The sequence below is a fragment of the Podarcis erhardii genome, assembly GCF_964252035.2.
Source record: "Podarcis erhardii genome assembly, chromosome: 2".
NCBI classification, from domain to species: Eukaryota; Metazoa; Chordata; class Lepidosauria; order Squamata; family Lacertidae; genus Podarcis; species Podarcis erhardii.
Window position 1 is genome coordinate 93622567 of NC_138498.1, and position 72089 is coordinate 93694655.

The 72089-nt window shown below is 41.6% G+C and overlaps 1 protein-coding gene across 1 annotated transcript; it reads right to left on the minus strand.

Moving 5' to 3' along the window:
* Positions 1-10692: 10692 nt before the first annotated feature.
* On the minus strand, positions 10693-42808 carry LRRN1 (leucine rich repeat neuronal 1). The gene is made up of 2 exons (XM_081852708.1): positions 42343-42808; positions 10693-13977 (listed from the first exon to the last, which is right to left on the minus strand). Exon 2 carries the CDS (start codon positions 13788-13790, stop codon positions 11640-11642), a length of 2151 nt encoding a protein of 716 aa, XP_081708834.1. The 5' UTR covers positions 13791-13977; positions 42343-42808; the 3' UTR covers positions 10693-11639.
* Between the last annotated feature and the right edge of the window lie 29281 nt (positions 42809-72089).

The window sequence follows — 72089 nt, forward strand, 5'->3', positions numbered from 1 at the left end:
GACTACGGGCCTGATATTAGTAGATAGCCACTACTGGAGACCTTGTTCAAGGACAAGACCTATCCGCGGCTGCTTGCAACTCAATTTTTGCCTCCTGCTCGAAAGCAGAACTTTAGTTGGGTTACACTGAGGTGAATATGATACCCAAACATGGTCTAATGCAGAATGGTCTTCCTCATTTTTGGAATGTGAAATGGTCTTCCTCATTTTTGGTGATTGTAGCACAGTTCCTTTTGGTTGTTAGTAGCTCCCAGAGAGGGTTGAAAAGATTTTGGAGAAGACTGTGAAAGAAATCTGAGGAGCTCTGAGGAGAGTCGCTTGTGCATTGCCAAAATATAGGGCACTCATCCACTCAGAAGAGGGCAGATATATGCATAGTTTTTGCATATGCAAATGTAGAAATAAGAACTATGATAGAAATTCAGTGCATCTCACCATAGTGGAGATGGCAATGACAAAGTCATCTGTGTGCTGACTCACTCCTCTGTCCAGCTGTTAACTATTGAGAGGCAACTAGTGGTGGGTGTACTTAGTGGGGGTAGTCATTAAACATGTTAATTAGTCACATAGGCATGTAGGTGCTGGAAGTAATGAGGTAGAATGGGTTTGGTGAGCACTCTTAGGAACCTTTAAAGTTGAAGGTTGTGATTCTGAGATCAGGACGGTGGGGCCCACTTCCATGGTCAGGAAGCACCTTTGGGGTCAACCTTTGGGGTCAACTTGTAAAAGCACCCTGGACCTGTGGGGTCCAGAAAGGGGTGCAGCAGGAAGGTCTCCCTATTCATTTGAAAGGGTGAGGACTCTGAATTACCCTGTGTAGTTGCAATGTGTATCCAGCAGCAGGTCCAAAGCAAGAGCATGATAGAGACTGAGCCCAGGACTATGTATAATGAGAGTCAGTTCTGAGAGATACCAATCACCCAACTGTGGATAGCTAAATTATTGCACTCCATCCGTCTTCCCTTTCCTTTCTTTTCCTTTCTTTTTTGTAGATTAAAGGCATACCTTATCTGGCAGATTCATCTGAGTTGCTCCTCTTATACTTCATCCTTTCTTCTCCTCTTGTCAAATAAATTGTTGTTGTAGTCCATTTGGTTCAGTTGCTCAGTGGTTTTTCTTTACAACCTCCATAGACTAGGAGCACCAAACACTATTTGGGGGCACTGGAATTCACCCTCCTACATCTCTCCACAGCTTGAATACTGGTCCCATAGTTCCCCATACCAGGGTAGCTTAATGTAGGAATTGGGGTTACAGTTCTATTCAATTGGTCTATCTCCCTCTCTTAAAATTGTATTTTGAGAAAACTACATAGATGACAGGCAATTCAACAGATTTCATCAGTTATAGCAGAATGGCATTTTTCTTCCTTTGAATGTCTGACAGACTTGGAAAAGGGATTTCCAAGATTTATCTTCTGAGTTAATTGTTAACGGCTTATTCAGTCTCGAACTTCTGGCAATTATTACTTTTTCTCACAGAAGGGAAGTTATGAACAATTGGAAAGGTGGCCCAAAATATTTGGAAAAAAGAGATTATGATTAATGATTTCTTTTGATCTATTTTCTTCTCGCTAGGATATTAAAGGAAAAAGGAAATGAGGAAAATCATTTCTTGTGAAGTGATGACTTAGAAATCTTGCCTTTTGTTCTTTGAAAAACTATTTCTTGCAGGGCTTCGAGCCTTGAGCATATTTGCACCTCCAAAACAAAAGTAGGCAATGGTTTTAAGTGGTTCAGTTTGAGAGAAAAATCCCACCTATGCACCTCTGGGGCCATGGACAATTAAGCTTGAGGGAGAAAGAAGATATCGTCAGATTTAAAATGTGATCTGGAATTTAGCAAATAATTTTCAGACTTCCCATTCAAGATGAGGATAATTGGGGGAAATGATGGTATGAGCCAGTGCGAAGCTTGCTGGTATGGTGGTCTGAGTTCAGTTGTGAAGGAAGGTTTGCAGAATGGCTGAAGAATGCAGTAGCTATTAGACCTTTACATTACAGTGGTACCTCAGGTTAAGTACTTAATTCGTTCCAGAGGTCCGTTCTTAACCTGAAACTATTCTTAACCTGAAGCACCACTTTAGCTAATGGGGCCTCCTGCTGCTGCTGCGCTGCCGGAACACGATTTCTGTTCTCATCCTGAAGCAAAGTTCTTAACCCGAGGAACTACTTCCAGGTTAGCGGAGTCTGTAACCTGAAGCGTATGTAACCTGAGGTACCACTGTACATTTGTTTTCACCCTATAGAGAACCCTTCCAGCCTCTTTTTCCAGCCCTCAGACTCTCCTCTGGTCACATTTCTCCCTAGCCTACTGGCCCTGCTTCACATGCTCTTCAGAGGCTTTGGCCTGGCTGGAATGTGTCCTTGAACTGGGATGAATGCCTCCAGCTTGCCCAGATAGAGGGGTGTCCATAAAAAGGCCTCATCCTTAGAATAGGTATGGGGAACCTGTGGCCCTTCAGATGTTGCCGGACTGCAACTCCCATCATCCATGGTGGCCATGCTGGCTGGGACAGATGGGAGTTGAAGTCTTGCAACATATGGAGGGTAAGTTTCCCATGCCTGTTCTAAGGATATGGTCTGTCCATGGTAAAACAATCAATTTTTGGTTTGTTTTTTTGGGGGGGAGTTGAGGATGTTTTTAAAAACAAAATATCAATGCATCCACAGCTGGATACTGTGGATTTCAGCCTGTTCCTTCAGTTAGATCCACTCAGAGATTAAGCATGCAGGGTTTGTTCAGTAAATGGTTTGGGCCATTTTATCAACACATCCTGCGTCAGAAGCCAGGCCAGGCCAGGCCATTTCAGGGCAAAAGGCTGCAACATATGACTCAGCAGGCCCAGCAAAATGTGCTAGTTGGGACACAGATTAAAGCAATTATCGATGTAAGAATTGGGGTTTCTAAAAACACACTCAATGCCTCTATTGTTATCTGTGAAATGATGGAGGATACGGATCTGGTGCTGATAAAATTTACATTTCTGACAGCAAATTTAATTCTCTTTTGTTTCTATATCGTATTTCTGTTTTCCATACACATTGGCCATTCTCTAGGCATATGGTACACGAACCTGTGTTGGTAATATCTGTTATCTCCATTCCGACAATGTATAGCTGAGGGCAGTACTGACCGAAGTCTGCTTTATCTTCCCTGAGTTGTTAGCGGAAATTAAACGTTGCTTTCCAATAAAGTTATGGCTTCCCTTGAGGAGTGCCTCAGATTGCATCGGAAGCTATTGAAAATATGGCCAGTGCTGCGCTGCGGAGTAAACTGCAGCTCGGGGTGTAAAATGAAGGGCTATCGAAGTGCAGACTTTTAATGCTCTTAAGTTATAGGCTGGAGCATTAGGCTATAAAGACGGGAAGGCATTTGAGCTCCTGAGAAATAGTCATTTAAATGGGGGAAGTTGGTCGGCAACCCGAACACAAGTAAAGAATGCTAGTTTTCAATTTTTTAACACTCACATTATTACCACTGGTATTGGCAGTATTATTTATTGAGCAGAATTAGCATTATTCACCGTGCTCTAATTTTATTAACAGCTGCCTGGAGCGCCCTTTAGGTTCCATCTCCCTCATCTCTCAAAATCAACATCAGCTCTTTGGGCAGCTCAATAGTGGTTAAATGATATATTCTTTATAGGCGGATTAATCTAAGTACTGTTGTCGATACTGACTGCACGGTACACAAGAAACTTGGTAGACGGAACGGCACCATTTCAAGTTAAAATTGATAGGAAAAGCAAGAAAGAGGAAAGATTTGTCTATAAATATATGTACCCTTGGATCAGGGCCAGGTCTCGTGATCAGATGTGTAGCCAGATGCTTCCCATTCTCTTTAGTTGCCCAGATTGCACACTTATAATGCATCATGGGAATAATTGGCAAGGAGTGCAAATCAGTTTGTCATGTCATCACTCGTTTGGAATGATGGGCTGCAAAATTGAAAAATAATAATACACTCATGACAGAATAGGCAATCCACATGCCAGAGGAGCTGAGCAGCATGATGGACGGTTAAAGCACGCAAGCTATGCGCAAAATTAGTTATGTGAACTGTCCTGTTAGGAAAAGAAAAATAAAGTTAGGCAGACAATAGTGTTGCAAAGCCATTATGGAAAGAAAAATTTGGAGTAGTTAACAATGGAGGGCTGAGGAGGGACATATAGGAACATTGTGTATAATATGGGCTCTTTCTGTGACTACTACTAGATATCCACATTATTGTTTTTACCAAGAATCTAACTTAGTGCAGGAAGCTGCCACAAATCAACTGGATTCTAGGACGGGACAGCTAAACTTGTAGGAAACATCAACTTCAAATGGAGTTAGATGATGGACCACGTTACACCACCACATGTAGAAGTCAGCTTTTTCTTGCTCTGTGTGGAAGCTGTCATCAAATGGCAAACTGTTCACACACTGTGGGTTAAAAGGCACCTAATTACGTGGATGTTGCTGAACTACAACTCTCACCAACCCCAGCAAGTATGGCCAATGGTGAACTATAGTTCAGAAACATCTGGTGAGCCAAAGGTTCTGCACACCTGCCTTACCCCGCACTCCTCAGTGGCTCTGCTCCACACTGTCCCCGACTGCTTTTGCCTGGTCGGAATGCATCCCTGAACTGTGAAAATGCTTCTTGTTTGCCTGGATGGAGATCTGATGTTTGCACAGCTGGAATGTAGCTTGCGGTACAAAGGTAACATTGCTCCACTTTCGCCACTTGCCTACCCACCAGATAACGTGGTCCTCTGCCTGAAAACATCTTCCCATCTCTGCTCTAGCCCTTTCATATAGATGAAGGGCTGAATCAGGCTTGTGCCCATGTATATGTTCAGAGGAAAGTGTAGCCTACAGGGATACAAGCTCTGTTAGTTTTCTCAGCACAGACTACAGTACTGCAAAAGGCCAGACATTACTGTCACTCTGTGTAGACTGAACACATGGTCAGTTAGCACAGTCCTGTTCTCTCCTCAGCTGATCAGCAATGAGACTAGGTAATGTGAAAATGATTTTGACTGCACATCAGATGAGCATGAAAGGCCTCACAAACATACAATTAATGCTATTTTTTGCATTGAGACTATAGCTTTGCTTATTGGGTAGTGAACGAGAAGGTGGAAGATTTAGGCAGTAACAGAAAGTGGTTTATTGCATTATCTCTTGCACACCCACAGTTGCACCCCCCTCCATATGGTGGCTGTTCTATATGAAGCAGCCTCAATCTTCAAAAGTTACTTCTACAGCTGCTTTTCTGCTCAGCATTCAACCGCCAGTTTCAATAGCCATGTGTTGAAGTTCATTACTTTTACAGATGGGAAGGAAAGCCAGGCTTTTAATTGGGCATCACAATAAATGAACAAAATTGCATTGGGCCTCATCTTCTTCAGTGCGTCAAATTACATTGCACAGGAAAAACTAGAGTGGCATTAAGGGATATAGCTTTCATTTACTCATGGCAAAAAAAGAAGTCAGCAAGATAGATTATAGTAAAGGTTGAAATTAAAATTCCACTTGCTGAGTTGCTTGTGCTTGATCTGAATCATACTGACATAATCATCAGTGGCCCTGGTCTCCAAGGGAGAGCTCTTGCAAAAAGAGGAAGGAAGTTGTTGAAGGATTAGAAGGGAAACAATCCAAAACAAAATATAAATAAGTCATTAACAAGAATCTTTGTGTGCCTTGTGCTGTCCTGCTGAGCTGCCAAACTAGGAGTTTCAGAGCTGTGCTTGGGGTTTTTTTTTGGGGGGGGGGTATCAAAGCCTTTAGAAGCAAGGCAGGTTATTCTACATGTGCTTAAAGTAGGGTTGCCATATTTCACAAAGTAAAAACCAGGACATCCCCAAAGTTGAGCCAAAAAACCGCCCCAAAATGCAATTTTTCAGTTTACTTGCCTAAAAGCACCACCTTCGTTACTGGTGGACGCAGAGAAAGCCTTCGACAGTGTGGCCTGGAACTTTCTGGTTCACACTGTGGAAAGTCTGAAACTTGGGAACAAAATTTTGAATGGTATTAAAGCGATTTATGAAAACCAGAAAGCTAAGTTAATAATTAACAATGAAATAACTGAAGAATTCCAAATTGAAAGAGGCACCAGACAAGGATGTCCTGTATCCCCACTTTTGTTCATTGTGACACTGGAAACACTCCTAATAGCAATAAGAAAGGACCCAAAAATTGAGGGGATTAGTCTAGGTAATAAACAATATAAAGTTAAAGCATTTGCGGACAATGTAATTATTACTACAGAAAATCCAGAAGAAAGTATACAAGAAGCCTTAAAGAAATTGACTGAGTATGGAGGAGTATCAAGCTTCAAGTTAAATAAAGAAAAATCTAAATTATTAATGAAAATATGGGGGTAAAGGAACAGGAAGAATTGGAAAGGGTAACAGGCCTTAAAATCACCACAAAAGCTAAGTATTTGGGGATCTGGATTACAAATAAAAATACCAATTTGTACAAGGATAATTATGTAAAGAAGTGGAAGGAAATAAAAGGATATTTAAATAAATGGAATAAATTGAACTTGTCTTTATGGGGTAGGATATCCTTGATTAAAATGTCAATTCTCCCCAAAAATGCTCTTTCTTTTCCAGACGATCCCAATAATTATTGGGACAAAATGTTTTAAAGGCTGGCAAAAGGATCTTTCTAATTTTATTTGGCAGGGTAAGAAGCCAAGAGTAAGGTTCAAAGTACTGATGGAGCCCAGAGAAAGGGACATGTTCATGGTCCCAGACCTCAAGCTGTATTTTGAGGCGCCATGCATGATGCAACTGAAAGATTGGATGTTACTGACAGATATGGAAATCCTAGACCTGGAGGACTGGGACAAAGTTTTCGGGTGGCATGGCTACCTGGGTCATGATAAAATAAAACACATAGAGGCTTTACTAATCATTTGGTGAGAAAGGCCATATTCAAAGTTTGGGAAAGAAATAAAACAGTAGTAACAGCCAAAACTCCCTGGTGGCTATCACCTATAGAGTCATCAGCCATGCATAGAAATAATATGAAAGACAGTTGGCTAACATATAGGGAACTCGTAGAAGAGATAAAGGATTGCCCGATAGTGAAGAAGTTTGAAGAATTAAAAGAGAGGGGGGTGAATTGGTTAGAATATTTCCAATTAAAAACAATATTTGAGAAGGATAATAAACTTAAGGGGTTTGATAAAAAAATCTTGGTATGGGAAAAGGAAATCAAATACAACAACCAACAGACTCTCTCAAAAATATATATTGTTACAAAATGGGAAAAGGATGAAAAAAGTGACACTATTAAAAAATGGGAACAAGATCTGGGCCACTCAATTGAATATAATGAATGGGAAAGACTGTGGACAAAAAATATAAATTTCATAGTGTGTTACCTAATAAGAGAGAACTATATGAAAATGCATCATAGGTGGTACCTGGCGCCAGAAAGGCTGGCAAAAATGAATAAAACATATACTAATAAGTGCTGGAGATATAAGAAACAAAAAGGAACCTTCTACCATATGTGGTGGACATGCCCCGAAACTGGGAAATTTTGGAGCATGATTCACAAAGAAATAAAGAAAATACTAAGAATATCATATAGTAAAAGGCCAGAAGCATTCCTTTTAGGAATTTTAAACGATATTCCAAAAGACAAAACTAAATTTTTCTTATACGTTACATCTGCAGCAAGAATCCTGGTGACTAAGTATTGGAAAGGGAATCAGTTACCCACTAGGGGTGAATGGTTATGTAAGCTTTCAGAATATTTAGAATCAGCCAAACTGAGATATAAGAGGACAAAAACCAAAAAGTGAAGTGAAAAAGGAATGGGAGTGCCTAAACGAATGGAATAACCTTGTGAAGTGAAAGGATAAGAAAGAGGGATTTATATCTAGATGCTAGGATAGAGATGATAAGGAAAACAGGAAGATACAGTGAGAGGTAAATGAGGTGCTGTGGGGTTGGTGGAAGTCAATGTTTGTTTTCCTTTTTAGTGTTGATATTATTAATTTGTAAGATTTGGATTTGTTTTTCATATGCTTGTTTTTGTGTTTTGTGTTTTATTTTTGTAGTTGTGTGGAAAATACTAATAAAATTTACTAATAATAATAAAAAAGCACCGCCTTTCGGATATTCCCCCCTGGACGTCAATTCCACCTTTGAAATCCTGGTAATGTCTGTAAAAATCCAAAACAAAAAAATTCCTTCCAGTAGCACCTTAAAGACCAACTAAGTCAGTTCTTGGTATGAGCTTTCGTGTGCATGCACACTTCTTCAGATACACTGAAACAGAAGTTTCCAGACCTTTCTATATAGTGAGAAGGTCTGGAAACTTATATATATATAATATATTATATTATATATTATATTATATATATTTCTATATAGTGAGAAGGTCTGGAAACTTATATATAGAAAGGTCTGGAAACTTATATATAGAAAGGTCTGGAAACTTCTGTTTCAGTGTATCTGAAGAAGTGTGCATGCACACGAAAGCTCATACCAAGAACTGACTTAGTTGGTCTTTAAGGTGCTACTGGAAGGAATTTTTTTGTTTTGACTATGGCAGACCAACACGGCTACCTATCTGTAACTGTAAAAATCCAGACGTATGGCAGCCCTAGCTTAAAGGCACTCTCTTGTAATTATTAATCCACATGGTTGAGACATGAGAACATAAGAGCCAACTTGCACAAGCCAATGGCCCATCTAATTCAGCATGATATTCTCACGGTAGCCACTCAGATGCCTATGGGAAGCCCCAAAGCAACAGCACTATCCCACTCCTGCAGTTTCCAGCCATTGGTATTCAGGAGCACACTCCCTCCAACAGTGAAGGTAGAACATAATCAGCAGGGTTGGTAGCCACCTGGATTTATCTAATCCTCTTCTAAAGCCATCCAAGTAGATCACCACCACTACTGCATGTTAGAGTGGATTTCATAGTTCAACTATGTGAAGAAGTACTTTCTTTTGTCTGCCTCAAATCTTCCATCATTGAGTTTCATTGAATGGCCACACAGTTTAGTATTGTTATGAATTTGTGGTGTTAAAACTGGGACCAGATCCGTGTGTTTTAAGACACTTCTAAATCCCTGGAAATATTAAGTGTTAGAATTCAAGGCTTCCAATTCTGGGAAATGGCCAGACCACTATAATCTCTGGATCCAGCAAAGTGTTAGAATCCAATCAAGCCTTGGGCTGTTAAATAGAGTGACAGACTACTTTAATCCCTCAATTCAGCAAGTGTTAACAGCTAATTAAACCAAGCTAGCCTCCTGGTTGATGAGCCATTAAAAAGACAAAGCATCAAAGAGCTCATGAGAGATGGCAAATGGGTGGATAAAGCCAGAGTTTAGAGTAGAGAGTCAGAAGCAATCCGAGTTGGAATCTTAGGTTAGGAAGGAGTTATGTGACTGGGAAATGAAAAGCAGTAGGCAGAGCATGATGTTTCATGTCTGTTTGGATCCAAGGCTACACCCATGGCTGAAGCAAGACTTTCTTGGAGTGTTAATGCCATGAACCCCTCCATTGTAGGCTCAGGTTGTACAGGGTTAGTCCTTTAAAAGAGGCCCCGTGGATACAGAGTACACATGTTCCACAGTGTCTCTTTTAAAAGACTTACCCTGTATATATGGGTGAATAGATTCAGGTAGGTAGCCATGTTCGTCTGATGCAGTTGACATATATATAAAAATTGTCCGGTAGCACCTTAGAGACCAACGAAGTTTGTTCTTGGTATAAGCTTTCGTGTATCTGAAGAAGTGTGCATGCAACACCAAAGCTTATACCAGGAACAAATTTAGTTGGTCTCTAAGGTGCTACTGGACATTTTTTTTATATTTTTAAAATATATTTCATACGTGTAAATAGTTAGACCTTAAGAGGGGTATGAGGGTATGGCAGCGGTGGTCTTGCACAGAAGTTTTATGCATAGTACTGACAACAGTACGAGGTGGGTAGGCAAGAATTAAGAGCTTTTGGTGTTTAAAATCACACCTACTGTTTCACTCTCAATATATGAAAGCACACTATCTCTGTCTATTGAACTGATTTCCTTTTGTTGTAAAGGCAGCTGCACCTGCACTCTTAATCTCTCTCTTTGACAAGCTGCCTAAAATGTTCAAAGCCCTAATTCTTTGGGATTTTGTGCCTTCAAATCATGTTTTCATGTAACTGGAATAGGAGAGACAGAAAAAGGGGGAAAGCTTTCAGCAGCATCTGATGAATATCCTGATATATCACATCAATGTTGCACATAACCTCTGGTTTCTCGCTCACATCAGAAATAACTCTTTATGTAAGAGCAAAATACAAGCTTCTAACTAAAGATTCCCTTTAGCGCAGAGTTATTGGCATATCAACATTTTAGGAGAAGAATAACTTGTGTTACCGCAGGAGAGCAATGGAGGAAAATTTGGATCACATCTAAATGTATACATGTTGTATTGTCCTACAGAGCAATCCTAAGCCCATTTACTCTGTCCCATTGAGCTTCATGGGCATTAAGCAACCCACGATAGCTTGACTTCCTTCTCTTAATGAAAGATACCATTTGTTCCAGTTGGAATGTAGTTCATACACTACAGAAAGAAAAACACTACACATGCTTTTGATGTGACAGTAACATAACAAGTTGTGCATTCAGCATACAAAGTTTTTTTCTTCCAATGAAATACCCATCCATAGATTGTTGGTTTGGTTGTTTTTTGTTTGTTTAATATATAAACCAACTGTGCCTAAAACTCACATTTGATAAAATAGATTTTTTAGGAAAAGAAATCTAATTTGACCCAGAGACCCACAATTTTATATAAGATTGGATATATTTTATGTCAAAACATAATCACCCATTAAAGCTGGTGATGCAACTAAAAAGATACATTATTGCAATTGTTCTAAAAAAAATAAACAGAACAAAAACTATAATTTATTATACTTCTGTCTTCATTCTATGCCAGGTGTTGGTGGATTACACAGAAAAAAATTAAGTTTTCTTTAAAAGTTTCTACTAAATATAATAAAAGAGCAATTAACATTTAGTTTGTTACATTGAAAAAGTGTACACACTTAATTGCTTTGTTAGCTTTACCTAAGTCTCTTCAGCTATAAAAAAGAAAAAAAACCTGTTGTTCATAGTCAAAAAACATTCAAATCAGTTGATACAACATTACAGTACAGCCAACTAACATTGTTCAAAATCTTGTCATTTTATCTCAAGTAAAAGAGTCCTTAGACCAGATTATGACAAAGCTGGTTTAATGTATTTTCAAGTTGGTCGAGTTAAGATTTTGCAGGACACTGTACTTTCTGTTGATGGCTTCAGAAGAAAGGGGTCATGCGACTTGTAAATCAAAGGGCAATCCCAGCCTTCCATTCCCCACCCCGCAATCGTTAGAACAGCATTGTTAAATTAAGCAGAACTAAAAAAAATTGGAAGCTAAGTGAAGCTGCCATTTGTGTGTGTCAAAACAATTGCGATACGCTATACTAAAAACATTTTGAAATATCCACCTGTCCTCACCACTCTGCCACAAAACCAGCAAAGTCAAAAAAATACAAAAGTCTTCAAACTTGTCACTTTTGCAGAATAAAGCAAAAAAGTCTTTGTGCTCCTTACTACCAGAAGCAAAATACCATCTGAGTTACCACATATAATAGCTTCTGGACGTGTCCACTTGAGTTGGCTTGGTTTCTGCAGTGCCCTCCTTGTCTTTTTCACTGTCACCTTCCCAGAGGTTAATAAGTGGAGGGTAGAGTTCATTCAGAGGGATGGAGGAGGTCTTTTGCATATACTTTTTCAGTGAATGGTGGTAGTTTTTCCTCTTAAACCTCTTAGCAACATAGACAGAAACAGAAGCAAGACTAATAACAGCAAACATGGATCCCATGACTGCAGCCAGAGCTGTGCTTGTTTCTTGGTCAGTAATCTCAAGGGAAAATGCTGCATTTTTTGTTGTAACGTTAACACAGGACTTTTGAGTTTGCTGATGGATGTTAGATACAGTGAGGCAGACTTCATAATCTGTGGAAGGTTGCAAGTGTGTGAGGTTGTATTCATGCACATCCACCGGGACCCTAGCAGTATAGGTAATGTGAGGATTATCAATCTTCATTGTAGCAGATGACCATTTCAAGTTGGATGTCATTACATTAGAGTTAACCTTCCAAGACACCAAGATTGAGTGAGATTCTGCTTGTTTGACATATATTTTCAGAACTTGAGTACCGTCCAGCAGTGTTCCATTCACTCTAATTGTAGCTACTCTTGTATCTGCTCCTTCTATGTTTTGAGCCACACATGTGTACCTCCCTGAATCCTCGGTCTGAATATTTGATATTTCCAGAGTCCCTTCACTGCTAAGTTTGTATTTGTCCGAAAGGGTTTCAGCAGTTATTTTATTCCCAAGTGGAGTTACCCAATAAATTTCAGGTTCTGGCTCTGCCATAGCCCGACAATCCAAGAAGACAGTCATGCCAATGTCCAAATTCAAATGATTTGGAAATGTGTCATGAGAAATCATTGGAAGACATTGCTCACTGGAATCCTGTATTAACACCTCCTTGACTTGCTGCCCTCTGTATTCTGGTGGCATAGCACAGAACATTGATAAGGGCTCCATGAAACGGATATTAGTCTTGTTTGAGTTTATCCAGTGGATGACACAGTCACACCTGAGGGGATTACTGTGAATGCTGATCTCACGCAAGTTTGGCAGGGATTCCACTGTTTTTTGGTAGACTGCATTCAAGGCATTATTGTTAAGCATCAGGCTTTCCAGAGCAGGAACATCCCGAAATGCTAAACGATGTATATAGGATAACTTTGGGTTGTTCGTTGCTTCAAGCTTAGTAAGTTCAGGAAGATTGTCTAGTGCATACCTGTCAACAGAGACCAGCTCTCCCATATTGTTGATTCCAAGTTCTTTCAACCGAAGCATGTTTTTGAAGTCTCCTTCTTGGATTTTGTGGATTGGGTTTTTGTTAAGATCCAAAAATTTTAAATTTGGAACTTTCTCAAGTGCAAGCTGAGGAACTTTAACTAATCGGTTGTCATAAAAGGAGAGACTTTCAAGACTATCCAAGCCTACTAGAGCATTTCCAGGGATGTCAGTCAGGTACATACCAGCCAGAACCAGACTTCTTAAATTTGAGAGTGGCTTGAAATTCATATCCAATATCCCAATGACAGGATTTTCCCCAATCATCAGAATTTCCAAGTTGGGTGTAGAATCAAACCAGCGACTGTCAATAACTTTTAATTTATTGGAATTAAGATGAAGTCTTAAAAGGTTCTTCAAGCCTGAGAATGCATTTGCAGAAATGGTACTGATTTGGTTATGGTTTATATAAAGTTCCTGAAGATTGCACAGATCCTGTAAGCAGTAATCTGTCATCTCCGTGATCTGATTCTCCTCCAGATGTAAAGTAGTGAGCTGAGTAAGATTTGACAGCCCCACATCTTTTATACTAGTAAAATTATTCTGTGAAAAATCCAATTCTGTTAAATTGAAAAGCTGTTGGAGCTCATCAGTGGTCTTGGCAATATTGTTGCTTTGCAAGAGAAGAACTTGAGTATCACTGGAAAGATTACTGGGGATTTTTGTTAAACGAAGATCGTTGCAGTCAACTGTTGTAGCTTCTCTATAGGTCGACTGGGGTGTAAACCACGGCCTTATCTCACAGACGCACAATTGTGGACATTCATTATTCAGTATGGAAGATGCACTAAATTGATTTACGAGTAATCCCAGAACCAAATGGCAAACCCTTAATGTAAAATTAATCCCAGCCATAGCGGTTTCCTAGTAGGTTCTTCTGGTTTACTACTTGCAAGTACTAGTAGATCAAATGCTTAGGCATTCAAAAGATGGAAGATGGTCTTGTTATTTTCTTGTGAACAGTTAGCGATGGGATGTCTCTTCACCAAGCCTCGTTCTTTCACTCTACGGAAGCTATGTTCCTTGATATATTGGGATACATCTGAAAAGAAACAAACAGATATGAAATGCATGCCATGTATTTCCTAAATTAAAGCCTTCTGTCTTCTGGAGACTTTATTTTCAGTACACTATCATTAGAGCTTTTCTATATGCAGCCAATATTGATTTAATGAACTTCTAAAAATGCCTGACTATTACAAATGTTCAAAATTGCCATTCAAATATTCAGTGGTTTTCTCTTAATCATAAACAGAACAGACAACATTTGGATTGGAGTTCAATGTTGTAAAATATTTCCCCAACAATGGTATTTCACTGGTGTCTCTCCCCACACCGATTATGGTCCCTCTTGACTTTGTTTACTCATGTAAACTGAACTGCTTCTAACTGCATAGGATGACAATTTTGAGTAGTCTCCAGTGACATGATTAGGGAAAGGGGTTGTAATTCAGTAACAACAGAGCATCTGCCTTGCATGCGAAAGTTCCCAGGTTCAACTCCCAGCATCTCCAGGTAGGGCTGGGAGACACTCCTGCCTGAAACCCTGAAGGGCCACTGCCAGTCAGTGCAGACAGTGCTGAACTATATGGACCAATGGTCTGACTTACTAGGAGCAGCTTCCTGTGCTAATGTTGTGCTTGCTTGAGCGGCCAAATGTTAACTTATGGAGATGCATCAGATATATAACAACATGGAAGTTTCTATGGAGCTACTGGACCATGAATAAAGGAACCTCTGGTCCTCTAGCTGTTGCGGGACTTTAACTCTTCACCATCCCAGCCAGCAGTCAGGGGTGATGCGAGTTGCAGTCTGACAATATCTGGAGGGCCGGAGTTTGCCCATCCCTCTACTAGTCCATAGTTATATATTTCCAATCCACGAACACACACACAGTTAATAAATACTGTACAAATGAGGGATGCCCACTGACAAGATTTCCTCCCAACCCAATTCAGAGCATTAGAAAACAGTCTGCCTTGGTCCTAGCGCTTCATAGGTTGCCCAATTCAGCTTAGGGTCTATATCTCCATTTCCCTGCCTATTCATTCCGGGAAATCAAAAGACGGCAATAACTTTGTCAGGAGTGGATAACATTTACAGGAGTATTATTCCTCCACAGTGGATAAAGCCAGCCCAATTACAGGCAAATAGGTCCAGGACCCTGTTTATGCCAAGGACCCTTAAATGTTAATGATATTATCTATAACTTCTTTATTTTTAGGTAGAAATGGATAGATTTTGCAGCCACTCACATCTTCAGAGGGAATGAATCCCGCAAAATTTCAGCTGGAGTGGTTCTCTCATTGCAGTTTTGTGTTGGTTAAAAAAAAAGGAATCACTTGACCTCCCCATACATTTTGTGGGCAATTGGTCTGAAAACTTCAGACATGAGAGATGTGCCCCCTGGGTAAGGAACCTACCAAACTGCAGGCAAATAAGCCTAGTAGGGTTTGTGCTAGGCACCTTCAAAGTTGATTTTGGGGAGGATTCATTTTCTGGGTGAAATCATTTGCTCTGAATACAGGCCTGACCTGTCAATCACATCTGATTCTCCCTCTGCTTTCTCCCCAACTTTGCCGCTTGCTGTGACTTCCCAACATCATCCCATGTGGGTGTGATTCTCTGTACAGTAAACTGCAAGAAATTACTATTGCTTTGAGCAAACAACTGTCTGCAGCATTTTGATGTCTGGATCATCAAACTTGTGTAACTTTTTACAGATCCCTCTTCATTTCTAGCAAGACCAAAGTCCCTCCAAGGCACTGTCTCAGGATTCAATATTTGTCCAGATGTGATGCACACTCTATGCACGTTGCATGTACACAATATTTGTGGTAGACTTAAACTGGCTATTTTGTTTCCACCCAAAAAGGAAATCAGCATCATTTTGTGAATTCAGTGCACTCTCTCTCTCTTCTCTCATCATCTAAGCCAATTCTCAAGGGTTCCATATTCAGCCACTCCCCACTGTACATGCAGAGAAATTCATCTCATAAATATGAATGGGAAGCTTCTATAGATGTTGGGCGCTAGATGACTCCTAATAACTCTGTTAATCCACAAAGTATTTTTCTCCCTTTCAAATATCATTCATTAGTTTACAGTAATTGATTCCATGAATATAACTTCTATTCAGCAAGGAGAATGATTGTTCTCAATTATGTGCTTAAAACTGCTCTGGCTATATCTGTTTATGGAGACTTATCTTATACAAAGCCTATAGTAAAACATATAAAACACAGCAAGGTTCAGGATAAGCTGCAAATTCAAACCGATTCTGGTGTTAATATTTATATCCTATCAACTGCATATCACATATTGTGCAGCTGTACATTTCTGGCTTCAGCAAACAGAATAGCAATTATTAAGCATTTCATTATTTTTATGTCAATAATCTGAATACCACTTAATCACAGTCTTCTCTAAGCAGGGAGACCCAAATGAGTTAAAACTAAGCCTGCTGGAATAAAAAAAAAAGTATTCAGTAAGTACCGGAAGTTCAGCAGGGAGGGAGCCTATCTGTCCTGAACCGAAAGGGAGTTCCACAAAAATGGGCCCACTCTGAATGCGTGGCTCCTTTTGTTTCTTAAAATAAGTGATCTCTTACAGAGGGAAAATGTAATTTTCTTTTAACTGGGAAAATGTTCTTTATGAATAATGTGCATACTAGTTTTTTCTCTCTCTAAACAATGGCTAGAAGTGATTGATTGTACATATCTATTAATGAAAGTCTGTTTCAGTTTTAACACAGTAAATTGCAATTGCTTTCACATGCCGTGCTCCATTTTAATTTTTGCACTCAGGTGAACTGCAGTTCAGACTGGAGTGCAAAAGCAGTTTAGAAGGAGGAGAGTAATTCAGAAATCGTGAGAGAGAGGAAAAGAAAGAAAAAAGAACTGAACTCTACACTGGACTTTTGAGTACTTTTATAAGTGCACTTTTGGCCTTTTAATGTATTAAGTCTCTGGTCTGTAGTCTGAAATAAAAATCTAGATGCCAGTTTACCTAGCCAACTTTCATTTAGCAATGAGTCTATAGGAAGGAGGCCAGGTTTCACAAATACACTGCACTACAGATATGGCACCAATGGAAAACTTCTGGATGATACTGATCTGTGGCAGACTGCATTATGTTGTTTTTGTTATTTGTATACCACCCTTCATTTGAAGATCACAGGGTGGTTCATAACGTAAAAACATAGACATAGAATGTTTAATCAGCTAAAGGCCTGAAACGTTCTTGTCTATCGCCTAAAGATATGTAATGAAGGCACCAGGCGAGCCTCTCTGGGGAGAGCATTCCACAAACAGGGATCCAATGCAGAAAAGGCCTGTTCTTGTGTTGCCACCCTCCAGGCCTCTTATGCAAGGGGGACACAAAGAAGGGCCTCAGATGATGATTGCAGGATACAAATCAGTTCATATGGGTAAAGGCAGACCTTGAAATAAGGATTTTGAAGGCAAGTGCATGCCTATAATGGTAGGTTCAAAGTGGATTAAAACACTGCTTTGTTGCAGAGTTGTTGCAAAAATCAAATGGGAAAAGTGATGCTGTTCGCTACTGTCCAAAAAGTGGCATCGTATTACTAGGAATCTCATGGTATAAATAATAATTACAACTCTGGCTCAATGCGAGTAGTGATCTTCATAATGTAAATCTCACATGACAGGAGGACAGGAGGGAGGAATACTTGGCCCCAACACTCATTGCTGACTTCATGAAAAAAAAAAAAGATTGATAAAGTCTGGAATGTGATCAACCAGATGCCACAAACAAGACACAAGTGCAACAGCATTCTTGTCACTTGTGATTCCTGGCAACTGGTATAAGAGGCATGCTGCCTCTCAGTCATCTTAGCAAGTAGCCACAGATATCCTTATCTGCCATGAGATTATCTAATCATCTTTTAAAGCTATCGCATCTTGTTTGAGCAAATTCCAGTGCACTGTTGTGAAGAAGTACTTCCTTTCGTCTGTCCTGAAGACCATTGAATGGTCCAGGGTTCTAGTATTATGAGAGAGAAAGACACTCCCCACCCACCTTCTCTACCCCATAATTTTACACACCCAAATCATGTCTCCTCTTGCTCACATTTCTCTAAACTAAAAATACCCAAGCGCTGCAGCCTAAGAGAACTACTCTTAAGAGAATTGCTCCAGCCCCTTCATCATTTTCATTTCCCTTTTCTGAAGCCTTTCCAAGTTTAAAATATCTTTTTGGAGGAGAGACAACTGGAACCGTGGCCACACATGTACAACGGCACTGGCAGTTTTATTTGTAACCTTTTCCCTAATGATCCTGAACATGAAATTCATCTTTTTCACACAGCTGTTGACATCTTCACTGTGTTATCTAGGAAGACCCCAACATTTCATTCCTTGTCAGCCACCACTTCAACCACAAGCATATGTATGAAATTTCAATGTTTTTGCTCCAATGTGCATCTTTTTACCCTTGCTTACAGTGAATTCTGCTTGCCATTTTACTGCTCATTTACCCAGTTCTTTAAATATTTTCAGGTGGGTGCCATCCAGACCCAGTGATCTACCAATTTTTAATTTGTCAATGAGACCTAGAACTTGGTCTTTTGTCACTTCTATTTATTTTTGTTCCTAAGGCTCTACTCTTGCAGAAGTTAGCTCAGGTAGATCTGCCCTACGTCCTTTGCTGTGAAGACAGATGCAAAAGATTTCATTCAGCTCCTCCAAAATCTCCTTTAGCACACCTTTGACTGCCCTGTCATCCAAAAGTCCATCTGCCTCTTCCTATCCAGCTTCCTGCCTCTAATGTACTTTTTTTAATGGCTGGTCATTCATATGTTCTTAACAGTGTGCTCTTTGAATTCTTTTTAAAGTATCCCTTATTGCTTATTGAAAAGTCTTTTCCAATGTCTATGTTCTTTAATTACAGCAGGAACTGGTTTCTAACTGAACAAATACAAAGTTGAAGACTTCTCTGCTACTAAAACTTTGTGGTCACGATCAGTGAGCTGGCAAGGAATAATAATAATAATAATAATAATAATAATAATAATAATAATTTATACCCCACCCATCCGGCTGGGTTTCCCCAGCCACTCTGGGTGGCTCCCAACCAAATATTAAAAACACAATACAGCATTAAACATAAAAACTTCCCTACATCTATACATTTCCCCCCATATAGACACTAAATGATAATATTAATGAATAGTATATGGCAAGTTTCAAACAACTGAAGTGGGCCATCATACAGTTAGATTTTGGCTACAAAATTATTTCCAAAGCAATTGTTTTGCCAGTTACCCATCTTTGGGAGAAATTTAAAGAAACAAGATAATCAACTGCTAATAACCTCTCTCTCTCTTTTCCCCTGTACACACCACCAACCCCTAACCTTAATTAGAGCTTTGTAATTTAATCATAATAAAGTCATAACAAAGAGTCAAAATAATAAAAACCATCCATAAACCATCCATACAATACATTATCAGCCAAAATAATAAAAACCATCCATAAACCATCCATACAATACATTATCAGTCAAAACCATCCATACAATACATTATCAGCACAAAAGTCCTGAGGGTTGCTGAGATTCTCAGTACAAGTACATGCACAGGACCTGCCTGTGAATGGCAAGAAAGAAATAGGTCATTTCAAAGCAGAAGAAACAACATAATCACAACTCCATGCAACATTCTACACAAATCCAGTCACTGAAACCACTCTTTGATTGCCACTTGCTCACACTTTTATTACACTAAATTAAAATACAAATATCAAAAAAGGGAAATATGCAGCTTCAAAAATTATGTTAAGATATTGAAAATCTATCTATAACTGTCTGGTTAGAGCCCAGGACGAGGAAGTCTATATTTTCAAATATTATTGCACATTGTTTTATAACACATAATATTCATTAAGGGCTAGGGAGAAAACAATTACACAAAAAAGGAACATAGTTTGCATTGGCTGCATTTGAAATCCGGTCTCGGTTTGCAAAGGCTAATGGAGTTTTCTTCAGGGGGATCATCTGTGAAATTATTAGACAATTTATTTGAATAATGGTGTATTATGCTAAAGAGCGGGAGTTCTGATGTTTGAACACTCTGGCCAACATGATTGTTAATGTAATTATTTGTACTGTTGTTGATGCTATTGAAATGGCCTCTGGCTAAAGCAATTAAAGAAACTGTATAATTTCACATGGCAGTTGTTTGTATCAAGTTGGTTTATGCAAGCCGATTCAGAGAAGCAATTACTCACAAAACAATGTATGGAACTGCTTTAACAGATTTCAGGAAATAAATAAGAGAAAACTCTTTTGTCTAAAAGGCTCTGAAAAGATGGATTTAGACCAAACACCACAAAATTGATCCCTGGGAAATGAAATAGGGAACTGCCTTTGCTTATCTACCTTCCTCTTCATCCTTGTTTTCGAGGAAAGAAAGGAACAGATCCAATAATGAACTCAAAATAAACTGGACATTAGTATTTCCCCATTTATCCAAGAGAAAATTGAAGGGTAGAATTGAAAACCATTACAAAACTGTATTTCTCTTTCTCTGTAATATCTGAATCAGGAGCCGCTGAGCAAGCCCTGGGCTGGTGTCCAGATACAGTGATGGGTTGGATGGGAGCTAATAAACTGAGTTTGAATCCAGACATGTCAGAGGCTCTGTGGATGAGTGGTTTTTGGGTCCAGGAAACTAGTATGTTGCCTGCTCTGGATGGGGCACACTTTCACTGGAAGAACAGGTCCATAATCTGGGGGTGCTCTTAGATCCAGCTCTGCTGCTGGAGGCACAGGATTCTCCAGTGTCTGGAAGAACCTTCTGCCCATTTTGGCTGGTAAAACAGGCATGGTTGTTTCTGGATTAGGACGGCATGACCACTAATCATCCATACATTGATCATCTCAAGGTTGGATTACTGCAATGTGCTCTATGTGGGGCTACCATTGAGGGTGGTCCAGAGGCTGCAGATAGTGCAGAACTCAGCAGCTAGAGTGCTTGTGGGGGGCAAACTACCATTGACATATAACAGCTTCCCCCGCCCCTTTTTTTGCAAGATTTGCATGGGCTGCTTATCTGCTACTGGACCAAGTTCAATATAAGGCTTTATAAGGACCTATAAAGCTCAGGATCAGGTTACTTGGAATACCACCTTATCCCTTATATACCCAGTACATCCTTGTATTCTGTAAGAAAGCTTTCTCCTTGGAAGTCCCAAATCAGAGGATTTTAGTGACCACTGTGAGAGAGCAGATGCTAGACAAGATTAATCTTTGGTCTGATCGCCAGGGCTCCTCTTATGTTAAAGCCTCTGTGTTATTACTTTTATTGGACCATGTAAGATTAATGTATTGTCAGCACAGCAACTTTTGTGTTTCTTTCTCTGCGGCAAGTTCTTATAACTGGAAGTCTTAAAATGCAGCTACTGCATACTGGTATTCTGCAAAAGTCAACCAGGGAATTGCAACATTGCCGCTTTCTGTCATTCTCTAGCTATGTATATGTCATTAGCAAAGCATTACCAAATCATATTAGAAACTTAAAAAATAATAAGTGCTTGCAAATAATGGGCTGTCAAACTATCTACTATACCAGATTGCTTTTTGGTTTTGCTTTCAGTGGAAATAAAATATGCCCTTGTTTAAAGACTACGGGGTAAAATGACAAGACAAATGTAATTGTGTAATTGTTGACTTTACAATGAAGAACCACCTTCAACTATTGTGCTCTCTCTGTGCAGTTACGTTATGGGCTTTCAAAACAGCATCTAAACAGGCCAAGAATTTCATAAGATATTCTATGCAGCAGTGAGCAGAAGCCAGTTGATTAGGTGATAAATGCTGCTACAGGCTTCTTGAATTCTTCCACACCTGCTCCCAACTCAAAATAGGACGTGGACTGCCATGCACTAAGAACCATCTTGAGAGAGGTACACAAAATGAAGCCTCAGCTACCCCTTCAGCTGGTACCCATTAAAAAGGAAACATATCCTAATTATAAAAGTTGTACCAAAACTTGAATGACAGGAAGATGGGTGCTGTGCTAGCTTCATGTTACTTATATTGCTAGGTTCCAAGGGGTAGCACAGCTCACAATTTTAGCTATCAGATGCAATCAGGAACTCGTTCTTTCCTATTGCACACAACCAAGAAAGTGCTCACTTTTGTGCCTTACTCTTTCCCACTTTAACTAACCAACATGATTCAAAGCGCAGCCAGTAGATGATCATACAGAACGTCTGTCCACTCAAAAGCAAGGAGACTCTGAAATATATGCGTTGTATTTACATGAAATACTGTAGTTTAAGTTGTGTAATGACCGGCTTGGATCTTAAATTGCTTCTCTGTTCACGTAAGGGACATGATTACCGTATTTTTCTCCCCATAGGGCGCACCGGCCCATAGGACACACCTAGTTTTTTTTGGTGGGGGAATAAAGGGGGAAAAATTCCTCCCCCAGGCGCGGGGCTGGGGCGGGGGATGCCCGAGCTTCCCCCGACCACAGCCCCCAGAAAGGGAAAGTCAGGAAAGCTTCATTGCATGGGTGTGTCCTCTGCACCACTCAGGAACAAAAGTATGAATCAAAGCCATTATGAAAAGGCAGATCCAATGTTTTCTGTCCTGTGACTCCCGTTGCAGTCACAGAAATGCCTTTTGTCCAATGTGTAAAAACTCCAGGCTGGGTGTTGTTTTCAAATTCTTAGGGTATAAGAGATTTTTTCTAAATGGATATTTGGAACCCCACAGACAATGCCATCTCCCTGATCTCAGAATCTGTTGCAGGATGCCTGATGCTTACATGCTACTATTCTGTTTGTAGTGACTTTCATTCTTCACTGCACTCTCTCTCCAGGGGCTTCCCCAGTGTCTAGGAAACCCTTTGCTAGGATGCTGGACTGTAAAATCAAATTTAACAACAGTTTCTAAGTGTGCATTTATTAAATTAACATATTAATGACAAAGGCTATCGGAAAAACATAAAGCTTGTGATAAATACACGTATAAACAGTTCATCCATTTTTATAGCCTTGACTCTTCAACAATACGATAGCAAAAATGAAAGCGCACAAGGATTTATATTGGTGGGGGACCTAAGTGTTTTCCCCAATATAAAGCCATGTGCCCTTTCATTTTTTGCAGAACAGCTGAAAATGAGGGAGGGAGGACCTAAATGGCTCTTCCTCTTATTTACAGCTCTTCTGCAATAAATTGTTCAGTATTGCAATTAAACATAAAATAAAATGGCAAATCGCAATTGCCAGAATTTGCTATAAACTCGTGCAGTCATCAGGAGAGGAACTTCCTGTTGTGCCCCATAACACTGGGCTCTGCTCCATGATGACACAGAGCAGGGCAATAGTGTAGTGTTCTGGAAATTCCTTCTGGTGCATATTAGATAGGTGCCAACCATTTGGGCACCTGTTGAATATCTTTTTATTACATCAGGCCTTCCCAGAAGGCTAATCTGGGCCTGGATGCTTTATTGTTTATATACTGTTAATTTTGAAACAGTATCATGCTATTTCAATAGGCTTTCATGCAGTTCTTAATCTACTGTATTGATCTGGTTCCTGTTTGGTATATTTGCCTTGAGGTTCTTTTGAATAGATACAGATTTTTAAAATTAGTTAATAAATAAAGATCCCTTGATTTGCTATAACTACATCATTATGGAAATTGTTATTATTATTATTAGAGGACTTGACTTCTAGAATTCAAGGTTATTTTGCTGGTTATTAAAAATCAGGTGAGTCAAAGGTGATGCCTACACATTTTCCCATTATCCATTACTGAAAATAGTGGCAAGACCCTGATGTTGGGAAAGATGGAGGGCACAAGGAGAAGGGGACGACAGAGGACAAGATGGTTGGATAGTGTTCTTGAAGCTATCAGCATGAGTTTGAACAAACTGCGGGAGGCAGTGGAAGACAGGAGTGCCTGGCGTGCTCTGGTCCATGGGGTCACGAAGAGTCGGACATGACTAAACGACTAAACAACAACAAAAGCCTGCACCTTATCCCATAAGTCGATGTGCAGTGTCATGACTGCCACACTTCCACAGCTTCCTTACAGTTTATATCTTTTTTAAAAAACATGAATTCAGCTTCCCACAATCTACATGCTTTTGTCTGGAAAAGACCTGAGCTACCCATCATCTATTGTATAGCTCTGTCTTTTTAAATTAATTTCTGATTGCTTGACTGATTGCTTGATTTTGGGGGGATAATTTGTATATAACCACCAATTAACCCCGTCCATCAACAAAGCTACACCCGTTCTTCATAGACTTCACCTGCACATTGTCCACCCACTCACCAAAGACTAATTTCTTTCTGGTGAGGAATACATGGTTGTTTCTGACTATGCACATCCTCTGCTACTTTACAAAAGCATGGAAATCTCCTGAGGTTCTCTCTCTCCCCCCCTTTCCTGCTCATCTCTTGGATTAAGATAAAATGTGCACAGGTGAAACTATACATATTTAGCATACTTTGTGAAACAGGAGGCATTCATCACAGTCTTCCATGGAGGAAACAGGCACATGGTGATAAAGGTTTTAAGATTTAATACCAACCCAGATTAAGGGATAAACTGAAAAATAAATACATTACAAAGCACTGGTAGATACATATCCTCTGGGCACACTTAACTCTATGGCCATGCCCAATGAAAGTAGCACAAGCCCATTGATTTCAACAGGTGTACTCAGAGTGTGATTTCAATAGTGATTTAGTTCACTATTGTCCAAAGGTACGGTAAACATCAGCCAGGCATCCTGAGTATAATTAGGAAGTGTTACCAGCACAACTGAAACCACATTTGTTTTGCAGAACACCTGCATAGGTGTAAGTAGCACCTGTGTGCACCTGTCTGCTTCACTCATCAACCCCACCTTGCTTAAGATACTTACCTCCCTCTCTTCACACCTCACCAAACCTCCGAAGCTCACCTGGGCCTCCTGCCTGCCCGCTCTGCCTTCTGTGTCAGAACTTTGTAACTTTGCCTCCAAATTTTGTCTGAGCAAAGCAGGCATCTTGAACAGAAATTGGTATAAATGCTACAACCGAGGGGAAATGTCATGCCTGCTGTACATAATCAACACAGGCCAAATAATGCTATGGCTTAAACTGACGTCCTGGAGGAAGTTATTTGAAGAGGCCTTCTACCAGTGTGAAAATATTTACTGCTGCATTTTGCCACTTGCCAACATGGACATACACATCATTTGTAGGTTTGAAACAGTGATAAAAAGGGTATTCTGTGAAGGTAACAAACTTCTGTGCATTCATTTGGGAACAGCACATACAACTGACAGTACTCAAGTTTAGTGTATTTTTCTTGTTTGCTTGGCTTTAAATCACTGCAATCTCCATATATTCTAGAAATACCCGATATAGTGGCTTACAAGCCAGCTTAGCTTCATTAAGGTTTAAAGGATCCGGTCTGAACCTAGATGGGAGACCAGGTGGGAATTCCTGTTTGTCACCACCTTGAGTTTCCCAATGGAAGCAAAGGCAGCCAGGATATAAGTGTACTACAATAAAATAAAGTAAATAGACCTACTTTTAAAAGAGGCTATTTTCTGCAGAAGAGATCTATCATTAATCTTTTATACCAAGAAAACAGCACTTGCCCTGGGAGCTCAAGAGTAAAGGGGTGTATGGGGAGGACTGCCATGGCTATCCTTGTGCAACTTGTCTGTTTCACTCTACGTAATAGGGGTTTCAGCTCTGCATAACAACCCTGGGAACTGAACTGGAGATCTAAAAAAAACACACCACAAAAATACATTAAGCATTTTACCCTATGGCAGCCTTCCTCAACAGTGCCTCCAGGTGTTTTGGACTAGAGTTCCCAACATCCCTAAACATTAGCTATGTTGGTTGGGGCTGATTGGAGTTGTAGTCCAAAATATCTTGAAGGTACTAATTTGGGGGAGGCTGCTCTTTAACATGACTTGATTGTTTGCTGATGCTTAACACCTGATGCAACAGTGCAAACCTATTTGTTGGAGGACAGAGTTTTGTGTACCACATATCCTGGCCTGCACTCTGTAAGGTAGCCTGCTGTCCTCAAGTGTGGTGGATTACACTGTCCTGTCACCACAGGGAAGGTTCAACTGCCTGTCCAGTCATTCTCTATATGTGAAATGGGGGGTGAAGATGCCATCCTGTCCTTTGCTTTAGACAATTTGTGTGTGTGTGTGTGTGTGTGTGTGTGTGTGTGTGTGTGTAATGGTTCATTGTCATTCTGGGGGGAAAGTGATACGTGGGGTGCCACAGGGTTCTGTCCTGGGCCCCCTTGTTGTTCAACATCTTTATAAATGACTTGGATGAAGGAACTGAAGGGATGCTCATCAAATTTGAGGAGGACACCAAGCTAGGAGAGGTAGCTAATGTCACTGACGACAGAATCAAGATTCAATATGACTTTAACAGATTGGAGACCTGGGCCAAAACTAACCAAATGAATTTCAATAGGGACAAATGTCAGGTTCTGCACTTAGGCAGGAATAACCAGCTGCACAAATATAAGATGGGGGACACCTGGCTTGCCAGTAGTACGTGTGAAAAGGGTCTAGGGGACTTAGTGGCCCACATGCTTAACATGAGTCAACAGTGTGATGCAGCAGCCAAAAAGCAAGAAAACAAACAGAAACCAATGCTATTCTAGGTTGCATCAACAGTAGTGTAGTGTCTAGGTCAGGGGAAGTTATAGCACCACTCTATTCTGCCTTGGTCAGACCCAACCTGGAGTACTGTGCCCAGTTCTGGGCACCACAATTTAAGGAGGATATTAATAAGCTGGAATGTGTGCAGAGGAGGGTGACAAAGATGATCAAGGGTCTAAAAACCAAGCCATTGAGGGAACTGGGTATATTTAGCCTGAATAAGAGGACACTGAAAGGAGATACAATAGTCATCTTCAAATATATAAAGGGCTGTCACATGGAAGATGGCACAAGCTGGTTTTCTCCTGCTCTGGAGGATAGAACCTGAACCAATGACTTCAAGTTACAGGAAAGGAGATTCCAACTCTGTCAATAGAGGTTTTAAAGCAGAGGGTGGATGGCCATCTGTCATGGCTGCTTTAGTTAAGAATCCTGCATTGCACAGGGTTGGATTAGATGGCCCTTGAGATCCCTTCCAACTCTACAATTCTATGATTCTATGCTACTTGCGTAGCCAGAGTCCTGATTTGACAATGCATGGCAGCACCTTACTCAATGCATGTCTACTTAAGGCCTGTCCCTGGTTTTGCTGTTCTATCATTTCTCAGTAGTTGAGAAGCACTCCAGTGGATTCACAGTGAGGTGCCTTCACTTACAAAATTGGTAGCTTTTCATGAACCTTCTGTTTAAACGTGACAGTTACCTACAGCTGTCTACTTATGAAAGCATGTCATTACAGTTTCCTAACTTTCAAAACTCTTTTGGAAGTTATTTGGAGACCAGAAATAGTTTTATTTTCACCATGACGTAGAACTGTTTAGCTGTACACCCTCAAGAAGGGACAATGTGCAACGGTGTTGCCATGAAGTCCTGTTGGTTAGCAGATTAGCAAAGGTGTGCAATCAAAGACTACACCAAAGTTTGCACAAAAGACTGGATCCCTAGGAGCACCTGCACCACTTCTCCTGATCTCTGAAGTACTCTAATCCAAGCAAAGTTCTGCAAGTGCTGTTGACAAATGTTTGGTGTATAGTGCAATGCCACTTAAGGTGAAAAATGAAGGGCATTAATGACAAAACTGCCATTGATTTCATCCTTTTCAGTATTTCATTTCTTATACCCTTTAAAGGATCTCTCTCGCGAACAATCTAATATATGATATAGTGAGATAAATCACTTTATTGCAGGACAAATTATGTGACAGAAGTCACGAAGTTATACAACAAGTAGAAGGGGCTGAAACAGTGATTTACGGTGTTCAACACATTTGTATGCCACTCCTCAGTTAGCAAGAATGCCCAAGGCTGCTCACAACAAAACAGTATGAAGCATGTGACAGATGACCCTTCCCTGCCTGGGCCCTCCAAATGTGATTGGACTCCAATTCCCACCACTCCCAACAAGAGGCCATACTTGACTGAGGCTGATGGGAATTGGAGGACACCAGATCGGGGAAGGTGGTGATCAGTAGAGGATGCTCACTCAGGGCAACATGGAGCTTAAGCTGAAACAAAAATAAAAAGCTTCTCCCCAAATAACACCCCCACCCCACAGTTTTCTGTTCCCTGCATATTCCCTAGCTTTCCATTTGAACTGTTGCAACCATTTCCATCCATCAGTTATTTCCACTGCTCAGCCAATCCTAAAACAATATGTGCTAAATGATAAGTAGTGATGCAATAGAGAAACATGTAGCTAAACCTGAACTGGAAATTTGTCTATCTAATGTGAAGGTGCTGCAAAACAAATTGTGGGCTAATCTAGTATCTTTCTGAAGGACAACTTTTGATAAAGGCATGCATACTTCAAGCTTGTTACAGAAGCTGTGTTTCTTCCTTGCCATTGTCAGTAATTTAGTAGCTGCCAAATGAATGAATGAATGAATATTAGATGCATGATTGGCTTGTATGAACATAAGCTTGACATAGTCAGCATCACTACTGAATTTGCATCCTAGGCTTTCTCCTGAAGAAGCCCGTGGCAGCAAGTAATGTAAGGATGTTACATGTAACCAATACATGAACCAATACTACAAATCTTTCCTTGCATTTTAGCTGTAGTTCTCCAAAAGGCAGCTTGTTCGTGAACAGCAGTAAAGCAGCCGCGAAGGCACATTTTTTTTTTTAAAAAAAAGTTACTGTTCTTATTAAATATAGAAATTCCTCACTGGCGAGGAAGGTGCACATTGTATATGCTTTTTCTCTTTATTTCTGAGGCACACAGTTTGTAAGTAGGCCTCTTCTGCCTGCTTAAATCTGTATGAAGATGCTGTGGGTGACCTGGAATGGGTTGGTCCTTCATCTCTGTTATTTGCACATTTTTCTTTTCTGGAAGCCAACTGGCAAGAGTCTCATCTTTATACTCCCCACCCCCAAACCAGTGCACTAGGTAACAGAATGTTGATCGGGGACCATAATTCCTTTGCTATAGCCTCTTTGTATGGTGCTACTATTGGGTAAATTACTCTCAGTTTTTATATATAAAATTGTCTGGTACACTTTCAAAGGGGTAACTATCCACCTAGTTGCTATCTACAGCAGAGTTGAAAACCAGAAAATGTCTTGTTGTAGGATTGGGTGTTTGTTTGTTTGTTTAGATAATATACTGGCTCTCCTCCAAGCTTGTGGATTTGTTAAAGTGGAAGCACTGCTCTTTCCGTTTTGCTAAAAATTGCATGGTAGCCAACTTTGCATGGTTGTTGCGAGGACTATACACACATACACGCGCACGCGCTTTGGCAAAATTAAAATGCTGTTACAAAAAGCAGAAAGCTGCAGATGAGAACATTGTGTACAGAGTCTAAACACAGTATAGGCACATGTATTACATGTGGGTCACACAACTCGCCCAGTCAAGTAAGACATCCATGCTCACAATGGAATTGCTAAGGACTTGCATGTAATATCTAACATGACTAGGCCATAATATCCTGGTTGTGCCCCAAATTATTTTTTCTTTGATTTCTTAATGTTTGTTTTAGTATTTTTCCAAACCTGCCCTCTCCCTGTTGCCTTCAAAAACAGGGCGAAACATGCTGAAGATCTTCTTATTTGCATTTATATCTCCCCCTTTCCTCCAAGGAGCTCCAAGTGGCACTCATGAGATGTGTTAGGCTGAGAGACCATGTCTGACTCAAGGTTCATGTCTGTGTAGTGGTTTTAAACCTGTTCCCCCAGATCCTAGTCCAATTAATATCACACCACTTTATTCTTTAAAAGTAGATCTAGAAGTGAACTATAGGTCTGGAAGTTTATGGAGGTCCTAAGTCCTGCCTAGTTGCCTGACAAGGTCCAGCGTCCACCAGTCACCCCTGACTGTAACAGAGGAATATGTGGGTATGCACATAGCACATATATGGCTGATAAAGGTAAACTAAAGGTAAAGGTAAAGGTAAAGGTAAAGGTACCCCTGCCCATACAGGCCAGTCTTGACAGACCCTAGGATTGTGCGCTCATTTCACTCTAGAGGCCGGGAGCCAGCGCTGTCCGGAGACACTTCCGGGTCACGTGGCCAGCGTGACGAAGCTGCTCCGGTGAACCGGCACCAGAACAGCACACGGAAACGCCGTTTACCTTCCCGCTATAAAGCGGTACCTATTTATCTACTTGCACTTAAGGGTGCTTTTGAACTGCTAGGTGGGCAGGAGCTGGGACCGAACGACGGGAGCTCACCCCGCCGTGGGGATTCGAACCGCCGACCATGCGATCGGCAAGTCCTAGGCGCTGAGGTTTTACCCACAGCGCCACCCGCGTCCCTTAATATGGCTGATAGTCAACAGCTAAAATCAGCTTAGGTGACATACTGGAAAAGGCTGGCCAAATGAAGTGGTCTTAATGACAACATAATCAGCTTCAAGGTATTTCAAATGGAAGGTTGCACCATTGCAAAGGTCCTATGATCCAGTCACAACCCACAGAATTTGCCAGGCAGGAGAACACTGAAGAGAGCTTTGAAGATTACTTCAGCATTCAAATAAGAGTCCCGCAGGACAACATGGTGCTTGTTTAGAAACCTGGATTCTAAGCCATTTAAAACCTTAAAAGGTTAGCACCATCACTCTGAGTTATCCTTGCAAATGGATTGGAAAACCGCACTGTTGTTTAAGAACAGGGAAGGTGAATTTCTTACAGGCAGGCCCACTTAGAAACCTAGCAACTAACTACAGCTTCTGCGTGGAAAAGTACTTCAACAGGAACACCAACCATAGCAGTGGGAAGCTACCTGAGAGCTTTCAGGATTTCATCCAGATGCTACAGCCTCTGAAAGGATGGACAATTCTAAGAGGTCCCCCACCTTTGCAGAAGGAAATTGTTACTGCAAGTCTAAACCTCACCAGGAGATGATGCATAATAATGGTACAGCTTATCTCTTCCTGAAATGTGGGGATTTCCTGTTAGTATTATATTACTATTAAGAATTAGGAATCACCTTCCACCCTTGCTTTTGCCATACAAAATAAGTCCAAACATCATTTACAGCCTGGTGATCAAGAAAGCACCATTTTCAAATCAGAGTTCTTACTTTCAGCTAAAACAGGATATCATGCCCTACAGCCAGTGGCGGAGGAAGCTGCTCAGGCTCCTGGGGTGGTGCGCCCAGGGGCAGGTGAGCTGCCCATAGAGGTGGGCCGCACTGCAGGGCTTCCGGAGTCTGCCTTCCTCCTCTCACTCAGCTGCCCTACAGGGGGAGGCAGTGGGTGGACTGTTTGGGCAGTGTGGAACCTGTGTGCGCCCAACCACTGCGTCTCTCCCAGGAGAGACACATGGCTCGGGCGCGCTGCAGGCCTGCAGTGAGTGTTGTCACCCCCTTCAGTGGCGACACCAGGGGTGGCCCGCACCCACTACACACCCCTTCCTCTGTCCTTGCCTACAGCCATTCTTGGCAGTACCAAATCAGAACTGGATGAGACCCTGGAGGAGGAGGAGGCTCTAATTACTTGTTATTTATGTTGCATTCTTGTATACCTTTTTTCATTTTAAAAAAAGACCTCCAAGAAGTTTACAACACATCGACAGAAATCATGAAGACTTGATAGAAATATTAAAAACCAGCAATAAAACCGCATATAATTATAAAATGCAGAAGGACTAGAGGCTAAAAAAGTTAAGTCAAACAAAACACAGGGCCTCCAAAAGCTTTTAAAAAATCAAGTAAGTGTTCACAAGGCAGCAGAATCCCATCCATTTCATGGCCATCTGTGCCTCTGTGAAATTCCAAAATTGGGCACCACCATGGAAAAGGCCCTACTTTGGGTTCCCACACAATGGGCCACACACGTTAGCAACCCCCTCCCACTACTGATCTCAGGACTTGGCCTGGTTGATATGGGGAACAGCATCCCTAGTACTTAAAGAGGATGGATGGGGAGGTGACCACTACCATTAGCATTCCTGAGCCCACTACCCTGAAATATATCTGTTGGAGGATGTTGCAGGCTTGGAAGAACAAATCCAATCTGATTAGTCTCACCGCTGCCCCCCCCCCCAAAGTCCTGAAACTGACATATTGATTTTCCCTTCCACTGCTGTCAGTGGGAGGCTTCAGAAAAACCCCTCACCACCCTTCCACCACCTCCCTGCTTGAAGCAAGCCAGCAGGCTTAGGAAGTGGTAGTTCTTCCACGGAATCCTTTACCCAAAACCTTAAGATTTTAAACCTCTGGGCACAGAGGCCAACCCCACTGTGTTCTAACCCCAATCCAAGTTCACCATTCCTTTTGCTGGACTATGCGACCTCTTGGGAGTCAAGCTGAACATCTCATATATAAATATCCTGTAAATCTTGAATGCCAGGTAAAGCTTACTTTGTGACACAACAGCATAAATCAGCCCCAGATTCCTGAGCCTACAGGACACCTGCAAACCCACATTAGTGTGGCAGCTTGCTGGATGAAGTGCTTAATTGGCTGGAGGCCTGCAATTAGCTTTTGTTAAACTAAAAAGGAGAATTGCAATAAATTAACATTGTAGAAAGTGAATTAAAGGGGGTGCTTTAAAAAAAATGTTTAAAGTCACCCTTCCCATAGGTTTGTCCCCCTTGCCTGGCAGAAATTTTCTAGGCACAGAACTGAGAAACCCTTTTAGCTTGGAAGGATGAAGTATCACACGTGTATTGTTCATGTAACTATGGTAACCTACAAATGACACCAGTGTTTCTATTTCATACACAAATGAGAGGACAGCTGTGGGGACCACATGCCTGCCAAAGAGTATTATTGGTGAACTGGGATGGCTCGAGTCTGAAAATTACAGTTTGTTTTTATTAAGAAAAGCTCCAAAATTAAATAAATAATAAAGGAGCTTAAAGTAGCACTAGAGAAGACAGATTTTGTTACTACAAGTATCTTCATTATTTCTGGTTTTTTTTTCCTTTCCCTTTTTCTGAATGAATGTATATATTAAACTAATATTCTAATGTCCTTTGTTAAAGGTTATTCACCTGAAAGGATTTAAGAAACAAAATTTGAGCTCCACCTTTAAATACAGAGGCCTGCTTGGAAGAAAAATGGACATTATTGGGATAGAGCTTCTTCGAGAGCTGGTGTTGAATATAAAGGATTGGCAAAAAAACCGGCAGAGAGAAACTGAGAGAGGTCTAAAAGCCCCGGAAGTTTGGGATCCAGGTTGAGAATAGATGGACCAATGGACATTGGTTTGGGGATCAAAACCGGGAAAGGGAGGGTGGGATTTGAGAATCCAAAGGGTATTAAAATTTGTTAAGATTTTTATATATATATATTCTTTGCAATTTTTATGGAATGTGGGAAAATCGTGGAAGGGAAACTTGGGTCGACTTTAGGAAAAAAGTTTAAGATTAAGTTAAAATTGGGTTTTTTAAAATTAAATAGATATAAGGTTTTTAAAAATAAATTGAGGAATGGAAGAAACAAGAAAAGGAAAAAATAGCATGATTTAAACAAATTATTAAGTTAAGGTTGAGAAATAAGATAAGAACTTGTTGAGCGGATAATAATGAAATTACACTTCCGGGTTAGCGCGATCGGTTAATTGCGGATTCCCTCCGAGCTCCGGAGGGAATCGGCTCTGCTGAAGACGGGTCTTGCCGCGCCAGCGACGCGGGGACCCTTAGAAACCGCAGGCGCGGAAGCCTGCAGACTTGGTGACTCGGCGGGCACCTTAAGCGCCCTCCCCGACCCACGAAGAGCCTTTTTAAAGGCTACGGAGAGGGTACGGAGAGCGGCGTGGTGCTGTGAGTAGACCGCTACTTCAGTGGAGCGAAGCCGCAAGCCATGGCCGGAGAGCGCCGACTTTTTCCCCAAAATTTGGACTGGAAAACAAACAACCCGTGAGTAGAATGGAATTTGGACTTTAAAATTTTTACCTTTGAATTCGGCACGACCGGGGGATGTGCTAAAGGGAAGTCCGCACCCCCCCCACCTACAAACGATCTAAAGCAAGGATTGGAGAACTAAGGTGGAGAGATTACTGTCTTTTTGGTGCTAGATAAAAGATATTTTCATGAATTTGACAGAAGAAGTCTTTGTGCTGGAGAGAAAGGGAGGAATTTTGGAAGTTTTTGTGTAACTCCCCCCCCCCCCAACCCGGGAGCGTCCTGTGTGTGTGCCGGAGGAAAAAGAATAAGGAGTTTGACAGCTGTCAAAGGAGCTGTCAAACGGGCGGTTAAAGTCAAGAACTTTGCTATTTAATAACTCTCTGAACTAAAGGTGTTACATTTGATTTGAGGTGGTTGGAAACAAAGTAGTAATAAACAACAAAGTAACGGATTGTTGGAAAAGGACTATTAAGCAATTGGAATCCCCCTAGGGGGAACTAGAGACATTACAATGGCTGCAGAGGGAAAATTACTGGCAGAGATAGAAAAAATGTTTTTTCTCGTGGGAATCTTGCAAGAGCAGAGTACGGCTATGAACAAAGAACTTATGACCTTGAATTCTAAAACAAACAACTCTGCTGAATGCATAAAGGATTCGACTGATAAAAAATCTGCAGCTGAACCAGAAGAGACATCTTTGGAATTGGTGGAGAGGAAAGAAGGAGTGGAGAAAGTACAGGTGGAAAATACCAACCAGAAGCCTATAACGTCAGAAAATAAAGAAGAAGATCTTTGGATTACAAATCTGCGAAAGATGAGAAAGATGAGGAAGGAAGTCCCTGGAGTACTTGGAATACTGGAATTTAAAAGAATAAAGAAACATGATCGGGACTTCCTCTTTGAGTATGGGAGAGCAGCTGACCTTTTGCAGCAATTGCTTTTAAACATTTTGGATGGAAGAAAATTTGATGTGACTGTGACAGAACTCCTTCGAGACCTGAGGACCAACAAAAAGGATTACCAACAAAATCGGCAGAGAGAGACTGACAGAGAATTGAAGGCCTCGGATGTGAGGAATCCGGGCTAGGAACTGTTTTTGTGGACATTTGCTTGGGAAGGGATGGAAACTGGGATAGGGAGGGGGGGAGAATAGAATTTCAAAATTTTATGATTTTTGTATTTGGCCATTGTGACCTATAATTAATATAATAAAGGGAGAAATTCGTGGAAGGGAAGTTAGGTCGACCTTAGAAAAAGGATTTAATGTTTATAAGAGAATTGGATAAATTAAATGTGGACAAGTAAAAAGAGCTAAGTTTTAAAAATAATAATAATATGTTTAAGATTATAGATAAGAACTTGCTGAACTAATTATCGGAATTGGGATGTATGAAGAGGGGGTGGGGGGAAGTCAGGGAAAGAGGGTAAAGAAAGTAAGGGTATGAAATTGTATATGTGTTGTCTTTGTCTTTGTGTGTGTGTGTGTGTTTATAAAATGTAAAAACCCAATAAAAATTTTATATATAAAAAAAAGATAATAATGAAATTATAATACAGAAGGGGGAGGTGTGAGGAGGTCGGGGAAATAAGGTTTAAGAAAAAAAGGGGGATTGAAATTATACCTGTTTTTTGTTTGTGTATGTTTGTGTGTTTATGTGTTTTAATGGAAACTTTAATAAATATCAATATTTTTTTTTTAAAAAAAAGGTTATTCACCTGTTCCATTTCCTGTTCCCTTTCTTTTAAGCTATTCTCAAGCCCTGACCCTACCTTAATCCTTCCTGGTTTTTTTACCTATTCAGATTGCAATTACACATACTAGGAAAACTAAATCCTGGTACAGTGGTGCCCTGCAAGACGAATGCCTCGCAAGACGAAAAACCCGCTAGACGAAAGGGTTTTCCGTTTTGGAGGTGCTTCGCAAGACGAATTTCCCTATAGGCTCGCTTCGCAAGACGAAAATGTCTTGGGAGTTTTTCCGACTTTCCCCCCTTTCCCCCCCTTTTTCTAAGCTGCTAAGCCGCTTATCCGCTTATCCGCTAAGCCGCTAATAGCGTTAATTCGCTAATAGGCTTGCTTCGCAAGACGAAAAAACTGCTAGACGAAGAGACTCGCGGAACGGATTCTTTTCGTCTTGCGAGGCACCACTGTATGTGTATTTGCAAGCCAATTTCCTTAGAAGAAACATCCTCCAAAGACTACTTGATCTACAAAGGGTTGCAGTGACATCTGAGAATCAGGTCCCTAAGGCTAACCAAAAGAACAGAAGTAAAAAAAATACAGGTGCAAACCTATACATATTTATCAGAGTAAATCTCATTGACTGCAACACCTCAAGCACCGCCTGTCCCCACATGAACTGACCTGGACACTGTGATCATCATCTGAGGCCCTTATTTGCGTGCCTCCTCCATGAGAGGTCCAGAGAGAGGCAACATGAGAACGGGCCTTTTCTGCAGTGGCTCCCCATCTGTGGAATGCTCTCCTCAGGGAGACTTTAGGTGCCAGGCAAAAACGTTCCTCTGCAACCAGGCCTTTGGCTGATTAACATTATATGTCCTTTTAAATGTGTTTGTGGAAGGAGATTATGGATTTGTTTACTTTTTGTTTTTATTATGTTTTATTATGCTTCAAAGCAGATATGCACTGTAAAACGGAAACTCCCTCTTTGTTAAAAATTTCAGGCATACTTACAGGGTTTTGGTTTTTTAAAGTTCTTAGTATGTGCAATAGATTTCAGTTCAGCTCTAAGATGAGTACAAAAAATTAAATCCAGATTTTCAATAATTTGGGTGCACAATGCTTTTAACTACATATTTATAAAATAATGGGGCCTGAAAGAATAAGGGACCTTTTCCTCTTTTTAAGAAACCTTGCTTCAGAAGTGAACGGAACAAAACTGCATTAAGGAAAATAGTTTCTCCTGACCAAATATGCATCTGATTATGTTAAAATTAATGCCTGATTTGACTTGTAAAGTTTGCTACTTGTCTTAAAAGTTTCAGAAAACTTAAATGATTTCCCACACTAAGCTGCAGTTATGCAAGTTGATTTACATTTAATCTTGAGCTTGTAATTGTTTATTTTTAATACTTCCCTTAATGTTTGAACAATTCTAATTAAGGCTTTTATTGTATTATATTACACTTTACAACACAATGTATTAAGAGAAACAGACTACAGAAGAGGAAGTTTGTGGACTCTTAACTTGTCTCGATATATTGTACTAAATTGCAATGCTATTCTAGTACTTTTAGCTTTGACTCACCTGAAGTACTGCTAAGAGAAATACACAGACCATCACATTTATTTGAATAAAAGTAACAGTGAAATAGAAATAGCAGCTAAAGCAGTAATTGTGACTACCAGCATTGGAATTGAAAGTGTCTAAGCCTGTGACCTGGATTGTTAAAATTAGTCATACAGGCCTCTTACAAGCAAGTATGCCATCTTATTTTCATGAGCCATGAACGACCTCGTCCAACGCAGGATTCTGAAGTCAACCCAGATTCTATATGTGTGTAAGTATCAATGGTCCACTTAGAAATTTGGGTACTTTAGGGGCAGAAAAGCCTACTTTCACATTGTTGCTCTACTGAAGAGCAAACACTTTAAAATTAAAGCATAAGTTGGGAACCGATGGCTCTCTAGATGTTGGTAGACTGCAAACACCCACCCTATCACTGACCATGCAGGCTGGGGCAAATGGAGCTGGAAGTCCAACCACATCTGGAGGGCTTCAGGTTCATCTGCCCTGGGTTAGAGACCATTTGTCCTGTTCTGCTGGGGCTTGGAGACCACAGGCAAAGTGAAAATTAATGCCAGAGCCACCAGCTCTGTTCCACTCCACTCCACTCCAGCCCAGCAGGATGAGGGAAATCAGGACCCTGGGCAGCTCCCAGGGGCTCTGCTGGCTGGGTTTTGCAAAGGTTTGGAGCCTTTAAAAGATTGGCAGGGTTTGACATTGCAATGGCTTTGCCACACCTGCCCCCCTTTTGCAATATTTAAAGTGGAAATGGCTCATCTAGGGCAGTTGATTCAGTTTCCCCATAGTTTCCCTAACTGATCTTTTCCACATTACACTTGAGCTTTCTCAGGATGTAAAAGCCACTTCTGGAAATATAGTGGAAAACAGTACAAGTTTAGCACTCTTTCCATGTTATTTGGACCCAGAAAAAAAACACACAACTGTTTCCAAATGACATGGAAATGAGCACTAAATGTTTCAGTTAGGCATGTGAATACAGCCCAGATCAGTCAGGAAGTAAAGGAGAGGGGCTTGTGTGGCCTGTGAAGAATCCACGATCCAGAACTCACCACAAACACTGCAAGCATAACTTTTCAGGCTTTCATAAAATATTGTTTGCAACATACTAAAAGTAGTAGGAAACCTCAAAAATAAGCCAGACTTCCAAACAGAGAGTCATCCATAGGGAGGGAGGAAATGCATCTTTATACAAGTTGTCACTTTTATGCCACAAATGTTGGACGCAGCTACATAAGGAGAGGTGGGCTAGTAACTTTTCTGGATTTATTTGCAAGGCTGAAACAAGAGATATGTAGAAACCCTACATGGGATGGCTCTCTTATGAAAAGCTTGTGTACACCATCACCTTAAAACAAAACAAAACAAAACAAAACAAAACAAAACAAAACAAAACAAAACAAAACAAAACAAAACAGGCCAATAACTTCAAATTCACAATTCACTGGAAGTATAAAGGCAAGATCTGATTGCATGAAATAATAGCCCTCTTTAGATAGGATTCCTGTGAACAGGGCAAGTGTGGGACAAAGTGCTTGCTTCAGCCTACCATGGCTCTACTTGCCATTGCTGTTTGGGACTATAACTTTGAAAAAAAGGAGCCTGCTCTACACATGGGGACTCCACAGTTTGGGAAACTGATCATGAAGGATTCTAAATTGCACAGGAAGTCCTCAAATGTAGAGCAGATATCATGCTTCAGAAGTCATAGTCCAATGCAGCAACAACCGGAGTTGCACAGGTTTGGGGGTGGGGGCAGCTAAACGCACCACGTTTACCCCACTAATCATCTTCTTGAAGGCAACCCCTGAATACGTATTTAAAAGCACTTCCTTTCCACTTTTTAATAAGTTAATGGATGCATTGAGCAGCGAAGTAATTTCACATGGGATCTCACAAAGAAGAAAATAACGTACAACCTAAAGAGTTTTCTGATGTATTCCTTGGCAACTCCCAAACAGTTCGGGGGGGGGGGGCTGATCATTCAGTGGTGATGTTTCTTTCTCCCACCTGCAAACTGTACTGCAAACTCTTCATTTGATTCTGCCTCTTTTTCTAGCCAGCTGCTCGCTGGGAAGCACGCAACGAACCGACACTAAATAACTTAGCGAAACATGTAAAATAGCAGGCGAACATCTGTTGTCCACCCCGAAACAATGCCAATACAACCAATACAATGCCTTCTTTCCCGCTAGCTCACTGAAACGCCTTCTTCAATGAAACCGTGGAACCCAAGGGTTAACTGCTTTCTTGGTGAATGGGGTCTTTTGCTTTTGGCTATGCAGCTAAACAAAAGAGAAGGCAACTGGTGCCTGGCACACAAGGAGGTATATTCATCCATGCTCACGTGTAGTCCACACCACAAGTCTGTGATGAGGGCTCCACAAAGCCAGAAGGTGAAATGCGCCAGCTGCTGTCTACCAAACTAATGCCTGAAAGGGCAGAGGAAAGGGCATGCTTTGAAGACGTATAAATTGCCTTGGTATTTTCTAGCATTTCACACTGAACCACACTGAATGCTTTGTGAATGTGGTTTTGGTCCCCCCCCCCTTAAGCACTTCAAAGTCTTTAGAGGTGCGCACAACAATTTAAAAAGATTAGGTCACCATTAAAACCTACTGACTCAGGATCTTGTCTTATCTGGCCTGAAGGCAAGGAAGCTTACTGAATCCTTTATTTGATGTCAATGTCATGAACAACACAGAGAAAGGGAGGGAACTGCAGTTTGTCTTTAAGGGCAAAGCTACATTCGGTTCAAACTTAACGGAAAACAAAGTAATCTCCCCCCTCTGGAATGCAGTTGGAGAGAAAAAGTTCTGAACATCTGGAAGGATATGAAAGAAGCAACTCTACCCTTTTACTTGAAGCTCTCAGATAATGATAGCACAGTTTTATATAGAACATTAATATAGAGAGATAGAGAGATAGATTGAACTCCTACTCATTTGATGGTTTCCAAAACAGGCTGCTTATTGCTGGAATGAGACTAGGCAGAAAGTGAAAGACCTGGAAATAATATCTAAGGGTAGAGCCCTGCCTCAATTCATGACAGGAACATAGGAAGCTCCCTTATAACTGGTCCATCCAACTCAGTATTGTTCCCATTGCCTGGCAGTAGCTCTCCAGAATCTCCAGTGGAAGTATTTCCCAGTCTTATCTGGAAGGTCAGAGACTGAACCAGGGACCTTCTACAACTTTGTTAGAGCCCATCCCCAAAAGGATTACTACATTCCTCCCCTCTGGGTGCAATTCAGAGATCTCCTTTCCCTCACTGGAGAATGGCTTCCTTCAGAAACTGGCTTCTCTTGAGGACAGCTCTGTACCTCTAGCTTACTGGCTAGGTGACCTTGCAGAGGGCCTAAAGTCCTCACTGTCTAAAACCTCAGTAACAACTCCAGGACTTTGTACTGTTGGATGCTCCTTCTTCTCACATAATGGCTCAGACACAGGCACACCAGTTTGTATGTGGATGTTGGTCTTCAAGTTGCCAGGCTGTCTGGCCATCAGTTTCAACAAATTTGGGGGAAGAAAAGCCCTTGTTGGATCTTGTATCCTACCTGGAATCTCGCGGTTGCAACAAACTTCTCCAGAGGGAGCATATTTTACCCTATCACGGTCAGATTACTAGAGACAGCTTGCCATATAAATGTCCAAACAGCAAGGGGAGCTGGTGCAGAAGAGTGGGGTGGGGGAGCAACCCTCACACTAAGCCTTTATATCATTTTCTTAAGGTCTATTGTTAAACTGAAGACTCCTTGTCTTTTCAAATTCCTTCATGTGAATGGATGAGGCAAGACATCTGCCAGGGTGCATTCCCATTTGCATGCAAATCAGAGATTTAGGGGGACACACAGCACCAGCCTCCTCCTCCCCATGAGAAATGGGAATCACAGAAACTTCAGCCTGGTACTTTTCCCATTGCCTGTGCCTTAGCAGCTCAATGCAGCAAGTCCATTAAAAATCAGAAGGAAGTAAAAAAGAAAGAAAGAGGACAAAGTTAAGTAGTAAAGTGTTTCTTAAGAGGAAGGTAACAGAAGTCATTCGGGCATCAGAGGATATTCCAGAAAATATCTTATTGACTTTGACTAATTTCACACACATGCTTTTCTTCTTCTTTTTCTAAAGAAGAAGCCTCCCCTGGAGGGTACACAAACACAGTCCCAAAGTCATGAAATAATCACTGGGCATAACTTTCCTGACAGCAACCAGCTCCCCAATGCAGAGCATGACAATTGCAGATTAAGCACATGCATCCCACTGAAGTGCTTCAAGCCTCTGCAGAAAAAGACAAGGCGGGGAAAGAGTTTCATGCTTTGGCTGAAACCACAAACTAGCAAACTGTCTGGCTCAGGGAAGATTTTTTTTTGGGGGGGGTGCAGATTTTCATCATAGCTGCTACCAGCCAGCATCCTCTTCACCCTCCTGCCTTGGGAGAGGACAAAGGACACTAGCTGGCAAACTTTCCATACTTGGTCTGCCTGGGCTAGATGAGAGACGGCAACAGCAACACACACACACCCATTTTAGTCTTCTAGCCAGCTGGATGGAGGCAGCGAGCCTTTGGAATCAGCACACCTATTGCAAAAAAGAACAACAGCTAACACCCAACTGCTCCCTTCCTCCCCCCCTTAAACCAGGTTAGATCGACCTTTGTTTCTTCTTTCTAGGGTCTCCAACCGCAAGTCAACACTTAAGAAAAAGAAATTTTGGGGCAAGGGGGAGGGGAGAGAAGATAATCGCCCCCTTGTTTACCCTCCTTTCCCCTTCTAACCATGGCCAGAAATCCAGGGCCAGAGGGGCAGGGTGCTGTTTGCTCCATCTGTTTTGCCCATTGCTTATCAGCCTTCTGGACGCTCTCCGCTAGGCAACGCTCTCTAAGCGTCCCAATTCCCTGCGCAGCCTTTCCAAACAAAAGCAATCCCTGCTAGGTGACATCTCAGCCTCTGCTCCCTGGAGGGCTCGCTTATCCTTCTGCCCAGTGAAATGCCGCCACCTCCCAGCCCACAAATTCCCGGCACTGGTGGCTTGGTGGCATGCTAGAGATACAGCATATATACTAGAGAGCATTTCTCTCCCGGCTTACTACTCCATAGCAACTTGGCTTCCGCTTTAACCCCTTCCCCGCCCAGGTAACCCATCTCCCTTCCTCCCCGCTGCCCAGACGGAGGAGGACACACTTACCCAAAGAGAGGGAACAGCGGCCGCTAGGAACGAGCCTGGCTGGCCCTCCCCCCCATGCAGGACGCAAGAGAGGCTCCTTAAACCGCGCCCGGAAAGGCACAACAATCCCCGGTGGCGAGGAGGCGCGCTTAGCCAGGCTCCGGCAGCTCGAGTTTCAAACGCCACAAGTCTGCGGCCAGAAGGACGGCGGGGCGCGCCCCCCTCTCCTGCCGCCGCCTCGCCTTTCTCCGAGGCGACCGCGGCTGTAATTTCCACTCGGGGCCCCCGCGGCAAGGCGCGCGCTCTTCCTCCTCCTCCTCCTCCTCCTCCTCCTCCCCCCGCTGGCCGGGGGTCTCTTCGTGCTCGCGGGCGCCTTCCCTCCTCCCGCCGCGCGCACTTGCTGCTGCTGCTGCCTCTGCCTCCTCCTTCTCTCTCCTCAGCTCGGCTTTGCACAGCCCGCAGCCGGCGTGCACCTGGTGTAAGCAAAGCAGGTCAGCTGACGGGCTGCCTCGCCATTGGCCGCTCGCCGCGCCCCCCCCCCCGCGCGCCCGCTTCGCAATACACCCGAGACCCGAGCAGGGCACCATCTGGAGGGGCTGCTAACAAAGGGGGAAGGCGAGGGAGCCTGCTCGAGGGGGCCGCGAGGGGCTTCTGCCCTGCTGCCAGGGCTGCTGTGGGAACGGCGGCGAAGGGTGGGGTGGGCGACAGGCAGCGACAAGAGCCCCCCCCCCCCCGCCGCGTCTCGCAGACCCCTTTTCACTGGGGCCTGAGCAGGGGGACGGAGCGGGGAGGGAGGCTGCTTCTTTTGGATGCTGGAACCAGGCAGACAATGAGCGCACAAAGGAACCCGCTTCTGCTCGGCGGATTACCCCCCCCCCCCGGAAGAATGTGCAACACGTTAGCTCGGTCTCTCTGTCTGTATTTCCCTTCTTCTGAGCAGGTGGAATTGTAGGGCATTTGGCACTTCCCCTTTCAGTGTCTGCACCAAAGAGGTGTTTCCTATACATGGGTAGCAAGTCCCATTGAACTCAGTGGCGCTTGTTGCCAAGTAGACAGGGTTGCGATGTTGCCTTTGTGTGCGTATCTGGCCCTCCTTTTAGGTCAAGGCTTAAGGGTAGGCAATATTTTTAAAATGTTGAAAGCAAAGCAATCTGACAAAACCAAATAGAAACAACATCAGAGTGTGGGTGCCCGCAATAAAAAGCATGGTGGAATCTACCAGATCCAGATAATCTATCTATAGATAATCTATCTATATCTACTTTAGGAAGTGCTTAAAGGCTAAAGAGAAGAGGGGGGTAACTAAAGTTCTCAGGGGAGAATGGTGGGGCCACTTCTAAAAAAGACCCTTTCATTGGTTCCTGCCAACCTTAAAAGGTAAAGGACCCCTGCCAGTTAAGTTCAGTCGCAAATGACTCTGGGGTTGTGGTGCTCATCTTGCTTTACTGGCTGAGGGAGCCAAAGTTCACAGACAGTTTTTCCAGGTCATGTGGCCAGCATGACTAAGCTGCTTCTGGTGAAACCAGAGCAGCACACGGAAACGCCATATACCTTCCCGCCGGAGTGGTACCTATTTATCTATTTGCACTTTGACATGCTTTCGAACTGCTAGGCTGGCAGGAGCAGGGACCAAGCAACCTTAGGACCATAAGAACAGCCCTGCTGGATCAGGCAGATGGTCCACATAGTCCGGCATCCTGTTTGCACAGTGGCCAACCAGATGCAAATGGGAAACTCATAAGCAGCACTCACCAAGTGCAAAAGCATCTGTGAGTCTCAGAAACCAATTTCTTGCCTCATCATTCTTTGTGGTACTGCCTAAAGCAGAACCACCCCTTCAGCCCCACTCTCCCCACTTGCGATGCCCAGAAACTTGTGTTCAAAGAGAGGAATAGTGATGTTGCTCTTACCCTCTGCTCCTACCCTGCACTCTTCCCCTCCTTGTTTAGGCCACTGGGGTGTCTGCATAAATATAGGGCGTGCACTGCAGTAATGTGCAATGCAGTAATGATTGCTGTGCATTCAGCCTATTAATAAATTCTTCCACAGTTGCCTGTCTATAAATGTTTTTGCTTGCTTGCTTGACTACACATATCAATGTTAGTCATTTGTGAAAAGGTGTGAAAAACAACATCAACTTTTTAAAAGTTTCGCTGCTTGCATACCTGGAAGCAATTCTTAACTTACCATACCTGGCCAGGGATGCAGCTATTCCCAAGTCTAATTTGGCACTAACAATGTGCTTTAGGGGGAAGTGCCATAACTCAGTGGCAGAGCATGTGCTGTGCATGCAGAAAGTCCCAGATTCAATCCCCAACATCTCTGTTTAGGACTGGGAATGTCCTGTCTGAAACCTCATGTGATGGCCTGGGAATTGGATTCAGAGGCTGAACCTGAGGAATCCCAGCCTGCACAGGAGTCCCCACCTCCAGGGCCGGCTGAGCCGGGGCTGGGGCTTGAGCCTGAAAGGTCCTCACCTGTGCCGGATCCTCAGGAGCAGACACCAGCTGAATCCGCTCTGGCTCCAATCGAGGACCCATTGCCTGCAGGTGCGCCTCTCTCAGCCCTGTCAGGGGAAGGTGAGGTTGCCTCTGGGTCCAGTAACCCTCCAGCCTCTCCGGAGCTACAGAGGCTCAGGGCAGAGAGGTGGAGGGAACTAAGTTCTCGCAGGAGGAGTGCTCACCTTAAGGCCAGGAGAGGCGGGTCACCTGTGGGCCGGGACCACCCTAGGCTTCAGAGGAGATAAAGGCCAGTCAGCCCAGACCCAGGTTGTGGGAGCAACATCATTGGTATCCTGTTCCTGCTGGCACCCTGACTTGCTCTCCTGAGTTCCTGACCATGCCCGACTCCTTGCTTTGGACCTCGCTACCCCCCTGACGGACAGCCTCCTTACCCTCGACCTAGGACCGGACTTAAACCCCACTGCATAGTAACCCCCCCCGGGACCAGCACACCTCAGGGAGCCACTGCCAATCACTGTTAAAGTAAGGTAAGGATCCCTGGACGGTTAAGTCCAGTCAAAGGCTACTATAGGGTTGTGGCACTCATCTCGCTTTAAGGCTGAGGGAGCCGGTGATTGTCCACAGACAGCTTTCCGGGTCATGTGGCCAGCATGACTCAACTGCTTCTGATGCAGCGGAACACCATGATGGAAACCAGAGTGCACAACAATGCCATTTACCTTCCCGCTGCAGTGGTACCTATTTATCTACTTTCACTGGTGTGCTTTCAAACTGCTAGGTTGACAGGAGCTGGGACAGACCAACAGGAGCACACCCTGTCGTGGGGATTCGAACCACCAAGCTTCTGATCGACAAGCCCAAGAGGCTCAGTGGTTTAGACCACAGCGCCACCCGCGTCCCATTCACCGTAGACAGAACTGGATGGACAAAGGCAGTTTTCTATGTTCTCTCATTCATTTATTTAAAATATTACTAGTTCACCTCACCACATGCTTGTAGTGGTTTACAACAAGAGAAGGAATCTCAACAACAAATGACTAAAACCTTATCAACAATATATATATATATAATTACAGGTTTGTGGGTGCCCTGACACCCTCTAGGTTCCTGGGTGCTGAGGTAATCAAGCACTGCTGGGAAGGAGGATGAGGAAATGGGCAGAACTCCATGCAGGGACTGAAGGGCAGAAGCCATTGCGGCCCGACTGGAACAGGCTGTTACAAAGAGGCTCTGAATGATGCTAGCTTCTGCTTTGAATCCGTGGTTCAGGACAATGCTGCCTGCCTGTTTGGATAGGTTGCTGCTGCGGAAGCTAGCTCCTTTTGGACTGTGAATGCTGTACACCCTTCCATCCTACAGGCAGCAATCATTTTGTGCACATTTGATTGCTGCACAACAGCTGACGTGTGCACTGTTTTCGGCCCCAGAAGGGGGCAGAACAGACTTATGCGCACCCCACTGATGCACATGATGATCCAGAACGCAACCCTCACACAAACGGGGAGTTGCCTGTATATGTGTGTATAAAGACACCATAGTCTCCAAAGGAAACACAAACCCTGGTTAAATGCCAAGCCCTTTGGAATCTCACACTGCTCAGGGATTGGGGTGGCTTGTAACAATATTGTATAAAAGCACTAAAATTAGCTAAAGAGGTTAGCTAAAGGGCCAATCTATTTGCTATGATAAACACACATCTTAAAACCTGCTTAAAACAAGTTTTCATGCCAGATCAGGGGCCCTCACCAATTTCCTGCTGAAAATTCTTCCCCTCTGTTTCTGCCCACTGGCTGCTGTTTGCTCCCAATGGATGAGTAAATACTACTTTTGGGGGGAAATAGCAGCCTGGGGATGATTTTTAGCAGGACCCTACAGTTTTTTCTTCCAAATAAAAGTGGCCAGTTTCACTGTGCTTTTAAAATGTGTGCTTATTATAATGTGTAGCGTGGCTCTCAGTGTCACCAGGCCAATACTTAAAAGGCAAAATGCTCCTACTAGTCCAATATTACCATTCGTTACTTGCTTCTTTAGAGGTTTGCAAAAGTTCACAAGCACAGAAGAGTGAGGGTACGGCACAGGGCTGGAAGGTGGTTGCCCAAATGATGGGTGGTGGAGACGCTTCCTTCTCTTTCAGTCCTGTGCTGCAAGGCTGTAGTGCAGCAAGGGAAGTGAGAGGAGAGACCCGTCTCAGCAATGCAGAGACGCTTTCCCTCCCCCCTGTCCACTCCCTAGTATATGAGGAAAGGAGGAGGGCTGCTCTGTAGCCTACAAAAGAGACTGCAAAGTTACCCACATAGCCCTACTGAAAGTAGCAGCATCAACCAGGAAATCCTAAACCAGTGTCAGCAATAATTCAGCAATGTAGGAAGGCTAGCCTATAATGACAAAAATTGTGTAAACCAAGTGGACCTTGTATTGTTTCCTAAAGGCTAAAGTAAATATTAATATGCAAACCAGTAATAAGAGATTATTCAATAATTTAGGGCTGCAGCTGATAAAGCCCCACTCCTGGTTGTGGATGTTGTGACTTTCCCAAAAGAGGAAATGTTCAATAATGCTCAATACAATTACCTTACGTGGTGAAGGAAGGTTCATAATATTACTGGGCATATACAAAACACAGGAGTTATGTATTTGGTCCATGCCTGGAAGACATCCAAACCGGTGCTATTTTTCTACAAAAAGAGGTGTGGGATCTCACCATGAACACCTCCCTTGCTCTCTTAGAATGACAATGGTGCCCAGTGTGGTGTAGTGGTTAAGAGCGGTAGTCTCGTAATCTGGGGAACCGGGTTCGCGTCTCCGCTCCTCCACATGCAGCTGCTGGGTGACCTTGGGCCAGTCACACTTCTCTGAAGTCTCTCAGCCCCACTCACCTCACAGAGTGTTTGTTGTGGGGGAGGAAGGGAAAGGAGAATGTTAGCCGCTTTGAGACTCCTTTGGGTAGTTATAAAGCGGGATATCAAATCCCAACTCTTCTTCTTCATCTGAGATGTCCGGCAAGTTCCGGATTGAAAAAAAGCCTTGCAGGTGATGCAAAATGGTAGCTTTTGCAGAAACCTGAGTTCAATGTTTTAATGTTTATAAATGTCACGCTGTTATCTTGCAAAAGCATGTTTATGGTGTACCAAAAGATTTGAATGGTGTATTGATTTGAAGGCCATCAATTCAGCACACTTCACAGTCCCCTAATTCACTAACCCCTGAGCCTACAATTTTAAAATTAATCAAACTTATTTTTTTGGAAGAAGTTAGGAGGTAGTTCTCAGAAATACCACGATGTTTATAGGCAGCTGTTGCTTTTGCCATTGGAAAGATAATGAAATCGCCAGCAAGGTGCTTTCTAGGAACCAATTAGAGAAGAAAATCAGTTCACCACTGATATTAAGGAAAGTTCTTCCTTTTAATCAGATGAAGATAAATTAAATCCACAGCCAATATGGTCTTGGCTTAATTATGCCTCAAGCTTTGAGGCAGTATTGCATGCAGAGCACCAATTTTATTTTTTGAGGTTTGAAAGGTTATTTGGGCTATGCTAAGAATGCACTGAATTTTAACATGTGAGCATATTGAACAGAAGTCATCACTGCCTTTCAGAATGCTGCTTTCTCTTCCATTGCCACTTGAATTCTCATCAGTCAGTCTCTGTGTTACTTTGCTACTATCCATCATGTGTAATTGGTATAAACGGATATCATATTTGAAGCTTCCTTTTGCAAAACCTTCTCTGTTGTGAATAGATTTTCATCCCAGGAGCTATCTTTTTTTGGATTTATTATACCATTTTTAATGGAATAAATTTCCCATTTCTGTCACAAAGCATTAGATGCATAGCATAACAGTGCACTATTTTTTAGACCAAGAAAAAGAATTGTGTCGCATAGAAAGCAAAAGATATGCAATGCCAGCAAAAAGAAAGATGTTGCTGCTTCCTTGTAGACCTTTTACAGGCATTGCGATGAAACCTTTTTGTATTACTTTCAAATCCGCAATCTAAACATCTGGAAAAGCAGCCCCTATTTTAAATAATGCAATACATGTGTTTGTGTGTGTGTTTAGCAATCGGAAACAGCTGTCAAGCATATTGCTATAGGGGAAACACTGCACACATATTTGTTTTTAATGAAGAACTAAGTACTCATCTATGAAATCATTGGGGAATATGCATCTACTGAATTATTTTTTCTTAACTTTTAAATTTGCTGTGCAACACAGCATAATCTGAAGCAGCTCAGATAAAGCTCATATTAAATGGTCAAAACTGTTTTGGTAGGCACACAAGGAAGCTGCCATACACCATCTTAGTTCATTGGTCCTTATAGCTCAGTGTTGGCTACATCAGGAGAAGTCAACATGGGGGCTTTGGACTATATTTCTGTCAGTCCCAATCAACATGGCCAATGTTCAGGGATGATGGGAGCTGTAGTCCACAATATCCTGAATGCACCATATTAGTCTTCGCTAACTGGCATCTGCCCTCCAGGTGTTTCCCCCCAGCCCTCCTACCTGGAGGTACCAGTGATGAGAATCTGGGACCATTTGTATGTGAAACATAAGCTCAAATACCGAGCTAATGAGAAGGCCAGTGAGAAGGCACACTGCTGGCTACTACACTGAATTCATATTATTGCTCTCATAAATGTTTCTGCTCTGAACCCCTGGAGAAAAGCCCATTTACTACCATTCATTGGCTCCTTATATGCGACAAAAGACTCTTTACAATGGGCATTAATATAGCGAGCCTACCTAGTACTCCTGCAAGATAGTTTGGATCTTTGCATGGGTTCATAGTCAAAGGAATTTGCACACGAGATTTAGAAAGCGGCTCTTGCTTTTAATAAATTTCTGATGCAAATGTAATACCTACCAGTGGCTGGAGTGCTCATTCACACTACATATAAAATGTGTCTCCTCCATTTTCTCTCCTGCATTAACAGTGGTACTGTAGCTTCACACAAGAGATACTTAAAGTATAGTACAGTCCTATGTGAGAGTGCTTGACGATTTCTCACCTTAAAGACTAATCTATTTCTTCTCCAACTTCATACACACATTGAACTGGCCCAAGTCAGAAAGGTTGGTATGTTAATCACAGTTATGAAATTAAAGGTCAGCCAATGAAAGCGCCACACAGGGCCCTTCACACAGGGCCACACAAAATTCTCTCTTTCAGCCTACATATGGATCTGGGTAAGAGTCTTATAACTATCTTTGTAAAATCAACTGTTGGTACACTAGCAGCTCATTAGACTAAGGGCCACCTGGAATAGCTCATTCCCTGGGTCCCTTCCAGCTCCATCATTTTATGACTTTTTTGTGATTGGAGGTATAATAGTTGCTGTTGCATGCAGCTGTAACTGTTTGACACTTCAAAATGAAGAGGGTGTATTCGTAAGTATGTATGTATCTTTCACATATTGTACACTAACAAGCCCAAGTTTGCCATTGACAGTATGTGTAGTCAGCTAGGAGCTGGATCCAATCCCAGCTGTCAGATGTGTGCTTCTGCAAAATACACGGGCTTCCCATATTCACACTTAATATTTTTGGATGTTTTAAAAATCCATTTGGCATATGCCTAAACAAATGTAATTTGTGAAGAGGCCCATGTGTTTGATGAATGAGCTGGCCTTTATGACCTCCAGATGTCTAAAACAAAACATGGCTCTAGTCATATGGGTAATTTTTTCTCTTTTGTGTGCATGCTGGTGTTCCACAAGTAATGTTTGTGCAGAGTTCTATGCAACAAAGAAATGTTGACTCAACAAAATACCTCAGACTCTCTAATGAAGGTGAGAGGTGGTTCTGATGTGTGTTTGGTATAGGATAGCTACTTGCTCCTTGCCAAAACAGTGGACAGTAATCTGCATAAAATCTGCATGTGCTAATTTATATGTATAGATTAAATACACATTTAGAATTTTTAATTTAGAGTTTGCTGATCAGAAATTCTGAAGAAGTTATATTTCCCCCTCTCCTAGGCAGCCCCCTTCCCCCTCATCTTCCCTTTCTACTGCTAGTTTATTTGCATCATTACTCTTACTCTTATCATTGCTGTTATCACCACCATCATTTAACATTTTCATTCCTTTGTTAATTTCCTTCAACACCTCCCTCTGGCCCTTTCTGCTCAGAAGAGAGAGATCTTGCCTTCCTCCTCCCCAAAACTTCCCTGTCTCCTGGCCACCTTTACCCAGAATGTAAAGTTGCTGCTGCTGGCCCAGATCCAACCAAAAGGCCTATGGCACAGATAGGTGGGGCAGGAAAGTGAGGCACTGGGTGGCTGTGGCACTGAGGCTGGCCCACAATTTGACAAACATTGGTCTAAAGATAACTACTGTGCATCCATACTAACAAACTCACTAACACAGGCTTTTCTTCTGCTTCAGTCCTTCTCATTTCACTTTCTGTACCATGCCATAAGGCCTTGTCTGTATTAAAGGCACTCCTGTCTATTTAGGATCACATTTCATGACACCAAGTAGGACACACAGCAATCCTGTGGAAACTAGGAAATTGGTACATCCCAGCTCCTGGTTATGAGTCCCTAGCCAAGGCCTAGAAGTCACTTTAAGAGGAGTTTTCAAAGCAGTTCAGACAATTCAGGAAAGCATCATTATCTCTGTTCTATCAGCATGCCTGAAGCTTTTTCTTCACCTGATGTTCCTATTCCCCAAACGAACATGGCCCTAACGTTTCATGAACAAACCCCATTCGACTCTATTAGTAGAAACTCCATCAACTCTCCAGATAGGCACTTAAAAACACCTTGCAACTTTAATTACACCCCTATCTTTTAAATCTAAGAACAAAAGCCATGATAAACAGAGCATAAATGCTGCTTCTCCCTTGTGGCCTCCCTGCATGCTTTCAGCTAGCTGAACAACATGTATGAGATAATTTCAGCAATATATGGAAGTGGCAGTGATTCATTATATTTTGCCAAAAAAAGTCCATTTCTTAAATTTCTTATCTTGAGGCAGTGCTTAAAGAAAGTAAGTAAGGCAAGTGACTAGCAAGTCATAATTTAAAGACATGTGGAAATGAGGAAAGGGGAATCTGGTGGCTGGATAAACAGAGTGATTCACTACATTTACCAAAGGCATGGCCACCTCATGAGAAGAGAAGACTCCCTGGAAAAGACCCTGATGTTGGGAAAGATGGAGGACACAAGGAGAAGGGGACGACAGAGGACAAGATGGTTGGACAGTGTTCTTGAAGCTACAAACATGAGTTCGACCAAACTGCGGGAGGGAGTGGAAGACAGGAGTGCCTGGCGTGCTCTGGTCCATGGGGTCACGAAGAGTCGGACACGACTAAACGACAACACAACAACAACAACAACAACAAAGCATTAAAACTGCACAATGGAAACAGTATGACAGAGCAGGGATGAGTACTTTTTTCAATCCAGGAACCAATCTGAGAACCAATTCCATTCTGGGGACCACATGCCACTGGTGGGCGGGGACAAAGCAGAGCAATGAATGCAAATATAACCTTTGTATAGATTCTACACTAGTCACCACACACACATACAACTCTCTAGTCTCCCTGCAGGCAAGCAATGGGCATTATCAGAATCCAAGGACATATTACAGCACGCAAATGGCGTCAAGGACAGTGAAGCAGGATAGTTTTTGATAGGTGGCTGGGTGGCCTGTGGGGGGAGGAATCCTGAGGGATGGCTGGAGAGGGGCTTATTCAGTTTGCAGGCCTGAGATTGGTGAAGCCACACTGGTTAAGTTTTATCTGCTACTCTTTCCTTCCTCCTTCCTTCCTCCCTTCTTCTATTTTGTATACTGCTTTGTGCTTCCAGATCTCAGGGCAGTTCACACGATAAAATCACAATATAAAAACACAAAATGCATAAATAAAATAAAAACAAGAACAACCCAATAACACACACACACACACACACACACACACACACACACACACACACCTTAACATGGTGTTGCTGCCAGGGAACTTTTTTGTGTAAGAAACAGAAAACCTTGCCTTGGGTTGGTTTAAAAATAATAATAATCGGCATCTGAATTCCAGCAACATCTGTAGGGCTGTAGGTTCCCCATCCCTGCTCTGATACATCCTTTTGCTGTCCTAAACCTGCTTTTATCGGTTTCAATGTATTGCCCTGACTTTTTTGTATTTCAAAGGAGTGTGGTGGCTAGGTGCATCCCTGGTTCAACTTCATCCTAGCCACAAACTCATTAGCTGTTCTTGAGTAAGCCACTATTCTCCCTGCCCCTTCCTGACTCCATAATGGATTGCAATGCTGTCCTCCTTTATAGAGCTTTTGTAAAACTTATTGGCATGCATATATATATATATATATATATATATATATATCACACTCAAAATGCCCTGTAGTAATTCTAAATATCACAACAAAACAAATTCCTTCCAGTAGCACCTTAAAGACCAACTAAGTCAGTTCTTGGTATGAGCTTTCGTGTGCATGCACACTTCTTCAGATACGTATGCACACGAAAGCTCATACCAAGAACTGACTTAGTTGGTCTTTAAGGTGCTACTGGAAGGAATTTGTTTTGTTTTGACTATGGCAGACCAACACGGCTACCTATCTGTATCTAAATATCACTTCTGTTTCGGTGCATCCATGACTGAGTGCCATCAGGTAATGGGGGGGGGGCAGAAGGAGAAAGAAGGTTTACCCAAGGTAACTTGTGCCCATTCATTCTGTGTCTATCACAAACATTGGCCTGGCCAGAGCTATCTTGCCTTATCTTGTGATGCACTTTGATGGCTTTGTCTTAGAACCTGGACGTGCAAATACTTTCTGATTTCAAGCAGTCTAGTGCAGAATCAGAGACCTTTCGATATGACCTTTAATAACTCTGTCCATGTGTTCCCTTTCAGTTTGCCATATTTTGGGAGAGCGGATGACAAAATTATGCTACCTTATTTTATAGAAGTTTTATATAAAGTCAAGATATTATGCTTTTGGAAGTTGCGCAAAATTCTAATTAGAGAAAAGGAAATGACATCTTGATTATTGGAGCTTTACCAAAATTGCAACTCTGAACAGGCTCTGACTCCAGCGTAGCTGCACTAAATACATAATACGATGCTGTGTTTTCATAAACAAACACCAAAACAAGCATATTTATAGTTTAAACACTATTTTGCATTTAATCCATCAGTCTGTCTAGGCTGGTATTTTACTTGTAGAGATAAAGCCAGCAAGCTGAGATCATAGCAGTCGTGTCCTTTAAAGCTTTATAGAAGGCTATTGCTTTTTAAAAATCCTCCTTTCCCTGTTATTTTCCTACCAGTGGGTAAATCCGGTGGCAGAGAAAGCTGGCACCATGTAGGACAGCTGCGTAATGCTAAATAGTCGGCAATCCTTCTGTTTGTACAATACTCAGCACACATTTTAAATGTCAATGTCAGCTGAGTGTGTGCCCTGCATCATTCAAAATAACTCATTAATACTCAACAGAGAATTATGCATGTGTGCACTCACCTCTTCAGACCTCAATATTAAATCAGAATGTAGAATCGTATTTATCAAATATAGGTTAGGTAGGATGCTAATGCAACCCCCCAAAATGATGCCTCGTGCTGTATCACATACAATGGTTTATTTGCGATGGCTCTCAAACTTTTTTCTCTGGGTCACACTTTCAGAATAAAAATTTGCTCATGCTACACCAATTTTTTTGTTGATAAGAAATACACTGGAAAACAAAAAAAGAGCAATGGTGCTTGAATTATAACATAGAACACAACTGCTTTATAACACAATCATGGGGCACCCAGAAAATATAAAAAAACAAGGCAGTTACATAAGAACATGAATCAATCCCAAAATATAATTAAAAATGAGCCTCTTGAAGATATACCTTAAGTATATATACAAACTCAGTGAGAGGCATGAGCATGGTTTTGCTGGGTAATCCTATTTATATTAGGTCTAATTTGAGACAAGCAAAAACTCTCACCTCCTCATCAATTTGTCAAGAGTTGAAAATCCCTGCTTACAACAATATGTTGTGGAGAACTGTGGAAGAATAGCCAACGCTCTTGAAGAGAGGTGTAGATAGTGTTCCTGATTGTATATCCACACTGCACTGAAATGTTTAAATGTTTTTTTGTCCTTGAATCTTCCCACCTCACTTGCCATTCTCTCCTGCCGCACCAGTGTGGCACACCCCACTGTGGTCGATGGACTTGTTATACGGATGATACCCTGCTTTTCCATCAAGAGCTGATTAACAGTTAGCATATGGTTCCAAGATGGTTGTTACATCTAGCTTACTGGGAATGACCTGCTTTGCTTCAGCAGTAGTGCTGTGTTCAGATCCCCACAAGACCATGAAATGCGTCAGGTAACCTTAGACCAGTTCCTCTCTCTCAGACTATCCTGTACCTCACAAGGCTAATGACACATAACTCTGAGCTCATTGGATGAAAGCCGAGGTGTTAAATATAATACATATCCACCTAATCTAACCTGATGTTTGTTACATGGTAAATTAGCTAAAGAAATACAGAAGCAGAACTTGCCACAATAGATTCAGACGGCGCTTCACTGCAAATATGCTATTTTTAAAAGTGGAATTCTTAAATAAGAAATGAACTTCTTCTATAAATACTTGATTTAAAGCCAGTTTTATCTCACCCTAATTTAAATATTAGGAATTCAACATGCTAAATGAATCCTCTAGGCTGTGTGCTTTGAAAATAGTGAGTCAGAAACTCAGAGAAACTGCAGTCAGCTTTGGATTATAAGTGTGTGTTCCTATGAAATGCAAGTGATGCCTTTCTGAGTGTTACAGTTGGCATTGGAAAATACTGCAGCTGCTGGTAAGTCTCTAAAGTTATTCCATGAAAATTCCACTATCTGCAACAACAAATAGGGTTTTAAAATGACTGGAGAAGAGTTCACCATATTGTTAAATGTATTTGGTCCCCATGACATTTAAGCATGTTCAGTTGCTCACTGGATTCCATTCTTAGGTTCCAGTCATATTTTGAGGTTACATGTGAAACTGCTTTAATGTCTCTAGTGACAAAAAGTGGTATATAAATATATTAAAGAATAATAATAGCAGTGGCAAAATCTGGGCTTTAAAATTTCAGCAGCAAGCTTTGTGACAACAAAATTTGGTGCCCTCCTACTTCCCGCCTTCCGTTCTAAGACACTGTTACAGCATCCGCTGTGGTGCCCTCTTGGCTCAGCAATTAGTGTGGGTGAACTAGTTGTGCTCCCTTAAATCCACCTCTGACAATAGTAATAGTAATAGTAATAGTAGTAGTAGTAGTAGTAATAATAATAATAATAATAGGTATTAAATTCTCTTTAAGTTCAATGGACATGCATTTGGGTTGGAGATCCTTCAAGGGGATTAATGCATCATACATGATATTCTAGATCTTCTTCTTTGGCGATCACTCGTAGCCGAGTAAGATTGTCTTCCATAAACACGGTTTTAACAGTGAGTCCATTAGTGACTGTGGAGGCCAATTCTGGATCCACACGTCCTTCCACAGTGGGGACATTGGTTCCCGGGCAGGAGTTGATCACGGTGTGGATTTGCCAAGTGTGCCTTCCTCTTAGCACGTTTCTCCCTTGTGTCCTGAGTTTGAGTGTCTTCAAAGGCCATGACACCTTTGGTAAAGGCTGTTCTCCAACTGGAGCGCTCACAGGCCAGTGTTTCCCAGTTGTCAGTGTCTATACTACATTTTTTTAGATTTGCCTTGAGGTATGGGTAACTGTGTACAGCTTCCATCATCCATTGGCCATGCTAGCTGGGGCTGATGGGAACTGGAGTCCAACAATATTTGGATTTCCATAGCTTGTCCACTCCTAAATTATCCTTTATGATCTTTGCAATGGCCCTGAGAATGAGTAGTTTGGATTCAGGCCTCTTGAGTTAGTCTAATACGCTATCAACTTTCTTTATTTAATTCCATAAGGTGCAGAGTCAGAGCAGCTTGAGATCATGCCTTTGGATTATGCTAATTTTTATATAGACACAGATAGGTAGCCGTGTTGGTCTGCCATGGTCAAAAAAAAAAATAAAAAAATTATATAGACGTTATCAGTAAGGAACAATAACTGTTTTGAATGGGTTAATAAAAATAAGGTTTAATAGACCCAGGTTGAGAGTGACATATTTGTTTCAAAGTATTCCCTGGAGGGACATAACTTCTTGAGTGAATAAGAACAGAGCATGGTCTTTTAACCTAGAGCTGAAGGGAGCATCAAAGCACTATCCATTTAAGAATGTGACAACAAAAATATGTATTCTTTCAGCCATAATAATTTAAAACAACATTTTGTTTTCCTGCTTTTCCTGACTATACTTTTCTTGCAGATTGCCTGAGGGTGGCAGGTCCCCAGCTTTTCTCAATCACTTAATTTTTTTTTATCCCCCAGGGAAATGACTTTAAGCCTGGTGTTAGAACCTTCAAAGTCAGTATTTTACTATCAGTCAATCCAAAGTTTATCATATTAACCAAAGGCCATAACAATTTCAACCATTACAATTTGCCACACTGCACATCATCACACACAATATACAGCAATTACATGAAACAAGGCATCCATAGCTTGAAGAAAGAGAGTCAGAATTCATAAGTATCATCTGCTAGCCCATACCAAGCTTAACTTCCATTACACCTCAAAATGTTCTGCGCAACTTATTGCAATGCTGTCTAGCTCTCTCTTTCTAATCTGTCTTGCAGACAGAGCATGAAGTGCCACTATATGTGTCAAATCTGTTAGTATCACACACAAAAATGAACTGTTTCTGCCATAGTGAGCCTGCTTCCCAGAGTTAGCAATGGTTTCAAGAATCGATCTTTTAGATTTAAAGCAGATCAAAATGTAGCGTGTGATGTCTTCCACCTGAGGTTGGCTACATATTCAGAGTCTTTCATCGTATGGAGCCCTGTTCCAGCATCCATCTAAAACTGCTGTGGGCAACAATTGGAATTGGAGCTCTGTGAAAGCATGAGTTTGGTCAAAAAACATGATCTGAAACGCTCTGTTTTCAGAAGTGGGAACCATGGCAAGAATCTAGAATTCCTAATTAATTGCAAATCGCTTTTGGATTCTGTCCAGAAGAGCCAGTCCTAATGTTTGTTATTCACAGTCACAGCAGAATTCAGTTCTGAATTCTATCTATAAGGTTTTGACATATGGACTTCCTATGTTGATTATTACCCTATTCCATATAACACAGAGCAGGAAAATGTTCAGTTGGCAGAGTTGCATTTTGTTTGATGCAATTTAGCTTGGCGCAGTCAGCTCTTGCCTTAAGTTTTGGCCACCCCAATTCTGAACATAAGAGAGCTCCTGTCTCAGTGACATCTACACTGGCTTGGTCATGTCCACAGAATGGAAGGTGGCAGGATCCCCAAGGACATGCTCTACATGGAGCTGGCTTCAGGCACCAGGCCAAATGGCAGACCAACTCTGCATTCCAAAGATGTCTACAAATGTGACATGAAGCTGGCAACATTAACCCTTGCAGTTCACCACAGTGCCTGGAGACAAGCAGTCAAGTCATGTATCCACAGCAGTGACCAGAGGAGGAACGACTGCTAGGAAGAGTGCAAAAAGAAGAAACACCATAGTTTTTTTCTGCAGCAGCAAAACTGGATACTTTCATCTGCCCCAACTGTAATAAAACACGTCTTCACCCCTGAAGGCACACCCATCTACTGCCTCCCGAGGCAGACGAATGCCAGCCAGGAACCAGGAGCAGTCTGCCTACAACTGCGGAAGCAAAGCATAGCCATTGATAGACCTCCGTTTCCTTTCCAAAGTCTAACATCATTTAAAACTAAGGGACGTTTAATGCTCTGTATGCTCAGCTGCCTGTAGTCCAGGGCTGCTCTAGGTTGGAAGCTTGGCAAGGTCTCATCTTAAGTGGTGTCTTCAAGTCTCAACAGCAAAGTGTATATCTCCTCCCCTGTCCAAATGTTTAGATTTTAAAATTACAATTGGGCTTTTTACAGTGGCAGCCGGCTTTTTTAAACAAAGCTACTCCTTTTGCCAGCATTATTTGCTTGGAGGCTCTTTCAGCATTCCTTGGCCTGGATTGTGAAAAAGAAAGAAGCAAGCTGGCAAAGAACCTATGTTGTAGCTCACAATATGATGCCACCTATTGCTGGAGGTAGCACTGATTCTCAAGAGTGCTGGGTTTATGGTCAACTTTTTCTTATACTGGCTGAGGGCCAAGCTTGGCCATGCCTGGCTTATGGCAAGGGCATCATATGATTGATGCATACCACTTCAGACCAGGTCACAAAGACAGAAGCTTTTGCCTATGGTAAAAGCGTCATATGACTTGTATCTGCTTGCAGATCTGTGTTCAAGTATCCCTGTTTTTGTTTTTTTTTTACAAAAATATTTATCTGTCATTAAGGCTGAAGTGCTATAGAAATGCCTGCCATGAAGTAACAGGGTTTGATTCTGAGTAGGTAAGCACAGAATTGTGTGATTAGGATTCTTTAATAAAATCTACACTTCTGTCCCACTCCAACTTTTAAGATGTGAACTTTTAAAGTTTCCATTCTATAATCAAATGCCATTAGCTGTGATATTTCAAGTACAGCGTATGCTTCAGCGTAGACCGAACTTCCAGCAGAGACATTCATCCATAATGGTCTCGTATGACCTTTTTTATGATGAAAGAAAATGCCCAAGTATATAAAGAGGAATAGGAATTCAACACTTTGGGCAAAGCTCCATGCTCTCCTACTCACTCATACAGCCGCAGCTGCCTTTCGGCACATATCTCAACAAGTGGTATGCTTAATGGCAGTAGCCTGGTAAAAGGGCATTTGTGTTGTTTACCTGTAAGAAAATGATGGATTTTTGGCTTTGCCAAAAATATCGTCAGATTTTACATTAGGAAATGAAATGGAAAAGGAACTTCGGGGCGACACATGAACCGAGTTGAGCAGAGTGGGGTGAGGATTGTTTAAGGGTCCACTTATCTTTAGCTCTGTCTGTCAGTTCCTATCCCTCCCCCCACCAAGTCCCTGTGCATTGTGTTTATGCTGGTATGATTTTCAGAGCTTTTGAAATGAATGCTTCCTGAAAGAAATATGTTTCCCTGGGGGCCTGGACTGCTTTCAGTCCTGCCTTTGTGAAGGTGAAGATCTCTGCTTTCATTTAGTATTTATGAGATGGGGCATTCGTATTACCCAGTGACTGGGAGATTGTGTGCACTTAAGAACCTGCAAATGAGAAGCAGCTCATTATTTTTTAATGTAAAGAGGATGGTTGCATATTCTTCAGCAAAGTTTACAATCAGAGATATCGAACTTGACTGCAAAATATAACCAACAACCTCCCTCAGCCCCCAATAATTCAAGTAGCCAGTATGCGAGGCACAGTCTTCAGCTTGCTTGGCATTAAAAAATAGAGCTCCATTGTGATGAACATTGAACAGTTTTGTTTTGTTCTTGTTTTATTGCCAAACATGCAAGGGCTGTCGTTCAGTGATACAGCATCTGCTTTGCATGCAGAAGGTCTTTGGTTCAATCCTCCGGTGTCTGAAATCCTGGACAGCCGCTGCTACTCAGTGTAGATAATCTGAGCAAGTGGCCCAATGGTGTGGCCTATGTCCCTTTTGTCTCTAACTAGTTTATCTAGTATGGGGCACTAGACGTATCCAGATGGCAGTTACATGAATGAGTGGCGGACTGATTTTGTAGCCGTTCCAGAGAAGTCGGGCTGCTCTGCAGCACAAAGCACAGCAAGGAAGCTAAATGGCTACTCTTGGCGGGGGGAGAGGATGGGGAGGGGGAGTTGGTTCGGTTCACATTCAAAGGCGAATCTATCAAAGCTCCACTTTCTAAAGCAATATGAGAACCACAACACAAACGTTCTTCAAAATCCATGTTTATCCAAACTTTGTGATGCGGTTCTCCAAGCAAGAGATGTTTACAAAAATGCAAATGTCAAGGGCAAGTGTGCATAATAATATGTGTATATAAGTGAAAACAACTTCTTAAAATGCAGTAAATTAGGGGGAATTGGGTACCTTAATAAACTGCATACAAAAATGTATTCATCAGGAGAAATTTGCACTAAAATGTTGACAAATTTTCAATGAGGATTTTTTTTTTAAAAAATGCAAATTGCTACAGATATGTGGAGAACTGAATTTAAGATTGGAGAGATCATAAATTGAGAGAACCAAAATTAACAGATCCTTCCATCCCTTGATGAGAAGGACCATAGGTCAGTGGAAAGAAGGCGCTATGTATCCCAAAGGTCCAGGGTTCAACCCCTGCATCTCCAGTTTAAAGAGTCAAGAAGCAGGTGATGTGGAAGATCTATGTCCAAGATTCAGGAGAGCCACTGCCAATCTTAGTTAGATGAACAAATACTCTTGATTGGTATAAGGCAACTTCCTATGTTCCACTCAGTGCAGCTTCAATTGCATGGCTTCTCACTATACTGAAGACAAATGGGTCTCTGTTGCAGAATGGACGACATCGTACCAAAGACAACGGAAGCCTTCTCCACCACACACATTGCCACTATACAGTAGTATATTGTATATCAGAACCTACTGTGTGTGTATCTATCATCTATCCATCTGTATGTGTATATGCGTGTAGAGATGGTACAACAGAAAAGGAAAGAGTCCACCAGGCTTTTATTAAGATATATACAGAGGCTCTGTAGACTGTACATATCTCTATTACACAGACGTTGACATCTCATGTCTTGATAGATTAGGCAGGCACCGCCCGCTATATATCTTCCCTACTTTTCATTCTGCGAACAGTGCTAACACTGTGCCTTCTTTTCTTCCGCTGTACAGACAATCTTTTCTTTGGCAGAAGTGTCAACAGGTGTGATCATGTAAAGAGGGAGCAGTGGGTGAAAAATGTTTCATACCGCAGAGGGAAAATACAGATGTACAAAGAAATTATCGAAACATCGCAAACGATCAATGATTAGAAAAAGTGCCTTGTTTTTGCTGGGTGCTCTTAAAAATATATCTTTATATTGTGGCTTATGCAAAGTTATTTTGTGTCCTAGATGTGACACATCCCTCACTGGAAAGGATCTGCACACTTCTTCAGATACCACATGCGTGCACACGAAAGCTTATACCCAGAACAAACTTAGTTGGTCTCCAGTTGGTCTCTAAGGTGCTACTGGGCAATTTTTTAATTATTTTTTACTGTGTCAGGCCAACATGGCTACCTACCTAAATGGAGAGGATATGGTGGTGATGTGGTGGTGGTGGTGCCCAGTGCTTTAAAAGAAGCAATGGTGCATCCACTCCTAAAAAAGTCCAGCCTGGACCTAACTACAGTGGTGCCTCGCAAGACGAAATTAATCCGTTCCGCGAGTCTCTTCGTCTAGCGGTTTTTTCGTTTTGCGAAGCACGGCTATTAGCGGCTTAGCGGCTTTAAGAAAAAGGAAAAAAAACTCGCACGAACTCGCAAGACATTTCGTCTTGCGAAGCAAGCCCATAGGGAAATTCGTCTTGCGGAATGACTCAAAAGACGGAAAACTCTTTCGTCTAGCGAGTTTTTCGTCTTGCGAGGCATTCGTCTTGCGGGGCACCACTGTAGTCTGTGATAGTTATTGACCAGTTGTTGAAGTGTTGGTTATGACCTACACAGCTTAGGTCCAAGCTCTCTGAAAAACCTTATTCCCTCATATGAACCTGCCTGGGTTTTGAGAACTTCAAGGGAGGTCCTTCTTTTTGTTTTACCACCCTCACAATCACACTTGGTGGGGACACGGGAAAGGGTCTTTCGATTAGCTGCTCTCAGACTTTGGAACTGCCTTCCTAGGGAAGCGAGATCAGGTCTCTCCTTGTTGTTCTTCCTCCAGCAGGTGAAGACTTTTTTGTTCTTACAGACTTTTGGGAACTGACTGCTTTTAATGAAAGGGCTGGTTCCATGCTTATTGTAATTATTTGTATGGTTTTAACAGATTTTATATATGAGTGTACTTTAACTTCTAACAATGTATAATTGTTTTTTAAATTATTGTTTATTTTGTGTTTTTAGCAGTTCTCATTTTTATATGTAAGCCACCTTGAGTACTGTCAGGGAAAAAGGCGGGGTATAAATAATAAATAGTAATAATAATTGTGACTACACTTTTTCTCGGGAAGATGATTAAGAGGGTTGTGGCAGAGCAGCTGCAGGCATTTGTATAATGATGAGGATGTAAGTGCTCATATCCAGTTGCAGGTAAACAGGGTTTGCCTCACTGTGTTATTTCTACATTAGGATTTCACTTTCCAGAGGTATCTTGAGAGATGAAAAGAGCTCATGGGAGCAATGGATTTCAGAAAAGAGCAAAATACACTATTTTTATAGTACTTTCAGTGCACAGAGTGACTTATTCCCATTTTATAGATACGGAAATTTAAACAGAGACAGCAAGATTTTCTCAAGTTCTGGAGAACTCATTGCCAAGAGAAAACCAAGGCAGTAAGCCTATGGCGGATGCCAAGCAGCTAGCTTCTAAGGAAGGTTCTAAGGCATACAGATATGTAAGAGGTTGCTCTTAGAAATGGCAGATTAATTGCACCATTAATTGCAGTCCTGAGGTTATTCAGGGAGGCTTTTCTCACCTCCTTGGTCTCCCCCCCGCCCGCCCCGAACCAGCACTGTCACTCTCTCTACGTTGCCTTTATAGTTTGGAGCAGTGGTGGATAACCTTTGGCCCTCTAGGTATTTTTGGACCACAGCTCCCATCATCCATGACCTTTGGCCATTGTGGTAGGGGCTTGGCTAGTACTGCTGCCATTACTAAAACAATCAGATATACTCTTGTTGCTACTGCTTGTAGTGATAATCATGACACTTGAATGTTCATTCATATAGAATATCAGTAATCAAATTGGGCCAAAAATTCTCTCCCCATTCACTAGTATCCGCCTGGGAAAGAAATGGTTGAAAAGAAAATGATTGAAAACATTCTGATATACTGGGAATGGCAAGAAGAATATAGGGAAATGGCTATAGGTACTTTGAGTGAATTTAGGACTTTGGTTTTACTTGTGATCTTTGAGATCCATGCATGGAAAAGGATTGGCCTGTAAGTCACATTTGCTGTACTAATAACTAAAGTAACATAATTTTCCTGGCTCAACATAGCTTAAAATGATTGGGAAAATTATCAGGAAAAACCCCTCACCCTATCTCTAAACTTTCTGGTAGGAATCTGATTTATCTTAGAATCCTTAGAAGACTAAACCACTTAGAATCATGGAGCATAAATTTATCCAGTGAAGCAGAAGCTTCTAAGAGAAATGGTTCTTCCAGCTTTGACCAATAAAGGTATTCCACTTTGAAATCTGATACCACTTTTCCCATTTGGCATTTGGCTGATAAATGCAAGGATATTATTGTTGTGGGAAATTGGGAAAGAGACATTTGTAGTCATTTAGTCATTTGCGAAGGAAGGAACTGATATCAAAGCAATCTGAACATTCCTTTGCCACTTCCAGAGTCCCATGACATCATTATATTTGACCTTGTGTCATTTTCTGCATTTTTTAAGTCCCTCGGTTGAATTGGATAAAGCTTTGTCTGCAATGAGCCTTATGAGGAAAGGCAGCAGATTGAAAATTAGAACAAGTTGTTAACTGCTCAGAGAAAAAGCACTACCAAACTGTAGTCTTCAGGTCAATGCTGCACTTATTAAACTACTTGTTCTGAAGACATTTAAACTGTTAATCCACAAAATGTAGTTTGAGGGCTGAGCTTTAAGTAAAGGATGATGCACTAATGCTTTCTTCTTTTTTGATAACTAAAAATAAACATAAAATACTGCACCAGGCTGGTGATCCTCATTCTATGGCAAGAATTTTCAGAAGGGTAGCTGTGTCAGTCTGTTGCAGCAAAAACAAGAAAGAGGCCTACCGTGACAGTCAAGGAGTACCTCAAGATACGCACACATCTGTTATTATGAGAACAGGGTCTCTTATTCCAACAGATTGCCCTCAGTCTGTGGGAACTAACCATTTTAATAGGTTATCTGACCCTAAAGGGGGACATTGCCATTGCCAGTCAAATCTATGGTCTCCCTGATCATGAATTCAGCCCTGCTTTGTTTTTTATACCTCAACATGTTGAATGTGGCCAAATTAAGTTGCAGAAAACAAATACCGGCATGCAGTAAACAAAAATCTCATTCATATGCACAGGCAATTCCATTTGTGTGATTGTTGAGCTGATGTGTCCCACCATGTCCAGATATTCTAAGCAGAGGATTGATTCAAGTGATTCTCCTGTGTCAAAAAGTAGAAGAATCCTGTGAATTTGGGTTATGCACAAATAGACTGTTTATCTGAAAGCTCCAGTTACAGATGGGTAGCCGTGTTGGTCTGCCATAGTCAAAACAAAATAAAAAAATTCCTTCCAGTAGCACCTTAAAGACCAACGAAGTTAGTTCTAGGTATGAGCTTTCGTGTGCCTGCACACTTCTTCAGATACACAGAAGAAGTGTATCTGAAGAAGTGTGCATGCACACGAAAGCTCATACCTAGAACTAACTTCGTTGGTCTTTAAGGTGCTACTGGAAGGAATTTTTTTATTTTATCTGAAAGCTGGCTTTGTATTTTAATCAACCAAGTCTTGTGGCATCTTAAAGATTAACAAACATATTGTGGCAAAACCTTTTGTGTCCATCAGATTTATTTGTTGGAAACTATTGGGAATCACCCAAAAACTTTTATGTACTACAGGCCAATTCATCAGATGCCCAAAGTGTTATCTTAAATTTCAAGATCTAGATACTTTGGGGGGGGGTGTATTCCTGCAACTCATTTTCAAGGATGTTTTATTATTTACTTATTTCAGAATTTACAAACTGCTCTGCATTCAGAGAATCCCTTCTAAATGTAGACAGGGGTAGCTATTCTATCTGTCACAGAACCTTGCAGTGCTTTATCCACTTTGCTAGAGGAGTGGCCTTTAGTCCACAATAGGTTGTGCCCTTTGTCTTTAAAGTACTACAAGCCTCTTTGTTGTTAACTGAAAATGGGAGATGGGGAAGGAGGCGGGAGGGGCAGACATCCGCAAAGTGTTGAGTTGAGAACAAAGATCACAAATCAAGAAGCTTTACTTTCTTTTCGGTTTTGGAAGGCACACATGGTAATCCAATTCTTCAAGAATATGTGTGTTCCCCTTTACTCAACAGCAGCAGGATGTTAAGTATTTAACTATATTGCTTTAGGCTGAGGAGAGGCCACAGGGGTGAGCTGTTCCCACTAAGGCCCTTAAACCTCCATGCTGAGACATAGGAAGTATACTGATAAGTGGCAACAACTGCAGCTTTAGAGATAGGAGTCGGACTACCCCATTATATTTTTATTTCATTTCCCACTCATAATTCCCTCTTCCACCTTGACTGACGATAGGCAACCCCTCTGAGTTTCCCAAACAAAGAAGCACAATTACAGCCTCTGATTTAAAACAAAAAACCCCCTCCACAGCATGATGCTTGCAAATCAAGATAAACATTTATCTGCAGCTCTTTGTGCCCTGGGGAGGTGGGTGACATAGGATCAATCTTGGTTCAGATTGTGAGAATATTTGCTTGGGTCAAGCTTTAAGGTCCAGATGGAGAAAGGCTGAGGCTAGTCCTGGATCTGTGAGTGAAGATAAGGGCTGGATTTACTGTGAAGGCTGAATTCAGAACTTGCCAATTGCCAGCTGCAGATAATAATACATTTCTACAGTGTCTAATTTAGTAACTGGTGGAATAACCAGGATTGATTTTAGGTGTGTATTGTTCTAATGTGTAGATTATTGGCCTTCTAGAGCTTTGTGTTTGGCCAGATATTAATTTTTAAATACACAAATTGATATTTTTTTTAAAAGATATCTAGTTCACATTTTACACAGGAGATGTACCATATTTGTGTTCCATGTTGATGGGTCCTTGTGGCACTTTCAAAAGTAGCCCATCTGTTTCGTTGGTCACAATGAACAGGGGAATCTATCACTGTTTTTGTATTTATTCGGACAAGTACAAGTATAGTTACAATGATATATCCAAATTTTTGGTGAAGCTGTTTATGCAAAAATTATTTTACAGGGGGAAACCTATTGTTGCTAGTGTGGAAGATTCAGTGCTAGTCCACTGGAACTGGGAAAGGAGCATCTTCCCCAAATACCTTGTACCAGCTCTGATCCCACTAACTTCCATTTATTTTAAAATTCAGTAAATGCCTAAGGAAGCAATGGGATGTTTGCTGTCAATGCAAGAACATTTCTTTCTAATCAGATGGTTTTGGCGGGGGAATTTTTGCTTGCCTAGCTTTCTAGAAACAATAGAGCAGGTGATTTTTTAATAGGGTAGAGTCTTTTGCATCTATATCATTTGCTGAAATGCAGACAAGGCAGAAAAAGTGAGAATCATCTCTTGTCACATTGCATTAGTTTGATTTCAAAACAAAGCAACAATATTGTCAAATCCAATGTACAAAACACATTGCAGATACAAAATTCTGCTAAGTTATTCACATTTTCTGAAATCCATGGCTCCGTTTAACAATTGCTCTCTCTCAGAATGAAACTAAGGCCAACTAAAACAGACTGAGGTTAATAGAACTATTTGGGAATAACAGATTTCCAGCGTTTTATCTACAGTATTGGTGGCTACATGAACGGACCTCCAGAATGAATTAAGTTTTTAACCTGAGGTACCACTGTACACCTGGGAGACAGCTTTGGTTCCATACAAGTCTAAGGTTTCAATCCTATAATACTTACTTAGGAGTAAGCCTCATTGAACTCAGTACAGGATTGTGCTATAAATTAATTGATGTTTATCTCTCTGTTAATGAAATAGAGCACACTGGCAAAAATAATCCAAATGACATTTTCCTTTTTAAAAAAAAGAAGGGAGGAGGAAAAGGCTGATTTTTGACATTTTCAAAATGCTATTCATCTTTACATTTTAAATCATTTGGAAAACTTTAGAAATGTCAGAACTATTTAACATTGACATTGTTAATTGGAAATTTTGCTTGCTGCCGTTTGTGGTGCCTCCAGACTATTTTGTGGGAGAGATTCAAGAGCATACCGGAAATTTAGGTTTGTACAGTTATAGTGGGTTAAAGTACTCTGTCTGCCTAGTGAATGCAGGGCTCAGTCCCAAGCCTTCAGATTTTGGTTTAAGATTCTTTATGCTAACACATCTTTGGGATATTTGACCCTCCTTCAGAAAGATATTTATGTTAGCTTCTGGTCCAAAGCTTTCAGTAATAAAAAACACCTGTTAGTCCTTCCTATAAATGTTCTTCATACTCAGGGCCATCGCCAGGCAAAAGTTATTCTTAACCTTCACATTAAGGATACCAATACACTGTATTCCATGTCAGCTGCTAGTAAAATCTGCTCTCTTAATTCATCCTGGTTTGTCTTTTGACTTTTCTAAGGGTCATGTCAATTATTTGGATAATCTGAATCTCCCAAATATTGGCTGGTCTTTTCTAGGGCTAAATGTAATTGTATCTCTTCTCCCGCAATGGATGGATGGTTTTAGGGTACTCCACATAATGAATGACTTTGCTCCGGTACGGAACAGAAACGTTAATTCATACTCTTTTTGTATGTAACTTTAACAGAGATGAGCAAAATAGATTTTTTATTCCAAGCTAGAGGTTGCACCAATAAAATTAATACAGTATCTTTGCTACTTAGTTATCCCAGTTCACATCACATCAGACTTCAGAAGTTTCTCAAAGTCCAGCTGTGAGAGTTAATAGTGAAATTAAAAAATTGCCACATATAAATCTAATGGAAAATAACAGCGGTGCTGTGCATAGCTCTGTATCTTTTCAACATCCAGATACATCGATTTTTGTTCTTTGAAATAAAATGTCATGAAGATACTATTTCCAAGAATATTCATTCAGTGAATGGCCTAGAATCTCTTAGTTGACTTAAGAGAAACAATCAAATCTGGGTCAAAGCTAATAAGTAAATAAAATGCTGTGCTGGCTAAAGAGTCAATAATACAATCAATAACTGGTCATTTGAGAGTCCTATACAATTATTAGAAGTTCCTGTGCTTGAATCACAAGAGTACTCCCAGATGCAAGATAGAGTGATCCATATTGATACTTACTGTATTTCAAAATCACATTTGTCTATTGGCTAATAAGTATAATTGTACACTTACATTATGAAGGAATTATATACATACCTGCCAACCTTTTGTTCACTAATTTCAATAGAAGCCAACATCTTAAGTGGAAAAATAGATGGGCCCATTCTCTATTATGGATTGCTTCCTGTCTTGATATGGACAGATTTAAAGTGCGACACAAAAAGCCTCTTCCTAGTGGCAGGAGTTTGCTCCTTTAAATGCCTAAGAGGTTGGTATTGGATTAGATTTAAATTTATTAAATGTATGAATTGCTTTATCTGGCAAATCTCCAAGTGCTGAATCATATTAGCCTATAATAGATACAAAAATCACATAACATACCAAATTAAAATGCAATAAAATAATCCAATCTTTTGAACACATAAGAAAAACATACCTCACTCTACAAAGATCTTTCACAGCTATGACAAGACAGGAAAGGGATTGAAAATAAAATTGCTGATATCATAATGCTGTTGTACAATCCTACAGTATAGCCACATCTGGAAAACTGTGTACAGTTCTAGTTGCTATACCTCTAAATAGGATATTGCAGAACTGATCAAGCTCATGGAGTGAGTCTCCTATGATGAGAGGTTACAGTACTTGGGACTTTTTAGTTCACAGAAAAGGCAAGTAAGAAGTGGCATTCTAGAATTTTCTAGAATTACGCATGGTATGGGAAAAGTGGAGAAAAGTTTTACCTCCTTCTCCCTCTCCTAACACTAGAACATGTGGACGTTCAATGAAGCTAAATGTTGGAAGATCCAGGACTGATAGAACTTCTTCACACAAGTGCATAGTTAGACTATGGAGCTTGCTACAAGAAGAGGCTGTGATGGCCACCAACTTGGATGGCTTTAAAGGAAGATTAGACACATTCACAGAGGATAAAGCTATCAGCAGCTACTAGCCATGCATGATGGCTGGTTTCCATCTCCATGGTCAGAAGCAGTAATGCTTCTGAATACCAGCTGCTGGAAATTGGAGGAGCAGAGCATGTTCAGGTCCTGCTTGTGGGTTTCCCACAGGCATCTGATTGGCCACTGTGAGAACAGGATGCTGGACTAGATGCGCCCTGATCCAGTAGGCTCTTTTATGTTCTTAGTATCAGGAAACATATCAGAAACAGGCTAAGCAAAACTAAATCAGTTTGGGAAGGGTACAAGCAGATACTCTGACTCAAAAGTTTAGGATTTGGTGTTTATGCTTATCCACCTTTCCTCTTTTCCCACTGCTTTCGCCCAGGGGAAAGAGCTCTTTTGCACTCAGAGCAAATGGCAATTTGGGTTTTCTCCAGATTTGCTCTGATTGAAAGCTAATGGATGGGTTTTCCCTGGGAAAGGAGTGGGGCAAGGGGAAAACAGCTTGGATTGATGCTTTCTAAGCACAAGACAAGTGGAAGAATGGAAGAGCCCTTTGTCTAAATGCATCCCACTTTTTCTGGAGTATTCAAATCACCAGATGGGACTTCTGGGTTAGTGCCATCGGCAATGGCGGAATTCCTCTGATCCAGAGGAACCCGTTCCGCGAAAATCGGGTTTTGCCGCCACGGCGAAGGCGGAGACCCCTTAAAAATCCCAGGCGGAGGAAGCCTGGGTACGGGGATTCGGCTGACACCAGGAGCGCCCCCCCCTACACGCAAGGAGACCCCTTTTGGGGGGGTCCGAAGCGATGTCGGGTTGAGTGGCGCGGTGTCTTGAATCGACCGCTATTTTTACGGAGTGAAGCCGCACAGCCGTTGCTGGAGAGTGCTGACTTTTTCCTGAGGACAATTGGACTCTAAAACAAGTACCCGTGAGTAGAACGGAAAATTGGGCTAAGAAACATTTTAATTTGGCACTCAAGTGGGAAGGCTCTAAACAGGAAGTCCGCCTTCCGTTTTTGTAAATAATCCAAAGCAAAAATTGTGCAAGCTAAAGCCTGAAAAGCTGTTCATAAGGATCTAAAATTCCTCCTGTTTTAACCATCCAAACCCCTCTTTGAAGTAGGAGTAAAGAGGGAAATTTGACTGTTTATACCTGCAGGAGAGAGAGTAAAGAAAGATAAATTTCCACCGTCTCAAACCTGGGAACGGGGTGTCAGAGACGGTGACTTTTGGTGAAGTTCATTGACCGTGAAAGAAACATCTTTTGACAGACAGCTAAAGAAGAGATACAAATTAACTTCAATGTTGCCCTTTGCATTTAAAAGGAACTAAAAATTCGAAAAGTGAAAGTAACTTTCTTTTGTTGGATTTGATTTTAAGATGGATACAAATAGAAACTGCCTCCTCTAGAGGGAGTTTGTTAAATTGTTGCTGGAGTGAATCTGGGGTTTTTCCAGCTGCAGTGATTAGGATCCTGGGAACAGACTGTGACCTTGAACAAAAATGTGTCTGGAAGAAACTCTGGTGCTTGCTGTTTGCAAAATGAGCGCCCTGTTAGAACAGTTGCATGAGAAGATGGATTTGATGACTGTTGCAGTTAAAAATTTTGGACAAACAATGAATATTTATACAGGAATTACTCAGGAGCCAACTCAAGAACCTGATTTGATGGAGCAAGTGCAAATGCAGAAGACAGGGGAGGAAGTTGTTGTTGAACTTCAAGCAATACAAATGGAGAAGCCTGAGGCCCCACAGGAGCATAAGCCGTTGATGTTGAAGGTTGAACCTGGAGCGGGCCAGGGGGGATCTGGAGTTGTGGGGGCCCTTAAGTTTGGAGGGTCCTTGAAGCATGCCTTTAAATACCCTCTGGACTACGCTGTTGACTGTGGGGAATGGAACTATGAGGAATGGGCTGATTTTTTGAGGAGATATGGAGACATTTTTGAGTTGGAACATCCCCGAGATCTACTCTTCAATGAGAAAGGAAAGAAACTAAGAAAGAGATCAACAAAAGATAAGGTAAAGTGCAAGTATAAACAAGAAGAAGACCTGCAGAAGGGACATGGAAGAGACTTAAGAGCCTCAGACATAAGATTACCAGGTTGATGGACCAGAAGAAAAGGACAAAGGACTGACATAACCCGAGACCAGGAGAAAAATACGCTGGATGAAGATCGGAAGAAAATTTTTAAAGTTTTATTTTTGAAATTAGTGTCAAATTAATGAATATTAGGAAAAACGTTGGAAGGAAATTATTTGGCTTTAGTAGAAATAATATAAGGAGTTATGTACAAATAAGTCTTAAGTC

Excerpts from the sequence above, each read along its gene's own strand:
- LRRN1 (XM_081852708.1), bottom strand. The coding sequence starts at position 13,790 with ATGGCTGGGATTAATTTTACATTAAGGGTTTGCCATTTGGTTCTGGGA.